Source organism: Zootoca vivipara, chromosome 9, assembly GCF_965207765.1.
Source record: "Zootoca vivipara chromosome 9, rZooViv2.hap1.1, whole genome shotgun sequence".
In the NCBI taxonomy this organism is placed as follows: domain Eukaryota; kingdom Metazoa; phylum Chordata; class Lepidosauria; order Squamata; family Lacertidae; genus Zootoca; species Zootoca vivipara.
Genome location: NC_142592.1, coordinates 43,430,951 through 43,491,125, shown reverse-complemented (window position 1 = coordinate 43,491,125; position 60,175 = coordinate 43,430,951). Strand labels below are relative to the sequence as shown.

The window sequence follows — 60,175 nt, the reverse complement described above, 5'->3', positions numbered from 1 at the left end:
TAAACCAGTGTTTCCCAACCTTGTGCCTCCAGATGTTTTGGGACTACAACTCCCATCATCCTTAGCTAGCAAGACCAGTGGTCAGGAATGATGGGAGTTGTAGTCCCAAAACATCTGGAGGCACAAGGTTGGGAAACACTGGTCTAAACCACTGAGCCTCTTGGGCTTGCTGATCAGAAGGTCGACGGTTCGAATCTCCACAACAGGGTCAGCCCCAATTGCTCTGTCCCAGCTCCTGCCATCCTAGCAGTTTGAAAGTACACCAGTGCAAGTAGATAAATAGGTACCACTGTGGCAGTAAGGTAAACGGCGTTTCCGTGTGCTCTAGTTTCCGTCACGGTGTCCCGTTGCGCCAGAAGTGGTTTAGTCATGCTGACCACACGACCCGAAAAGCTGTTTGCGAACAAACGCTGGCTCCCTCGGCCTAAAAGCAAGATGAGTGCCACACCCCATAGTCACCTTTGACTGGACTTAACCGTCCAGGGGTCCCTTACCTTTTTACCTTTTACAGTACCTAAAACAGGCTTCCTCAACCTCAGGCCTCCAGATGTTTTTGGCCTACAATTCCCATGATCCATAGCTAGCAGGACCAGTGGTCAGGAATGATGGGAATTGTAGTCTCAAAACATCTGGAAGGTTGAGGAAGCCTGACCTAAAACATCTATTTTAGCTGAACACACAATTAAATCTTGCTGTGTAAATTCTATGGGAACAATCTGCCCTTTTACACATAATTTATATTAACATGCATTTTTTAAATTAGTATGCACTCTCCTCTTTCAGCGGAACAGTCGTCCACCCAAACACCTTACGCGTTCAGATTACCTAAACAGCCACTTAAAAGGTACCCATCTACACACCCACTTGACTGTCTGCATCCAGATGTCACCTCCTGCTGACTTTCAAAGGTTCCTTTAACTTCAATAGAAGCTGCTGTCTAGAATCAGTCAGCATTTATACATGAGTTGCCCTACTATACAATGACAGGTAGTGACAGAACTGGCTTGCATATTGCAATCTTTTGCATTTTCAGCCAAATCCTCCATGCAGAGAGATTACAGGGGATGGTCAATTTGCATAATGGTGTTCAGTATTTAGTAATCAAAATCACACACCCATCCAGATACTTTTTGGTGGGGGGTGGGGTTTGAGGATTCAGGAATTAGTTCACACATTCAGCTGACTACCAGTGTAGCATATTGGTTGCAGTGTTGGACTGCAACCTGGGAGACCATGATATTCCTTGGGTGAGTTTGGGTCAGTCACTACAAGCGTTGTTATCTTCCGAAGTTTAAGGGAAAGTTTAAGTTGTGATGATTATAACTGACTAGGTAAAAAGGAGCATGGCATTCTTTAGCTAGGCAAATGTGCATGCTTCATCTGCATTATAGAAGTTGTTAAGGCAGATCTGTGAGTGTTCACACTAATCCCTTTACATGGGATTGCTTTGGCTAATGACTCCTAGAGGCTCTCTCCACTGGTTGGGACCCAATTTTTAAACACTGACTTCTGAAACAATTAGAGCAGCTTTTTGCCAAGCCAGCAACCATTCCCATACATCTTTATTGTGTGTGTAATATGTTTAATATATTACGTATTATTATTACGTCTTATTTTTCACCTACCCTTCCTCCCAAAGGAAGCCAAACAAAACAATATTCACATACATATATGTATTTTAAAAAATCAAAACACAAACCAAATATCCTAAGAAACAATAACTTCAAAGTTGCTAGATCAATATGCAACAAACCTGGCAGTTGTTGAAAACATTGTGATAGAAAAGCATCATATAGGGGAGACCGGGGCACATTTTACATAGGGGCACGTTTTCCAACTTGCTTTAGTTTTGAAATGAGCCGCTAGATGATGATGACAAGGGGCGAACTGGCTGAAGTAGCATCACAGCTCACATCATCTACGGAAGTTTTAGTTTAGTAGCTGCTATCTCATCGTCGGAAGAGCTGTTTTCTTCCATTTTTTTCAACTTTCAGTAAACTTTCAGGTCTTTATTGAAACTTAAACGTACTAGTATTAAACTCACTGTTTTGACATTGCATGTACTAAAAAGGGGTTTCTTTCTTCACGTAACTATGTGTTTGTTTTGCAAATAACTTACACCGCTACTCGTCGAGGTCGTGTCAAAGTTCCAATATGGTGACAGGGCAGGTTTTCCAACAGCATACGGGGCACCTATTCCAAAACGTGTCTCATTGGAAAATGGGTGCATGAAGACTGCACCAAAGGGGATGTTACATTTTTTTGTTTGCGTTCACTGTGATTCAGACAATGACGACTTTTGTTTTTAAAAAATCTGTCTTTGTTAAATTGTTAAGTGACATTTTTTGTAAAATCATTAAGTGGCATTTGTTTCCTATATCCAATTACTTTCTCTATTACTTTCTCTATTAATCTATTATTATCTTACCTACTATTATTATGCCTTTTTAGTTTACAATAAAAAATACATACTAAGTAACAAGCAAAATTTATTACCTGTGTTTTACCATTTAAAGTATAGTTGGAAAATTTGCCCCTGCACATTTTTAGTAGGCTGGAAAACTTGCCCAGCATACGGGGCACATTTTCCAATTTGACATGATCAGACTTAACCATTTGCTGTCAAAAGCTATATTTACTTTTTTGAAAAATAATTGTGCTAGTTTGTACATAAAGGTATAGGAAATCCTGTTTACCTCAAAATAGATAAGAATAAAAAAATAAAAAATACAAAAAAATAAATTATAAAAAGTTGGAAAACGTGCCCTGGTCTCCCCTACACCAATGTTTCCCAACCTTTGGTCTCCAGCTGGTTTCAGACTACAATTCCCATCATCCCTGACCACTGGTCTTGCCAGCTTGGGAAGATGGGAGTTGTAGTCCAAAAGCAGCTGGAGACCCAAGGTTGGGAAACACTGCCCTACACAATCAAGTGCTACTCCTGTTACTCAAGGGTCAACAGCATACAAAGACCTGCACTGGTACCCCCAGGCTGGACTCCCAGACTATTGAGCTTTAATACAAAAAATACACATATCAAGACCTCATGGAAAGTTATGAAGCAAAAGGTGAAGGCACCCTGCTAAGCTATTTCTGTGAAATGAGCCAATCTGGAAGACCTTTTCTATTAAGAAACATGTTATCTTTTATTGAAACTTTAAAAACAAAACAAAAACAGAACTATTAACCTTCCCAAACGTATGAAGAGACAAGACAGAAATGAAATAAAAATTAAGCATCTGGTAGTTATTACAGTAAGATCTCCTCCATTGCCCAGGGCCTGGTATCTCTTAAGAGCCATACTATAAAAGTGAGATGAAGAGAGCAACTTCCTGGTATGAAAAACTGCTCACCAGATTGTACCACAGAAGAAGCTGCCTTTGTAATTGCTGTCTTGGCAGATCTCACAACTGATGCCATACTTAGTCACGCAGACAGCTAACTCTTGCTGGAATGTGGGGCCTTGCTGAATCAGTTGTTCCAGCAACATCTTGTAAGAGCAAGCTCTGCACTACAGGTTTAATAGGAAACATAGCATTGAGATGTTGTGCAAGTCAGCTGAGCACAAGGGTGTAGGCATAATACCATATCAGTTTCATGATCATTGATATTGTAAAGGGCTCTATAGGAAACATAGCCCAAATTGTCTACCTTGCACAAAATGTGTGATTTTAGGGGGTGAAACTTAATTTTTGCAAATTTCTTCAGTGAGGGGGGTCTTAAAAATATGTTTTGGGGTGTGAGGAACTAAAAACCTGCTATTCTTTTTTGTGACTGGACATCATTTAGCTTGGTAAGTCTACATTTGATGAAGCAGCACCATAAACTGTTTCTGGGGAACCAAAGAATTTTAACTGTACCTTCTGAAAATGTCAGGTAATGTGCTAAATAATAATAAATAAATAAATAAAATAATATCAATATGTAACTGCAGGTATTTGGTAATTATTTCAACAAGTTCTATTCAATTTTACAGTCATTTTGTTTACCAAGCAAAACTAAATTTTATCAATTTAGCCTAAATATCTTTTGAATTCCCAAGTCATATTACAACTTTTTAGCACCCCTCATTTTTTGAATTTGAAAGTTGAAAAATTCAACATGCCCTACTTGCACAGGATACCGCATACCAAAAACATCCTCAATGCCCACTCTCAAATAAATTAAGGATTTGATATCTATGGAGAACCATTTCATGGTCTCTCTTAGAAAGCCATCTGCTTTGCTGAGCTGCACTTGTATGCACCAGGAATTCTTGCCTGATATTTTTAACAATGATAAAAGCACATTTCCTTTCCATTCATTTTTAAAAAATGTCTCCTCTGCCTTACACAGAGCAGATTCCAGGTTAATGTATATATAACACAGATAAATCAACACTACAACTACATTAAGATTTAGTAAGCACTAGGAAATCCCCAGTCCAAATGGCACCTAAATTTAAATCATTCCCTCTAATTCCAAAGTTCAAAGGTCCTAATTTGGGGGAATCCCCAGAAACAGCCAGCCCAACGGAGGAATGAATTCACTCAATGGTCAAGAATGCTGTTTGTGGGGGAGAAAATAGGGCAGATTTTCACGGGGAGGGGGGGACCATGGCTGACTGGAAGTGTGAGCAGGAACACTCCAGGCTCCAGCGTTTTGTGGCTGATCCCACTTGCTTTATATATACCCGTATGTATGTGTGTGACCGTGACCATATTCCTGACCCTCCCCATCCCTCTTTTCTCTAGGTTTTTAAGTATGGCATGGCCACCATCAGAGGTCTGGTCTGTTTTGCTGAAATGTGATGCCATTTTAAAATGATGCTTTGTTCTATTTTAAGGGTGATTTTTATGTTGCTAATTGGTTGTACATTGCCTTCATAGGCTTGCCAACCGAGTGGTCCAAATACGGTATGTTTTTAAAATAAATGAATTCTTTTATATGACTAAACCAAACTGTTTTCTGCTGAGTTAAGATTAGTCTGTTTAATCTGGTGCTGCTTGCTCTGATTGGCAAAGCTGGTCAGTTTCAGGCAGGGGTCTTTCCCAGCCCCTCTCCTTGTACAGTGGTACCTCGGGTTAAGTACTTAATTGGTTCCGGAAGTCTGTACTTTCACCTGAAGCAAACCTTCCCATTGAAAGTAATGGAAAGTGGATTAATCCGTTCCAGACAGGTCCGTGGAGTACTTAAACTGAAAGTACTCAAATCAAAGCATACTTAAACCGAGGTATGACTGTATTACCTTTTCAACTGGGCCTGCCTAGAACTGATATGATACCAAGTATATGCCATACTCTCAACATATGCCCTTCTCCCAAATTTCATAATAGAAACATTTTTTTAGGATCAAGTAGTACAAGACACCCAAGCTTCTTGTGTAAAGGAGTTTGATCCTTTCCCAATGGCCATTTGGATATTTTTCAGAGAACACAAGCCATATTTCAAAGCTATCAAGGCATAGCTTGTCTTCACAATTGAATATCCATTCCCAATTACAAAAGGTCTCCTTTTTTAGTCTTCTATGTAACACAAGGAAACATTAAAGGGGCTTTCACTCAGTCTTCCACACAAGCACTAACAACACAGAGACCTGCTTCGCTTCAGCCACGTTAGGAGTGAGCAGACTTTTATATACTTTTGTTTTCTCCAAGAACCTCTAAGATCCACCAGCATGGCCAGAGCTGTTTCCCTGAAGTCCTGAGAGGAAGCAGCGAGTGTTCCTTACTTTGAGAAACCTTTTTTGGTTTAGTATTTGCTTTATGACTTTGAGAGCAAGCGATTGTTAGCCTCTTTCTATAATAATTATCTGTTTTTCCTTTTGTTTTCCATTTGAGGAAAACGGTGTCTGGATGTGACTCCACATCATTCCCTAAACCTGGAATATATCCTCCACATTTCAGATAGAACAGAGGTTGTGGTGAACTCTGCAAATGAGCAGAAATGAACAGTTCACATTTTCAGAATTGAGCAATGCATTGCAAATGTTTTGCTGTGCTCAGAGATGCCCTGGTTGAGATGAACTCATCATTTTTGTCTATTGGTTGGAATACTTTGTTCTTTTATAATTTAGAGGGAAAAGGTGTTTTGGGTAACAAATAGTTAAAACTGATTTTTTTGGGGGGGGGGACATCATGCAACTAGAGGCAGGTTTTCCTCTTTTTAAAAAAGTTTGTGTGTGTTTAGATTCTTGGCAATGAATATGTAGGTGAAAATACATGAATTCAAAAACTTATGTGGAATGGTGTCAATCTTAACTGGAAATCATGCTTGGGCACTCTTACATGGAAACTTTTCCCCCTGTCCACAGATGTGCAGAAAATAATTGTTTTTTTTAAAGAGAGGGAAACAATGGCACTCTGCACATGTGTAATGGCAGTGTTTCCTGAATAGGTTCTGTACAAAGTCCTATTGTGATGGAAACAGCAAGGTTAAAAATTGCAGCCCTACAAAGCTAAAATGTTCCCACAGCTGCCACTGGGACAAGCTACTACAGTAATGGGAGCCCTCTCCCATACTAAACACAGCAACCTAGGATTAGCATCTTTCCAAGTACTGTAGATTACAAACCAGGAAGGAAAGAAAGCCCTATAGCTCTGTGCACTAATATGCTTTTGATAGCTAATGCCTCTTTTCAATAAGGTAAACATTAGACACCATTAATTCTGATGCACAGTCCCACATCTGAATACAGATTTGCTAACCACAGTACATGTTCAAAGAGAATCCAGCCCAAATGACTGTATCCAATCACTTTCATGCAAAATGTCTCAACCGAAATGCATGCCACCTGATTTCTTCTCTAGCCAGGAGATGTATTTTTAGCATGGGCACTGGAGCTAAGCAAGGAGCTCAACTGAAGCCTGGTTATTTCTGTACTGCTTTTCAGCAAAAACTTGTCAGATTCTTGATCTCACTATCATTTTCACAACTGCAGAAAGGACCGGACTTTGCAGGGATGAGATTTTGGTTCAGTCCCCAGCACCTCCACGTAAAAGGATCAGGTGACCTTGCCCTGAAACACTGGAAAGCTGCTGTGGAAGGCAATTCGTGGTTAGATAAACTAGTAGTCACAACTTGGTATAAATGCAGCTTCTTATGTTCCAAACTATGAATGGTGGCTCTCAGTGCTACCCCATCAAATTTCATGGCTAAGAAAGAATTCAAAACTCCCTATTTCCACATACACACAAAAACAGCCTATTAGCCAGCATGCCCCATTCTTATAAATTAACAGAAAATTATTTCTTTAGGACATCGTAAGGTGTAAAGAAATAATTAAACTTACCTGTTGTCACTAATCTTTTTTTTAAAATGTTGCTTACAATAATTGAATTTGTATGAAGTTAACCCAAGCTGAAAGCAAAAGGTTGTCAAAAAGGCACCAAGAGATGATTCAATCTCAATACAAACAACATATTCTCCATAAATCTGCAATTGCCTGGCTAGTTGTGGTTTAAAATGTGCATCCAGGTTCAGCTGAAGAGTCTAGAAGCATTAGCTTAAAAATCATACGCTTCCTATGGCTGAACAGAAATTACTAGTGCTCAATGACATTTTTGCTCTTTAACTCATGACAATTATGCTGTTTAAATTCTAATGGAGGTCACGGCTGCAGGCTTGGAAGTGTCGTTTTGAGTTTGTTGGTATTTGTGGTACTGGCTTGAACACCTGGAACTCTAAAAGAATAGAGAGCGAAGGGCCCCTGAACCAAATTGGAGATTCCTAGTTCTGCACACTATTCTTCCCTCAAGCCCAAAACGCAGGCAGCATTTCTTCAGGAGCATCACATTTCAGATGACTCTTCTGCTATCAGACCAATATCAATTATGAACCTGAAGGCCAGACCAGCTTTATTTTTAGGAGTACAAATGGTGTACATTCTCTTCCCTGTCAATCTTTTTCCTGGAACTTGGAAACAGAGCAGGAGGGAGGCTATATGTAAGATGAAACTTCCTGCCGACATGACATTATCACAGCCAGGTTGGAAGGGGAAGAGGGGAAGAAGAAGAAAAAAAGACAAGATGCTTCCATCACTTTATCATTTTCTACTTTATTACTTCAAATTAACAACCACGATAAAGCTCAAAAAAGTCCAATATTTACACAGGAAAAAAGTACAAAATCCCCCCCAAAGTTCTTCAAGGTTTTTTGTTTTTGTTTTTTTAAAAGTAATAAAAAGTTTTTTTTTACTTTAATTAAAAAAAGGAGAGAGCGAGAGAAAGGAAGAAAGACACAGTAAGCAGGGTAAATAAATTAGGGGGAAAATAAAAAGAGCTGTGTGTTAAATAGAAAGAATAAAAAGAACCCAATATGCCAGGCCCCACCCCCACTTCCAATGGTTCCACACTCTCCAAAGTAAAAAATAAAATTAAGAAAGTGTGCCAAGCAAGAGGCTGCAGGGCATGGCAACGACTGCGGCAATGAACATCCCAGGATGGATTGGTTTTCTTAAGGAAAGCCTAAAGTCTTTAAAAAAATAAAAAAATAGTAATGGGGGTGAATACAGAGGGTGGGAGACACCTTTTCGTGAGGAGAGGTTGTGCGTCTGAGCTGGGGTTGTCCTTTGGGAAACTGGTGGTACACAAGGCCCAACCCCCTGCAGTAAAAGCAGGGACTCTCCCCCCACTGTTATTTTCACATACCTCTCCCCCTTTGTCCTCAACACCCTCCCCAGCTCCTGAGGAAGTACAAAACAATAATTAAAAAAATATAAACTAAACACACGCAAACAGTTTTGTTTCAATTTTTTAAGAAGAAGAAGAAGAGAGAGACCCCCCCCCTCAACTGCCTGGATATGAGGCAGGCAACATTTCCACGTCCTTCAAATTTGCTCCTGCCTTGCGCAGCACATGCCTCCACACCATAAGCACACCCTTCGCACGCAACTGCCACTGTGCCGGTATTGTTCGCCTTGTTGGTCTGCCCGTGGGCATCTCCCAACATGCCCGTGAATGCAGAGGGGCAGTGGTGTCCCCTAGGGAAAGAATGCCTGGGTGCTTCTTCCACCACTGCCCCGCCCCGGCCCCTGCCACCCACAAAGGCAGCGCCTGCTTGAAACCACAGTCCACATTTTAATGAATGTTAAAGCCAGCTTTTGACACCACTCGGGCCTGGAATTGTAAAAGTCTGCTGCAAACATCCTCCTCTCCCTCCTCCTCCGCCCCCCAACCCTCCCCTCCCCCCCAACCCCCCCAATCCCAATGGAATTTAAAATTATGCTGGAAACAAATTCCATCTTGCACAAACTGAACTTTTAAAAAATATGGAAGTCGGGAGTTTGATTTTGGTGTTGTGTGATTTTTTTTCCTTTTCCCAATGATATAAACAGATCAAAAAAAAAATGGAGCGAGAAGCTGAAGCTGGGGGTGGCTGGCCACAGCCTGCTGGCGTGAAATTGGGCAAGGCCTACGGAGATGAAACTGCGCGACAGCAGCAGAGGTGTTTCGGCAAGGCTCCTCCTGAGTCTGTGACTTTGTCCAAGGCAAGTTGGGCTCGGGAACGCAGGCAACGATCTCAGAAAAGACATGGACGCCAGCATAGGGCAGCTCCTCTCCTTGTTGCTGGCAGGGGGGGGAATTGGGGTTTTTTTTCGTTTTTTTTCTTTTTTAAATTTGTTTTTGTTATTTTGTTTTTTAAAAGAAAAATACAGTGAAGACACTAGAAAAAGAAATGGGGGGGGGGAGAGAGAAAGAAGAGAGCATTGTTAAAAATGTTTTCCCCCATCCAACAGTGGAGACCCTATGACAAATCTTACTAATAACTACTACCACTAGTACTACACACAGCAGCAACTCTTGTGAAAAAGTGTCAGCCGATTGTGCCACTGACCCTCTTTAGAAAGGACATTTGTGAAACAGTGTACATGGTGCTTCCTGTTCCTTCCCTAAGCTTTACAATGCATCGGCAACGTGGACGGGATGTCCTGGAAGCAGTCCCAAAACTGAAAAGATGCTCACCTTAGTTAATGCTGGAAGCATCAGACCAGGATAGCCTCTTCCCACCTCCCAAAGAAAAATCAAAATTCTACACAGCAAGAAAGGCGGGTTAAATCAGAAGGGTGCTGCGATTCCAGGGGCACACTCCACGGCCCCTCTCCTTCGATCACAACACCATCAACACTCTTTGCAGCTTGCACAGGTTGGGGGCTGAACTTCTGCAATCGGCAGGCTGCTCTGCTGCACAAGAGGCTCTCGGCACCATTGAGAACCCTGATAGGTCAGGGTTCGTAATCGCAGAGGGAGCCTGCAGAAGCAGGGCAGGTTTTCTGAATCAGAAATTCAGCCCCCAAGATGTGGAGGGGAGTGATGGGATAAGCTACGATGATGGGATTTATGGGGGTGGGGAGGTGAGGCTAGGGAACGTATCCGCACTCTCCCCCCACACAATGGTAATTACACAAGGAAGAGCACCCAAAGAACGCTAGAGAGTTAGGACCAAGTCCAGTAAGCTACATAAAGGCCTGCTTTTAAAAACAGCAGTGGCTTACTCCTACATCAACATCTGCATGCTTTTGGGAAGAGGACTCAAGTCACTGCTCTTCCCCCTTAATCTGCTGCCTTCCTTCACCCTCTGCAATAAAGGCAAATAGCAGCCTGCCCCATATTCCTTTCCAACCAAGAAAGGATGTACAGAGCAAGCTGTGTGTTTTTTTTAAAAAGCATTCTAACTGACTGATTTCACTCAAGGGGACAAGAAAGCAAACTATGGTGTGCTGAAGAATTGGGCACATTGCATCTTTCAAGAGTCCCATGTGAGTGAGACTCAAGGGTGAGGTCTACTACTGTTAGGTAGTAGCTCCTAGCAGTTGAGCTGGTAGGGTGAATGCATTCCTCAACAATATCATAATATATGCCTAGGGTTACATGTTCCCACAGCAGAGATTGCTAACCGTGGCATGTTAGCCAAAGTTTAGCCATGACCATTAATGTTCAAAAATGGCCTTGTGATACTGGGTGGGCCTGGAACATTTACCAACCAAGAGACACAGAGAGAATGAATATTTAGATCTCTCTGTCATAGGTTCTAAATAGCTGGAGCTGTTCAAACACCCCACTTGTTCACAGACTGTGCCGTTTCTATAACCATGGGGCATTATGCTGGGGTTAAATACAGGAAGCATATCAACCCACAAAGATCCACTATCCATGTAGACAAAAGAGAAGGGGTTAGGCAGAGACTAACCTAAGCAAACACTGGTCCGGTGGAATCCTCTCTTCACTTCCCCAGGTGATCAAATGGCACACTTGTCTACAAACAAATAGAGAAGTGAGTAGGCTGCAGAAGAAGACCTTAGCAAGGGTGGGTAAAGAGATGTCATCTAAGTTCTTTCTCCCACCCTTGTCTCAACAAGACCCCACCCCTCCTTCCAAGGAATACATTCAACTACCTACAAACACAAGATAATTTTCATCAAAGTACTGAATGCACTGCAACCTTATTTCCTAGTTGACTTATTTTTCAGCAGATTCAAGAATCGTTTAACTGATTAGTTAATAAAGCTAAAACCAAATTCACAAAAAAGGAGGAAATGATGATGACGACTGATGGTTCCTAGATTCCAAGGAGATCGTGTCACACATGCATATCCTCTGGCTGATCCTGTTCCCAGTTTGGGGAAGCAGGCAGTTGCTGCAGCCATGAGTGCTTTTCTACCAGTTCCATCTGGTCCAAGGGTTTTGTCCTTTTCCCCCCTGGTTAAAATAATCCATATTTGTTGTTGACTTGAATAAATCACTGCAATGGGGCTGTGTCTTTGAAAAGAATCGGGAAGTTCAACTAGTACAGAATGCAAGAGCCTGCCTGCTATTGACATCAGCAGACAAGAATGCACATAGGCTGCACTGCAACACTGACTCCCAAGCACAATTCAATGTACTATTATTAATCTACAAAATACCCCATGGGTCTGAGCCATATGTATCTTGGCGGAAGAAAAGCAGATTAGCAGCCGTAATGTATTTTTGCTGAACATATTTGGTGGCTTGTGACTATTCTGATAGGACTTCACACAAGAATTCAGACTAAAGATTCTTTTTTTTTACTTCAGCGTATGACAAGCCCTGCAACACAGTTGGCTTAGCTGTTCTGCTTCTCACGCTGGGCTGCCATAATGTTTAAATTCTCAACAGCTGGAAGGTTGGTAATTTCCCCCCTTTCACATAAGGATGTAATTGCCATCGTTTTCAGAGGAGCAGGCCATTTTTAATGCAGTCCCACACAGAAGCAGAAGGAGGACTTGCACCAACTGGGTAGTTTACCAGATTAACATGCCCTGGTGAGACTCAACTCTACCATTTACTTAATTCTAGCCACAGCCCACAAGCAGATGGAAGCAGTTCTGACCCCACTTGGCCACCAGTAGGAACCCACCTGTGATGCTGAAATCCGTGACACCTCTTGCCGCCCTGTGAGGTCAGACGAGGAGATGTTTGCAGGGGCTCCTCGGTGTAACCTCATGCTGACCTTCCGCTCCCTGTCCACCCGTGAAATTGCCCTGGGGGACGTGTTTCCTGGCAAGGGGCAAATTACTAACTTGTAAAATTGATGCTTTTTGCAGAGCAATGTAAGGAAAAAAGAGGGAGCTCAAACTCTAAATTTTGAACGGATAAAGGCAGGGCGGAGACGGGGCAAGAGTCCTACAAATACCACTGCCGCTGCCGCTAGAGGGGGGGAGGAACGGGAAAGGCAAGAGCAAGCAGCAGTGAAGGAGGTGAGCAGCTGTAGTTACACATATGGAGGCTTTACTTTACTTAGGAACGAGCCCATGAAGCAAACGACGCACATGCCTGGCTGTGCAATTCATTGCTATGCAGAGAACAGGTTTGCATTTGACCTTCCCTCTACTCACCAGATTGCTGGATGCGGGAGGTGGGTGTGGAGGCCATGGGCTCAGCGACATTGCGGAGGCGGTTAGCTGTGGCTCCGGCAGGAGGTCCAGGGGGCAGTGCCCGCGTAGCTGAACCCCGGAGCTGCCCCATCCGCTCCTCTCGCTCGTGTTCTCGCCTCTCCCGGTCCATGTCCTCAGGATTCCGGGCTGCTCCCTGAAATATCAAACACCCCAGAAGGCATCCAGATTTTAGAAGCAGGTTAAAAAGGGGTTTTTTTACAAATCACTTTATTCATATGCAGAATTAGCTGCACATGCAACGAGATAAGAGTTCAGGGAAGGGGGGGGAAGGAAAACCGTCATGCTGAATCATGCAGGACAGTTTCCATATGCTGGTTTATTTTGGTTTCTTCATTTCTTCTAACCATGACAGTGAGTGTGGGTGGGTGGACAGTGAACCCCCTCAGGCTCCTTCCTTGAATGTTCAGTTTTCCTTTTCTTTCTTTTTTTAAAAAAGTGGAATGAGTCTCTACCCTTTTCAAGCTGAAAAGAAGTAAAAGTTTAGGCAATGTTCTACTGCTGCTGCTCAGTAAATGGTAACCCGCCCTGTCTTCCAGTGTTCTGGACATAACGTGCAAAGGCACTTAAATGATAGACAAATGTTGGAATTTATGCTGCAACCGTAACTCATGGCGGGCAGTGGTGCAGCTTAGCGGAGTGACAGAGCCAGCGCTGCAGGACAGAAGGTGGTGGTAAATGCCCGTTCGCTGTGCCAGGTTCCCAGGCTGTTTGGGCAGATGCAAGAGGTTGCTCCTCAGCAGAAGGGCTCTCCTGCTGATGGGTGCAGCTTACTTTGCAGGTGGAGGCCAGGCAAGGCCAGGCACAGGTATACAACTGCCCCCTCCTGCTAGCTCAGGGGCTTGACTAATATCTAATCAACTTTACATTTGAGGGCAGAGACTCATTTCACTTAAAAAAGAAAAATAAAGCTGAACATTCAGGGAAGGGGAGTGAGAGGGTAGACCACCCACCACCCCATGCTCCCTCTCATGGTTAGACAAAACTAAGAACACAGCAACTAAATATTTAAGTTTTTCCATCAATTTACAGTGCCACCTCAGCGTACCTTTAGGCCCCATCACAAGATTTGGCTATGGTCCAACAAGGAACAGAGCAGAACAAGGAAGCCTAGCAAGCCCCATTGTGTCCCTTCCAAGATTGTGGTCACATCCAGATCATATGTTTAAAACACATGGATTCCCCCAAAGAATCCTGGGAAATGTAGTTTATTAAAGGTACTGGGAATTGTAGCTTTGTGGGGGGCAAGCTACGGTTCCCAGGATTTGTTGGAAGAAGCTATGCACTTTAAATATTATTTAAATATATCGTACGGGTGTGATCTTTATGCACTTGTTTCCAAGCTTATTTCTACAGCCATACAGGGTTTTGAACTTGCTTTTTATTTGAAAAACAAACAAACAGCAGTTGAGGTCAGGACACAGAACTCTGCTACTAAAAAGAATTAGTAGTATAATGTGTGAACACAAGAGTCCATCAATAAAAAAAGAGACCCTCAAACATGGCCATCCCTACTGTTCACCCCACTCGCCTCCACTTGCAGCTCACAAGCACACACAGACTCCAGGACACAACAAAAAGGCTCAGAACTGGAATTACTCACAAACTTGAGCATGTTCCAGTCGAACACGTAGTCATAGGAGAAACCCTGGCGGTGGAAGAGGTTGCGGAACAGCTGCCTCAAGTAAGAGTAATCTGGTTTGTCATCGAACCGCAGCGAACGGCAGAAGTTGAGGTATGTTGAGAACTCAGCTGGGAGAAAAGCAGGGAGAGATTATTAGTTGCCACCAAGCACAGCGGTCGGTCCCCCCAATGAGGCACTGCTGTTTTCTTCTTCGCCTTCATAAAGTCTTCATGTTATAGATTACTAGAGGGGCCTTTTCGGAGGTGCCGCTGCAGTTGTGGAATGCCTTCCCATTCACCCGCCACTAAGTTGTCATCTTTTAGCACCAGGTGAAGCCCTTTCTGTTTCCCCCAGAAATTTCACCAGCCTTAATATCTTTTAATGTATTTTAGATCTTTAGATACATTATCTGCTGTTAATATTACTCTATTATTGCTATCATGTTTTAGTTTTCCTGTTTGTCTTTCTATTTTATGTATGTTTTAATTTTTTTAAGGGTTTAAATAAACCATGATAAATTCTCCAACTTCAAAGAGCCAAAGCAGCATGAACCTGTATGTGCATGTTATATGGTTGTGTTCATTTCATATTTTGGCTATTTCTCACACCAACCTTAGGCAGCAATATTGGGAAAGGAAAACAAGCCTAGCTAGCAGTTAAGATTTTCATTGTCTAACCTCTTGGGGTCATATTATGGACCCAAGAAAAGACCTTTTCAGCTGTGGTGCTTCTTCTGTTATCAAGCCTAAAGCCCACCTGGTGCCAAAATCCTTATTTCAACAATTTGCAGAGGTACATGACTATTCCTACCCCTTCTTACTCCAGTTCACTCCCACAGAAACCTGCCAAATACATGCCCCCCAAATTCACCCCACTTTCCCCCAAACCGGAGAGAAATAACCTACAAGCAGGCTTGCATGCCACCCCTTCCACTTTCCTCCCAGATTTTCAGTCCTTGCTCTCACAAATACAGGTCCGCCGATCGAGGCTCAGGACTTGTATATTGGGAGGGCATGCACCTCTGGTATTGGTGCTGTACAGGGAGAGGCCATGCTTTAAGCAGGAAAGACAGACTGCTGTGCATCTGTTCATAGGCAATGAAATTTGTCCATCACACTCTGTGACTTGACATACTAGAATGCACACATTTAAGGCTTCCAATTCCCTCTATAAAAGGGATAGCATATGGACTTAATCCTGCTCTACATAAGTCCCATATTTGGAGACTCTGAAATGAGCTTGCCCAACATATACCCAGCAGACTGCTTCAGGTACAAGCAAGGCTTTAGGAACATGGGAATCCACCTCATACCAAGTCAGACCGCTGATCCATCTAGCTCAGTAGAGTCTACACTGACTGGCAGCAGCTCTCCAAAGTTTCAGACGGCTCTTTCCTAATCTTACCTGGGGATTGAATTTGGGACTATGCAAAACTGATGCAAAACTATGCAAAACATAGCAAAGCTATGACCCTTCCCCAGGCTTGTCCCTTACGTCTTGAGGCAGCCCTTTTAGCTATACAGTTTTTAGACTATTGGGGGCCGAACTTGTTGAAAGATTGTTCACCCAATATTTTGCAATCAGAGTAGCACCGTTCATCTTGATCCTAAATAGGTAACAAGGTCACAGAGCACATGCAAAGATGGCAACTAGACAAATTTGAGCATGTTTATGGAGACACGAATCTCTGAGTGTAGGAGATGCAAGGGCAACTTGTGCATGCAAAGAAAGAACTTACAAGGGTAGCCTTTGCAGAGCACCTCGATGGGCGTCGACATCTTCTTCTCACTGATGCGCTCATATTTCTGGCGCTTTGTAGCAGCCTTCAGGCCTTGCCAAGGCAGTGAGCCAAGGTTGAAGTACATCAGCACATAGCCCAAGCTCTCCAAGTCATCACGGCGACTTTGTTCTGGAAACAGATGCGCACACATGCATGAAGCAGAGATATTCCAGCAATAGCTTGCATTACGTCAGAAAAGTCAAGGTGATGATATAGACAAGCTACAGAACAGAGAATTTGGCTTATCCTGCCAAGAAATGAAGATTTGTTTATGCCCTGCATTCATCCCCTCTGCCGGAGTCCTGCAAGTATGTGGCAAGACTGAGATCCAGGCAGGGCTATGTGTTGCACAAAACCATGGAAGGGAAAAGAGGTACTGAAACTGGTCCACAATTCAAGATCTTTGGAGTTTCAGCTATCTTTCTTTTTTCTTTTGAAAAAGTAGGCACTCAAGACTGCAAAGAAGAGATTCTGAGGAAACTGCTGTAGGTAAAGATTTCCTATAATCAAAGCTTCAATAGTTACCTTTCCCCATGACCAACAGAAGCCAAAGTTAATAACCCAAAGTAAATGTATAATCAGGCTTGTATTTAAGCACTTGCCTAGTAGCCATGGGTGACAAGGAATAGCATGCAGACAATGGATCAGGTTGGTGGTGCCAAATAGAAAACAAACACGCGCGCAGAGGAAGGAAGCCCTCTCCTCACTCCATCAAAGCAAGGGAACAGTCTGCTGGAGGAGGGGGACAGTCATCTCTCCTCTGCTAGCCCTTAGCAAGCCCGTGTGTCTGGGTGTGTGTGTGGGTGTAAGGCTTGTAACTTTTCTGGGTTTTTTTACATGGCTCTTTACTAACTGACGATACAGATCAATTCTAGATGCTTTTTAGAATCCAACTTATCTTTTGTATATGATTTGTCCTTCCTCAGATGCTAGAAAGGATGGCACTCCTGCATTTTGCACTGGTTTCAGGGGGAAACTGTGTGTTATGTTAACGCATATGGGTTTGGCCTGTCTTTTTGAAATAGCAGCCGCTGTCTAAATGCAAACTCCCTCCTGATGCAAATAGCAGCTTCAAGGAAGTGATTTTCATCAAGACCAGTGTGTTGATAAAGGGATAACTTCTGTTTGCCTACCCCACAAAATACTGCATGCCCTATTTATATATATGAGAGAGAGAGAGAGAGATGACCAAAACATATGTTTTGCCTCTTGTGGATCCTTGTGGCACCAGGTGTCTATCCTTCTGCTCTTTCATGTTTCCTGCTACCTAAAGTTTCAGTTGCCTTTTTACCCTACCCTATGACAGAATAGCTGAAAAATTCTCAGAGAGCACTAGTAATGTAAAAAACAAAAACAGAACAGAATCCTTTCATATTTCAGTGTGCAACTGAGAAGAAAAATAAAATCTGGTACAGAGGTAAGCACTCTTAAGCTCATTGATATCAAATGGGCTTAAGCATGCTTAACTGTGATGGACTGTGGCCCTGACCTTTATTACTTGGCCTCTAGCATGCATTTGGCCGACATAGCTTTCTACTGTGGCTGGATTTCTCTTCCCTATATCTGTGCCATTTCCTTGTTTGGATCATATCAGAAACTTGGGAAAAAATGTTACTACAGAAGAAGCTCGGTCTCTGAAAGATCTGTCCATGTAGAAAAGAGCTTCCTGACCAAATGATCTATTTAGTATACAGACTGAGCAATATTCATCACACTGTCAGTATGAAAAAATATACAGTATTCCCTTTTGCTATTTTCTTATTGTACTAAGTTCTCCAGCGTTCCCTAATAACAACTCAGCTAGCTTATAAGGGTTCAAGGCAGGTTACAATGCATCTTGATCCAATTTTATCCTCAGCACCCGTGCTGCGGCTAAGTAGCAGCAACGACCCAAGTGAGTTTTTAATCACTGAGAAAGGATTTCATTGTCTCAAAGTGCAGTACTGTACAGCCATTTGTGTTGATCTAGGAACAAGTGAGATTTTGGTTCTAATCCACACATAGTCACAAAGCTCACTGGGTGATTTTGGACCAGACACTATCAGCCAATCCTACCTCGCAGGGTTACTGTGAGGACAAAATACGCAGGGAGGGGAATTGTGTGCACTCCCCTGAGCTTCCTAAAAGAAAGGCAGGTTACAAATAAGTAATCAAAACACAATATTCTAAAACAAACGCTACCATACAAAATGCTACAAGCCACCACAAATTAAACTACCGCACTAAAGTTTTACGGATATTGGGGGAAATACAGTAAGAGAAAAGCAGCTTTCAGCTTTTTCTTTTTTAAAAATAGACCACACAAACCCCAGAGAAGTACCCATGTTTTGCATTTTACATCTGTGCCTACCTTTTGGAACTCATTTGCGCTTCATATAAGGCAGGCATGTCTTCTCTATCACCCTTTCAGTACCTACCAAAGACCTTTCTCCCCAAACCACTGGGTGTTTTTTAAAACCTAACGTGTCTCCCTATTGGACTTGAAATTTGTTCTTATGTTTTTATTGCTGAAGTGCTTTGGGATGCTTCACGAGAAGCAATTCACAAACGAAATGAACAAGCTAACAAACAAGTTTATCACTGTTAGCTGCCTTAAGCACTATTTGGTGGAGAGGCAGAATAAAAAAAATTGTAAACAAAGAAGTGAAAAAGTTGTTAGGTGCAAAGGGAACAGAAATGTGAATCTTGAAAAGTGGGTTTGCCCCAGTCATATATAAAGCAGAGGTGTGTGTGTGTGTGTGTGTGTGTGTGTGTGTGTGTGTGTGTGTGTGTGTTTCTATCTATCTATATGCATGTGTATCTTGTATACACCTTCTAACATAACATAATGTTACCTGGACAGTTTACACACACACTCTCTCTCTCTCTGGATGTGTGTGTACATAATTTAAAGAAAAATGCAACAAACATTTAAACCGCACCCCAAGAGGTAAACACGGATAGTCCAGGTTTCATAAAACTTTTTAAAGAGCTTGGGTGAACACAAAGGCCTTTAATTGGTGCAAAAGGAAACCAGAAGGATAGTGCCTGGGAATGTTGTCCCCTTGCCAGGATGCTACTCCTCCCAAAAAGGTCCTTCTTCATTTGGCAGGGGCACCCTGAGCCTGTGCCTGCCACAGCCTCTCCCCCACTCACCCCAGCGCTTTTCTTCCAGCTGAGCTCACTACTAGCACCAGAGCTCTCCTCAGAGAAAAGCAACAGACTTCAGGGAGGTGTCTCGAGGGGAAGTTTCAGCACCTGCGTACCCTTTGGGCTCCTGGGTGGAGACTTTGTGTTATCCTGTATTCTAAACACAAGCTTGCCTCCTTTCGTTTGTTTTTGCTACAGCAGAGGACCAAAGTCCTGAGGCACATTGAAGGATGCTAATAAATTTGTTGTGGCACAACTCAAGTCCTACAGCAACTTCAGCTGAACAGCCGCATTCAACTGTCTGTGGAATCCTCTCTGTGAGAACAATGTTAAATTAACACATTAACAGGGAGGAGCAGGGTTTTGTTTTTGTTTTTAATGTAACTTCTGAAAGTTTTATGTTTATTCACATTGACTTTGCCTCAGACACTGTAGGAGGCTTCACCATGGCAGCAGAAAAACCGTGAGAAGCAGACGCGTATCTACTTTGTCACTGCTTCCCGCAGCACCAGGAGCGATTTGGTATCATAAATCAGAATGGAGCTTTGGAGTGCTTGGGGCCCAGGCTCATGATTAACCATTTCGCCACTTGGGGCATTAACAGGAAGTGCCGCCCTGCCCTGCCACAGCCACCTGCACCACCCACACCGCATTGGAGAAGCAGCGGCAGCAGCTCATCAGGCAACATCTCACCCCAATTTGGGGCTTGATCCTGCCTGCTGCTGACTGGCATTTAAAAAAAAATCAGAGAAGTCAGTAAATTTTGATTCCCTGACCTGGAGTGTGTGGCTAATGCTTTTTACACTTTGGCATGGAATCAACTATAGATGCTAGAAGGCAGGATCACCAAGAAGGCTCTGGGGCCCAGCTAGAGCAGGGAGAGGGGAGGGATCACCATTCATATATTTATGCCCTTCTCCTCCAGCTATTTAGACAAAGTCTGTTACAGGCCATCTCCCTGGGCACTTTTGGGTGTCTGTTTCATATATCTCGAGATCTAAAGGGTGTAGATCTAAAATATGCTGGAAGACATATTTTGAGCATGTGAAAGTTGACTGGAATGCTTGACTCCATGCTGACTAGAGAGCTGCCTTTTCCAAATTTTTCCTCCTAGTAATATTTCCTGCAAGGTCCATGTGAAGCACTCACCCAGATCTTGCAGTCTATTCCCCCCTCCTCCTTCCCAGTTTATTTGACTCAGGGTTTGAATAGATACACACCCTGCGTGTCCTCTGGACACTGTAATCACTGCACTGCACATTCAAATTTAGAATACTGTAGCCAAATTAAATTCAACAGAATGCATTTCCCCTCCTCCTCCCTTAAAAAAAATATCAAACACAAGTATACTACAGAATAAAAACGTACTGGGTTCATTCATTAAAATCACTGCTAAAGCTGGGCAGCCAAAATGAAGCCAACCAGCCACATTTGCCAATTCAGAACGTGGTATTTTTAAAGCACAAAATTCTAGACTCTGAATAATGGCAAACTTGTCAAACGTCCATTTAAAAGCTTTGCCGGCTCCAATTATAGCTCCTGCCTAGACTCCTCACAAGACTTCAGACAATCCACTAGGCCTTGCCTACAACAAGTGCCTCAAGCCCATTTTATTTACGAGGTTTCAGTAGTGCAGAGTTTATGTTAACACAGAGGGTCAGCCTGGGGGCGCGACTATCCAGCCCCAGACCGCCAGCAATCTATGACTGGCATGCTGCATTTGGTCCAGGGGCCTCCAAGTTGGTAGGCCTACCTCAAAATAGATCACAGCACATCAACATAGTACTGCACATAAATATTGTGTCATAATCTAACATGAGATTCTGGTCACTAAACTTGTTTTCTTTAAATGAAGAAATCCGACTGTAATTGTGCATTTAAAGTAAAACACAATTCCTGCACAGGAAAGTGGCAATAGTGTTTTACACCCAGCCTTTCAGTACCACAATATCAAAACATAAAAGATAATAAAAAAATAAAAGATACATTTCCAAAATGTGCATGCTCAATGTAGCTTACAGATTTACAGCTTCCTGAGTTTGATTTCCCCCACCACAGAAATAACTAGTTTTTAATGTTAGAGCTTCTGATTACTTAGCCCAGCATGAATTAGACAAGCCACTCATTTAAATGAGAAACAGAATTTCCACCAGTTTACTATTTAAGGTTGAAATTTCTAGATCAGTCAGGTTTATACAGTATGGTTGTATGCCTTTCTAAGAAGAATGTCAAAACATTCATTACAATGTGCAAGTCAGACTGCTGAGTCTTAAGGTCCCTCCAATCAACATGCAAACACACACTTTAGCTGCTTATTTGCCAAGTCCAAAAGATCCATTCATGCAAACAGCAGCTGGGACTGATTTATGCAAGGCTACTACATACACAGTCTAGCAAGTTAGCGTTGCTGAAAGAACCTTGACTAAGGAACCCCTCAGCCATGAAAAAATTCTTACACGAAAAACACCATGCAGTGAGTTGTACACAACCTGCATGACAATTATAAACTTTTTAATCTGGCTTCATGTACACATGGCCTGCACAACAGGCGCAGAGGAAGATCCACACACATTTTAACAATCCAGGGAACTTAAAACAGGCAAATCTTGCTTTGCACTAACCATAGTTTTGTGGGTGGGTGTGGGTGCCCTTCATCCACAGAACTCAGGGCAGTTCACAACTATGGTTTGGGCTGCTTATCTGCTTTCATTTTCCGTCTATTCAGCATCCCCATTTGCAGGCATAATGACCTCTGGAGGCAGATCAGAGACCTTAACTATGGTTAGCCAAGGGGGACACAGCATGCCAAAAAACAACATGAGCCACAATTTCAAACCCATTTCAAACCACGGTTTCTAGTTTGCCGACTGATCACAAACTGTGGTCTGTTATAAACTACCACAGACCACAACTCAAGATTATCTGTATTCTGCTTTTCTACAGAAGGTATCCAAAATGGTTTACAATAAGAAGGAAAAACTCCAAGGTGCAAAGCACAGAGCATCTACACAATAAATAAGAGAGAAATATATGCAAATAGCAACTATATTCTACCAATACCCCCCAATGATTTTTCACAAGCAATATACAGCATCCCAAACAATACTAATCTACCAACTGGTCTCTCACATTCATGCAACTGATTAGATGACTAATTTATTAGGAAAGTTCTTTATCAGATTGCTGTTTGAATCAGAAATAAGCACTAGTCCTCACAATATAGTTGTGTAAGACTCGCCATACCATTTTAAAAATAATAATTTGCTATTTGTTTCAAACGGCACTGCTATCTAAAAAAGAACAAGCTGTCTGAAATATCAGCCTTTGCAGAGCATGTACACTGCGGTAGCCGACATGGTGCCCTTCAGATGTTGCTGGACTACAACTCCCATCAGCCCCAGCCAGTACAGCCAACAGTCAGTGATAATGCAAGTTAAAGTCCAGCAACATATGGAGGGCACCATGTTGGCTACCACTGATGAAGCTCATTGCTGCAAGATTCTTACAGATGCATCTTTATCAAAAGAACACAGCAACCAACCAAATGGCATGAAGACAATTTGCCATGATGACAAAAGCAAATCCCTAGCTATGATGTTCCAGGTTTTAAGAGTCTCCATGAGCTAGAATTTCATACAAAAAGCCAAAACTTATATTTCTCTTAAGGGACCAGTGATGGGGGTGATAATACTATTTTAAAGCTCTACTCCTGGGAACCCCATTGCTCCCTAGGAGTTTATTCGGATTATTTAAAGCTGAAGGATGGATTGTCCCCCATTACCAGTGGACACTGGTACTAGACACATTCTGTCCAGAATTGGGTCAATTTTGCTCAGCTGGTAAATATGTTAGCAAACACTATAAACAACAACAACCACCGTTTATTCAAGGAAGAGAGTGTGAAGCCCACTCCCCACGCTTCTAATCACCCAAAAACAGACTCACTAAGGGAAATGCAAGTAAATGTATCTCAAAACACAAAGCATGTGAAACATTTCCCTCTTATTGATCTCAATGTGATGCAGAACATATTTACAGTACTGGGATCCTCCAATCTTCCACGCAGCAACATTACTGCTTTGTTGTTTTCAACACAATGGGGAGGAAGATATTCTGCAGGTCAACGGCTTTCCTGCAGCTATAAAAAATTATTTGCACATTCCAAGTTCCCAGGGGGGCAACGGGAGGTCTTGAGGCATGTGGTATAAGCTAGCTAGCTCTCTCTCTCTCTGCAAGGCAGAAAAAGGAAGTCATCATGGCAGTTAAATTTTAAGACTGTTTAACATTTGACATTTAATCATGCACTGACCAGGTCACTGGCCAATTGTCCAGAAGCTTAAGCTGCCAAAGGGCCCCAAAAACATGTTCTACTGTTACTTCAGTTCGGCTATGCATTCCTTTCATCTTCAGCAGCACAGTTAAAGGCTGGCAGAGGATGGGAATTTCCCACAACAACTTGCCTTTCTGGGCCACACTACAGATCCAGTGTCCAGCAGGATGCCCCTTGTAAGCTTCCAAGCAGAGCGTTATGTTAATAGTTATACCTTGTTGGTAGGAAAATACCATTTTTAGCTTTCATAGCCAATTGCCATTCAAAGACTCCACACATCTGTCTAATCTCTCCCCCCCAAAGCCATCTGAGCAATTAATCCAAAGTTAATTATGCATTGCATGAACATGTGTGTCCTGTTGTCTGTTCCAAAGTTGTTTCACTCAACACATAATTAACCTTAGGTAGATTTTTAGCAACCTGAAGGACCTGAAAGATATAAATTATCAGTACTCTGAAAGATATAAATTATCAAATTCTCACAAAATGATTCAGGATTTTATATCCTCCCTTGTGTCCCCTTAGCCATCCTTTCCCCCTAAACTAAAGGTGAAAAAGTTCTCCAATCCTCCATGTCCCTGGTCATTTCAGTTGTCCTCTCCTTAAAGCCTTCCCCAGCTCTCTTAATTTCTTTTTTGAGACAGGGTAACCAGCATAGAACAAAATATTCTGCCTAATCATTGGACACTGTGACTAAGTTCATAGGATGGGCTGCAAACTTTGATTAATGAGCACAATCAACTAAAACTTAAGAGATTAAACATTTTCCCTGAATAACTGGGTGTGGCTAGTAAGACCTCTAAAACTCTTGAAGGACCAGCTTACATAGAGTACACAGATCAGCTAGTCCATTTTCCCTGTGCCATTGGGGGCAGGTGAGGGGGGGGGATGACATTCTTTCCCTGGCTCTATCCAAACACAGGAAGGCCACTGTGTAAATCTGAGTAATCAATTGCTTGAAAAGCTGAATGGTTTACACCATCTGAAGTTTCAAACACAGACCTCATACTGGATACTAATGCCACAGGCTTCCATTTCTTCTAGCTTTTTGCTAAGTGTCCTAGTTATTAGGTTGCTAGCTCACACATTACCCAATAGCATCACAAAGGAGTCTGCAAGGAGCCAAGTAAGAGAATGCCATTGGCCTGCTGTACAAAAAAAGTTGGCCTCATGTGTCTGGGGCATGTCAGAACTTCAAAAAAGCACACAATTGCAGACTAAGAAAGCTCAGCTTAGTGCTGAGCGGTACCCTGAAGTTATTACACAAGTTTGCAAATTTTTAAAGTTAGCAAAATTAAAACCACTACCGTATGAAATGGATTATTGTTTAACACAAAGGTGGAGACCCTGTAGATCTAAGGTTCTCATCATCCCTGACCACTGGCTATGCAAGCTGATGGGAATCCAGCAACATATAGAAGGCCACATTTTCTCCACCTAACCATGTTCTCCATAATAACATGGGAGTACAAGACAAGCTTACCAATTCCAAGGTGAGTATTTATAGAGGCATAGCGGGCTGTGCCAGTCAGGTTTTTGTTTTCCCGATAGGGGATGTGTTGGTGAGTGCGGGCATCTCGGTACTTCTTGGCCAGGCCGAAGTCAATGATGTACACAAGGTTGCCCTTCTTGCCGAGCCCCATAAGGAAGTTATCTGGCTTCACATCTCGGTGGATGAAATTCTTGGAATGAATGTATTCGATACGGCTGATCTGAAAATGGGTTGGGAAATGGTGACGGGAAGGAGAATATACACAGAAATTTGTGAAACCAAGGCCACTAATAGCACTGCAAGCTACACAGCAAACCGCATACACACAAGAGGGTTAACCTGAAGTCTCCTGTAACTTGCAATGTTATCTCAAAGAGAAATCAGGGAACCTCAAGTTTTCTTTTAAACCCAACTTTCTGTCCTTCGGTAGCAGGAAAGTGAAAATGTGGGCCTAATCACAGGACCTTTGGAGCTTAGTAAGTTTTCAAAAGGAACATTTCAAATGCATTTACTTGGCCACGGGTTGAGAGCCAGAAGCAAGATTTTCTTGCTGCTGCTGCCGCCACCACCAAAGAGGGTGTGGAAACATGCTACCGAGCACCTAGGTCTAAGTACATCACAGACTACCAACTCTAGCAACACACCCCATTGCCCTCAGCATCTTCCAGCACTGGCCAATAGCACATACGCTACACACACCCCATCATGAGGATTTATGCTTCTCCAGCTCTTGCAGAACAAAACACCCTTTGTGCACATTTTCTCCATTCCCCACTCAAGCGTAATAATTTAGGATAATTAAATCTTGAACTACTGCTACAAAGAAGAGAACTGAGAAGAAAGGCACACGTGAGCATAAAGAACAGATTATAAGAACTCACCATCTGATCTGCCAAGAGCAGAACAGTCTTGAGGCTGAACTTGCGAGAGCAGAAGTTGAAGAGGTCCTCCAGGCTGGGTCCCAGAAGTTCCATCACCATCACATTATAGTCGCCCTCTGCTCCACACCACTTAATGGAAGGGATGCCCACTAAGAGGGAAGAGAAACACACACACACACCCCTTATGAGACACCAAGAAGCAGGTACCAAGGTTTAATATCCAAACCCCACTGTACCTCATAGCAACTTGTATTTCATTATTTGCTGAATTTACCTCCTCCCTGCATCATCTTGTAAAATTTGCTTTCAATGTGGAGCTGCGGGTGCTTGGTTTTCACACATTCCAACTTAATGGCTACCTCTTCCCCAGTGGCAATATTGGCACCTGCATGAAAACAAAGAGAGGGAGGGGGGAGATGACTATTTAGTACATTTCTATCTCATCCATCCTGGGGAAACAGTGCCAAATGGGTGGGGTATAAATATCATCATCACCATCACCATTTATCATCATCCAAAGAACTTAGGACAGTTCTTCCCCCTCCCCTGTTTTATGCACACAACAACCCTGTGAGGTAGATTGGGTGGGTGCTACATGACTGGCCCAAGGTCACCCATCAAGCTATGGCTGGGAACAATTTGAACTCCATGTCTCCTTGGTCCTATTGACACACTTCTTAATCTCACTCCACACTGGATCTCCATTGCACATGACCTGGGTGAAACACTTTTACTTTCACAAAAAAAGTTTATGGTGCTAGTCTTTTTAATACTGGGTAGCAGATCCACCTTAAGAATTTGAGGCAAATCTTTTGTTTCATAATTAGTCAAGCAAGGAGGAGATTAAGACCCTCAAGCCAAAGCAAGCATTTGATTTAAAAAACAAAACACACATTCAAAACCTCAGGTGATGAACTACTCACCGGATAGAGCCTTCCTAATGTGAAAAGTATAAACAGTTGGCTTTTATTAGCTAAATGTTTGTTTGCACTTTTCAGCCTCAAATGGCATGGAAAGCACAGAGGCTGTTTAATGCAGTGAACGCTTTAGCACGTTCATCATAAGCCGTGTATCAGCTGCAATAAATATACCACAGCCATAAGAGATATTTAAAGTGTTGGTATACAATCCATGTAAAGGAAGCCATTCCTAAAAGGATGCATCAGAGGCCACAAGCAGAGATCTGAATACATGTAAGTGGCTCACCAGTTTGCCCACAATTACTAAAAAAAGCCCACAGCCCAAGGTGCTAAATTTGGTCAAGCAGATAATGCATGAACCTAAATAAATAACTAGATTACAATCTCAATTTAGCCAGGAATTCTTAGGTCGGCACTGGGCAAGGAAATTGTCTAGCCCTAGCTACACAGGGTTAAAAGAACTGGAACTTCACACACTGACACATTCATCATGCAGGGACACTTCTCAGGAAGATGCAACTGGTTGCACACCTTACTGCTGAGTGTCCTATTGAGGGCAAACCTGCACTCACCGTTGTGCAATGCACAAAATGGCCTTCAGAGATGAGAACACACACCAAAAAAGAGTGCAAGTGTTTTCACATCAGGAGCGTGGATCAGAATGGGCAGCAATAGGGCTGAGGGCAACATTCATAAAAGAGGGAGCCAGCAACATCATGGATCAAAGGTTGACAAGACTGCAGACACACCATGCTGATGTACCCCAGAAATGTATGGAACACCCCATTTTCCCCCACTGGCAGCAAAAGCACAGTAGCTTTGCAAGCACTGTAAACACCCGAATTCTCCTAGCACCAAGGTATCCGTCTAGCTGAGTAGCTCTTGTTCACACACCTTGTATCCTAGGACTCTTGCCACTGCCATCAAAACAATGTTCATATTATTATTTCTGCAGTGAAACCATTTACAAGCAAGCAAGCAAGCAATCAACTGGCTTCTTTTTGCTAAGTCCCACAATCCCACCTGCTCCCTCTCTTCAGGTGCCTTCCTCTTCAGCGAAGCATGCAATTATACTTTTGGAAAGATTTTTTTAAAATCCCATTTGGTTTATCAATTAACTCACACACTCAATGAAGAAAAAAGATTCACTAGCAAATTAAACCACACAGGGACTACGACACACAGGGTACCATTATATTTCTCATTTAATTAAATGTTGACACGGGTGGAGCTAAATTTAGCTGCCACCAAAACAAGAACTTGCTTAAGTGCTGCACACAACCCTATTTTATTTTTTAAATAAATCATTTTTGTTTTGTTCTTTTGGTTGCGAGAGAAGAGGGTGGAGCATGCCATTTCCCCCCCTTATGGGAACAGAGAGGTTCCACCAGCCAAAAATTACAACAGCAAGAATATGCACTCAGCCTGCCTGCAACGATTGCGCCACAATCTCCTTCCCAATCTCAGAGTTGTCAAATATGTCATTAAGAGATAGCTTTTATTTCAGGACACTCCAATTCTGTAGGTCAGAAGCTAACAAAAACAAGAGAGTGAGTGTTGTTAGGCCTCACTGTACAAGGCTCCACAGCCTACCTGAATACAGTAGCCCCATATGCTTGGGGAAGATTTGCTATGCCATTCCAAGCCCACCCATGTCTCTCTGTGTCCTGTCACCTCCCAATCACACATGTAGCCATTCTGTACAGTATTAATTCACAAATTAGGCAAGCAAATTGCTGTCTCCCCCTGTTCAAGAGAGACTGTGGGCCAGTAATATATAACCCTATCAACTCAAGTATTTGCTTCAACACCCTCAGTCCATCAACTCCTCCAAAACCCACTTCCATCTTACTCTCACATAGCCCCCTCAGAGCACATCACCATTTTTCATCCTCATTATTCCTAATCTGCTCAGCAGCAGCCTACCCAAGTCTTAACCAAATTAAGGGTGTACTAAAATACCTGCTTCCATGCAAACATTCCCACAGCCTCCTCTTCAACTTTGAAGGCTACAGCCTCTCTTGCCTTGATCTCTAACCAATTCTCCTGGCTCCTATGCGCTGTGCAGTGCTCATGTAAGGAGCCAGGTGCAGCTGAGGGCGAGAACTGAGGCCTACTTGAATCTGGGCCGAGGCTCTCTGCTGCTCTAAAAATAGTTGTTCCAGTGATTTCCCGTGTAACTCCTTACCATTTCCCATCAACAAAATGCAAAATTTGTCCAGGTGGCAGACCTCCTTTTTTCTTGGTGCCATTTATTTTCAGCTTATATACTAAATTATGTCCAACTATTTAACAATTAAATGTTAGGACCATGCTAAATTTGCATTCCCAAAAGTCTGAGGCAAAAGCAGAGCTTTTAGAAGGTGAAAAACAGTTTATGAACATTCAGAGGTGGAATTCTAACCCAATAAAGTGGCAGATCCCCAGCCAACACATACATCCAATTGTATTTCCTTGTGGGCAGGGCAATCATTGAGCATAAGGCATCCAAGCTAAGAAATAATGGGTGGGATTAAACAGGACTGTGCTCAAGAGAAGACCCACTGAAATTAATAAACATGATTAAAGTAAGTCCATTAATTTAAATGGGTCTAATCTGAGTAAAGCTTAGTCGAATGCCGCCCGAATCAAACATACGTATGACAAAACATCTACCTGTATAGCATTTGGGAAGCTGTTGCAGTAACGGTGTGCGCATATAATTTTTGATTACAATAAATTGATGAAAGTCAATTCTCTAAGTATTTCAGCTTCCCCCTCCCCTTAAACAAAAGGTTCAAACCAAAGACCCTAAGACCAGGATATCCATTTGGCATGTACCAAGACCCCTCACAATCTACTTATTTGGGTGGAGGGAGCCCACCCCGTAACATAACAAGGCGAGTCGGGCCTACCTAAGGCCCTGCCTGAAATGCATCTATACAGTATCTTTCTTGGTACTGTTGGCAACGATTCACAGCTCTCAATTTATTCCTCTGCTGTGGTGCCACTGCAGCTGGGTGGGGTAGAGGGCTCTGCTTTCTTCTTCTGAGTGATCCCAACCAGTTAGGAATCATGTAGGAAACATGACATCATAAGGCTATGTACCCAGGTTTTGGCTCTGTGACATTATTGAGGGCAGAAGATAGTCAATGCTTTGCGCCCTAAGCACAGGGAAGGAACATGCCAGTTGTCATGGCAACTGCACTATACTAGTAAGGCAGAGCATTGCCCCAGTTGCTTTGGAAACAGGGATGCTTCCCACCTCGCCACACTGTGCTGTAGTGATTTCACTGCAGCATGATGCAGAATATCATCCCATTCATTTTGGCAACAGGCTCGTTGTGCTCGTCGGGGAGAGCAAAAAGAGAGAGAAGGCCCCAATGAAAGAGATCTCCAAAAGGAATTGATTTGTCACCTTGTGCAAAACTAGCTGTTTCAGTTCATCTGTATTTAAACAAGCAAGATCCGTAATTAAAATTAGCACAGGGCATGCAAAACTAACGAAGAAGCAGATTTTTTAAAAAAAAATCCTGGAGGAGCTTCTTCCATTTCTCTAGGACAGGCTTCCTCGGGGGTTCCGGTTTCCGCCTGCAGGAATGGCGGACCTGTTTTCCATCTCTCTGACCTTCGTAAGGAATTTGGCGGTTGCTAGGGGAGTAAATGGCAACCCCCTACCCTCTCCGGGGGTTACGGAGAGGGGCCGCTGGCCCGCGATGCCCCCAGACCCACTCCGACTGTTTTTGGAGTGGGGGGAGCTTGGGCTGAGCACTTACGACGGCCAGGACTCCCGGACGCTAATCTGCATGGCGGGGATTTCCATGGTTAAAGAAGATAATTAGGCTTAAATCTATGGACATACTTCAGAAGGAGGGGAAGAAGCGCTGTTTACTGCTGAGAATTTTATGCTGCTGAGCGAGAGGAGTCAAAGAATGTACGGCATCTGGAAGAAGGATTGATGGGGACGGAGCGATAAGGGAAGCAAGTTTTTATTTTTTCTTCATATTGTTGCCTCGTATCTTCCCGGACGCGATGTCCTGGCTTGTTTGGAGTGAAAGAGAAGCAAAAGACTGTGTGAGTTGAACTCTATAGCTGTTGTTACTGAGCATATTTCTTAAAGATGTGAAGTTGCCGATGAGAAAAGCCCCCCCCTAGTCAGACGGAAGGAGTCCTGGACGCGTTCGGAGGATTTATGAGCTGTGACGCACTTTAAATTGGAGCAGCGACCTGAAGCTAAGTTCAGCTATAGGGCAAGGAGATCCATTAATTTACCAAGAGTTCATGGTTGGATGTTTGGGTCTCCTGCCTGAAAAAGCTGTAAATTCTATAAAGATAAATAAATCGTAAATCTTCATGGCTATGAGTGAAAATGAAAGTGATTTGAGCCTTTTAAGATGGCGCTGCTACTCCGTCGCAACAGGGAGCTCCACTAAGAAGATTTATGGGGAGGCTGGACTGATTAACTCACACAGGAGAAAGAACATCTGTGAAACTTCGTTTGACATTTATCTCAGCAGCTGGAACAATTGGATGAAAGTGGAAAACATCTAGGTGACTGTAAGGGGAAGATTTGGAATATTATGAGCTTGGAGGACGATTTGAACTTTAGAAATAAGACGGCAGTGGACAGTTGCGAGGAATTCCCAATTTCTTGAAGCATGGGAACCCAAAAATAAATTATTTAGATGATTTGGCATAACATTCGGTTTGATTGATATATATATGTGTATAATTTGAAATATTGAATGTGATATAATTGGTTTTAATTGGAAAATTAATAAAAATATTTTTTAAAAAAAAAAAAAGGACAGGCTTCCTCAACCTCGGACCTCCAGAAGTTTTGAGACTACAATTCCCAGCATCCCTGACCACTAGTCCTGCTAGCTAGGGATCATGGGAGCTGCAGACCAAAAACATCTGGAGGGCCGAGGTTGAGGAAGCCTGCTCTAGGATGTGTCATTCAGAAGTCATGGGGATGTGTTCCAGCATTCTTGGGAACCTCAGTATCTGCATTGTTTTAAAAGTGTTTTATGTTTTAATGGTGTATGCTGTCCTGACATTTTATAAGCTCCTTTTGTAAGATATAAACATCTAACCCTGATTTACAGAGAAGCTAGGGAAGGAAGAAGAAGTGAGACTCTGGAATATGCTTTTGATGGCCAGGAAACCATTTTTACTCTTTGCAGTCTCCACTCTCAGTTCCCCTACCTACCACTTATAAAAATTATAATTAAATCACGTTTCTTCTCGCCTTCTGGTCCTGCTTTATTCTGTAATCAGTATTGGTTTACCTAGCTCTAGTGGTTTGGTGCCAGTTAATCTGTTAGCCTGTCTGTGAATGCTGAGGACAGTGTTGTGTCAAAGAAATCAGTTATTGCAAGATCAGAAGCACCACTTATTTTGCTTATAACAAGCTTACACAATTTGGGCTTCCGGGGTTGCAAAATCTTAACTTTATAGTCTTGCCACAAATGTGTCAGTCTTGTTACACTTAGCAACGCTCAGCAGCTAAAGAATGCCTATACAAAGGAAGTAGCATTCTAGAAGTTGGATATACTATGCATGTTTTGCATATCTTATTCTGCCCCAAATAAGGCAAGTGAAAGAGGAAGTAATTCTACAGAGGTCTGAAACTTAGGCCCTCAGCCAGAGGGAATTATGCACACACAGCTTCCTAGACCCCTCTGGTGTACTATAGCTTTTTTTTTTTTAATCACTCTTAAGAATATTGGAATTTGCTCCGTTTCCAAATCCCATGTTAGACATCGTCACTGAGAATGCACAACTTTGAGTATTACAATCAAAAGTTACATTTAGATATTCTTAGTCAGCGAAAGCAAGAAGTTGTGTGGCACTTTAATGATCTTTTACCCAAAAAAAAGTGCTCCAGGCCACCTCACCAGAATTGTTTGTGTGTAATTATCATAGAATCATAGAGTTGGAAGAGACCACAAGGGCCATCCAGTCCAACCCCCTGCCAAGCAGGAAACACCATCAAAACACCATCAAAGCATTCCTGACAATATGGCTGTCAAGCCTCTGCTTAAAGACCTCCAAAGGAGGAGACTCTACCACACTCCTTGGCAGCAAGTTCCACTGCCGAACAGCTCTTACTGTCAGGAAGTTCTTTCTAATGTTTAGGTGGAATCTTCTTTCTTGTAGTTTGAATCCATTGCTCCATGTCCGCTTCTCTGGAGCAGCAGAAAACAATCTTTCTCCCTCCTCTATATGACATCCTTTTATATATTTGAACATGGCTACACCCCTTAACCTTCTCTTCTCCAGGCTAAGCATACCCAGCTCCCTAAGCCGTTCCTCATAAGGCATCGTTTCCAGGCCTTTGACCATTTTGGTTGCCCTCTTCTGGACACGTTCCAGCTTGTCAGTATCCTTTTTGAACTATGGTGCCCAGAACTGGACACAGTACTCCAGGTGAGGAGTGTACCATTACTTCCCTTGATCTAGATCAGGCATGGCCACAGGTAGATCGCGATCTACCGGTAGATCCCCAGGACGTTTCTGGTAGATCCCGGGTAGATTGTGGGTTCCTTAGTGATCGCCAGCCTAAAAGAAAAGAGCTCTCCCCCTGAAAAAACCCCTCAATAACTCTTGTCTCTCCCCCACAAAAAAGCTCAATAACCATGGGCAATTGCAGGGAGAGCTCCTTCCCCATTTTCGATACAGAATATCATGGGGCACCTTGTCAAAGGCCTTGCTGAAATCAAGATAGGCTACATCCACAGCGTTCCCTTCATCTACCAGGCTTGTAATTCTGTCAAAAAAAATGAGATCAGATTAGTCTGACATGACTTATTTTTCAGAAACCCATGGCTGCTTAACCCATACAGCAGCTTAAACCTGATGAGACAGGTGCTGCTGGTGGGTGGTTCACCTGTTCAGCTGAGAGGTGTGCAGCATGCTGGAGATGGGGAGCTCTCTTTGAAAGAGCAGGTTCATAGTTTTTGATCCGCTGCTGTTACTTGAAGAAGAGGTAGCTTCAGTGGTGTCAAGTTCCACCTTCCAGAAGCTTAGGCTGCTGATCAACTACAACCCTACCTGAGCAGGTATAACCTGGCTGCACTGTGCTTTACACGAGGCTGCTTTGAAAAACTGTTCAGAAACAGCATAGTGCAGAATGCAGCTACCCAATTGCAAACAGACTTGAGGCAAAATAATCATATTAAGCTGATATTGGCTCAGCTGCACTAGTTGCCTATTCAATTCAAAAAGTTGGTTTTGATCTTTAAAGCCTTATGTGGATCTGGACCCCAGTATTTTTCAGAAATGTCTGTCCCAACATGGCCTAGTATAGGGGCTCTTAGATCTGTATCAGAGGCCCTTACCTGGGTGCTTCCTCGGGGGGGGGGGGGGTTGATGAGTGGTAACAAGGAAGAGGCCCTTTTTGGTTCTGGCTTCCTGTCTGTGCAAGGGCTCTCCCCAGTAAGGCCATGCATGTTTTTATTTTATACACATATGGGTATAAGAAAAATGGTGTAAACAATGGAGCCCGAGGCCATGGAATGCTATCTGGGACATTTCTATGCAAAGCTCAAGTGACCTAGACCCTACACTTCACAGACAAAAGTAGGATACTGAATGTAGTTGAAGCTTGGTACTGTTTCTTTCAAATACAAATTGGAGTGCTTAATAAAGAATGACCCATGCAAAACAGAGGCTTGGCAAATCAACAAGCCATAGGCTAAGAGGGAACAGTGAGAGCAGCAATACAGTACTGTATTTGATTTAACCTCCCCCTCCAGGAACAGAAAGGTAAGAGGAGGTGCACTGCTTTGAACACAAATGGAGGTTTTTTAGGCTTACCATAAACCGGTCAGCTGCCATTCTATATATTGTAGTGTCACTGGTTCTTGAACTTTCAAAGTCTGAGTGACCTTCTATGGGCAGAATCATGATCATGCAAAGGACATGTTGGGGCAAATTTCTGAGAAAACAAATCTAGTTTGGGGCTTCAGGAGTGATCCACTTTGTCAGTTAGCCACTCACCCTAAGGTGCAGAAACTCCCACTAGACCTACTCAAAGGGGTAGAGCTTTGTAAGCCTTGGGCTCCCCTCACTCCATATGTGCAGCAGTTCCCACCGTTCTTCTCTGGCCTGATCTCCACCCTTCTACTTTTAGACAAAGCATCATTTGCTGTTGCATTAGAACCACAGTTTTCACTTAATTTGCAAATCAGGATTGAAAATCAGCATTTGATCCTGATTCCAATATTGCAGGGATATAGAACCCATGACCTTCCTGGTGTTGCTGGACTACAACTCTCATCACCTCTGAACCTCGGGCCATTCCGGCTGGGGCTCATGAGTGTTGAGTCCAACAACATCTGCAACACAGGGGAAAGAACACACTACGTAAGTACCCAGTGGGCAAAACAAGCTATGGGAAGTGCCTCACGAGAAGCAGCGTGAGATTCCAAGGCTCCTTTAACTGCTCTTTCATGTTGGACCAAACCATGGTCTGGCATTATGTGTGAACCACCTCAAAGTCATCTCACGACACTTATGTGCACAGGTGTGCACAGGCACAGCATGGAGCAGTTTCGACCAAGGAAAGCCCTTTAACTTGTGTACAGTTCTGGGAAGTTGGTACTGACAATGTAAAGCAATAAAAAGCACCTCGGTATATGTGTAGAGTGCAATGGCAGCCTGCTCCTATGCATCTGGCAATAGGGGGCAGGATTTCCCAACAGGACTGAACCCCATTGGCAAGTGACCTAAGTAAAAGACTTCTGTCCTTATCTATGCTGCAGGAATAGCCAACAAGCACACAGTTCTGCAATTGTGGGCAAAAATGGCCAAAGCAAAAACAAAACAAAACAGCCCCTATCTTGCTCTAAGTTCATCAGCAACATTCTCTCTCTAGTGGAAATGAAGAACAAGGCACAACAGGCTGGGAATATAATATGTTCTGATATACCGGCCAGAGAAAGGAAGATTTCCATTTTCCACGGGAACATGTGTGTGAAGCAATCATTTGAACAGGTCTGGGGCGGGGACACAGAGACAAAAGTACTGCCATCACCAACCTGTCAGTGAACTTTGTTTGGCAAAGCAGTTGCACTCCATTTTAGTCATAGCCCTGAGGGCAAGGTGTAAATTCAGGGATGTGATCCACCAACTCAGTTCTTCACTTGAATAGGATGGTGCATGGCACTTGCATAACACATATTTCCGCTTTTAAATTCTCGGCCATTATCTTATCATCATGCCCGGCATTACTCATTAGGAAGATACGTTCCCCCTTAGGACCAGAGTTATACAACCTGCGGTGCCTGCCTGCCTTGCGTGCTCTCTCTCTCTCTCTCTCTCTCTCTCTCTCTCTCTCTCTCTCTCTCTCTCATATTTCCTTCTCTGTAGGAACTCCTAGTCCTCTCCCCCCACCCCTTCCCATGGGCTTTATTTTCACTCCAACTGCTAAAATGATCAGCAAACCAAAGTTAATGCTGACATTTAAAGAGTGTTGTCACTAGGATTTAAAGCTACAACCCCAATGAGATTAGCCTGGGGGAGGGAGGCTGTGGGCACACAGGAGCTGACATCTGAGTCACAGCTTCAGGTCTGTCGTCTGCAGACTCAGGAAAAATGGCATCCATTTATAACATCAGTGGCCACACGCAAGGTATTTTTGTAAGCTGGTCTAGAATCCTACAAGTGTTAAGGCAGTACTGTATTGAGAATGCCATGTGAGAAGTTGTATCAAGATGCCTGTCCTTTAGGCTGGAGGCCTCACACACATCTTGAAGGGGGGGGGGTACCTGTTTTTTCCAAGCAGCCATTCAAAATAGTCCTCTACCTCGAAAGAGTCTGTAAGCAGAATGTAGGAAGCTGCTCTACACCAGGCCAGCTAATTGGTCCATTTTGCCCAGCTTTGTCTACTCTGAAATGGCAGGCAGCTCTCTAGAGACTCAGGCTGAGCTGTCTTTCCAATCACCTGCTACCCAAACCTCTTTTCCCCCCTGTACCTTTCTGCATACAAAGCATAGTGCTCTGCCCTCATGCCACGGGGGTCCTTCCCCAACACAAGTTGTATGCAAACTGCTTATTTAGGAATCCTCGCCAACATCTTACTACTACTACATAACCTGCCTACCTTTTCCTAAAAACTGTATTTTAGGCTGTGACTCACTAATTAGATTATTATTATTTTAGGGCAGCAGAGCATACGGGGAGAATAATATGCTGGATCTCTTTAAAAAGCCTCACAAGTGAAATCCACAACGGGAGATGGTGTAATTATCTCACTCATACATTCTACGCATCTATGTAGCATTCATTCTTTGGAGTGGTTTTGTCTCTGGACTGCTCAGTCAAGGAGCCCAGAGGTGTGGACAATACAAAAGGCAGCAGGCATGAGCAAAGACCCAACTTTCTGTCATAGCCAAGTCCAAAATCTTCCTGGTCCCATCCAGCTATGCATGACAGAAGCCCCTGCTTGCCTACACCAGAGAACAAGGTAAGAAGAAGACTGAATTTAATGCAGCTCAGAGTACAAGAACTCTACCCATTTGGTGTAGTCCTTAATGTGTTGGACAAGAATCTGGGAGATCTGGGTTCAAATCCTGACCCCAGCCACGAAGTTCACTATCACAGCTTCTCAGTGTAACTCTGCCACGCACTGTTGTTGTTAAGGTAAAATGGAGAGAAGGGGAAACTTTTGTTTGTCACTTTGATCTTCCTTGCAATAAAGGTGGGATATAAATGTAACGATAAATAACCTCTTGCCTGCTAAAAGTCAGAAATGCTTTCTAAAACAAAGACTACATTAAAAATGAAAATAGCATACTTCTCCCCATTTCATACCCAGGTCTTTAACCATACTGGTGCTTATACCTAATGCTCTTTTATAAAGCTTATTTTCATTTAGGTCCCTCCTCGAGCCCCAGTTCTTCAGCCAGCCTTTTCCTGAACCCCCAACCGCCTTACTTTACCTGCAACTCCCTCCATTGCTCTCCTGTCTTTCCCCAGCCCATCCCATAATCCCCACCTCATCGCTCAAACACAGAAGGAAGAGTCAAGTGAACATCAGGCACCGTCCCCATACTACATAAATCCCCAGGAAACCATATCCAATCATAATCATGCCTTTGCTATTACAAATAAGATTAGGAAGCAGCCAAGACAAAGGGTAGTTAGAAGCAATCCCGTTCCTTTGCCTCATTCCGTATAGATACAAATGCTACCAAGACCTTATGCTTCAGTGATCTGAGAAATCTGGAAATCATCAACAATCCTACGCAGCATCCACCCCCTGTCTCATTCAATCGTGTGGGCCGCGTACTTCAAAATCCATTTGTTTCAAACTGCTCAAATGTTGGGAGAGGGTGGCATGACAGAGAAGGTCTTACAAAAAGATTGATGCCACCAGCCTAAGTGAAAATGACAGTCTTAATGAGGGACTCTTTTGGAAAATTTAGATGCATGGACTTGTTGGGGCACATAAATACACTCACATACCCCTATTGGCATCCAAGAGCAGAACGACATTTTGCCACCACCTTTCCTCCCCGTCATTTTTTGTTACCGAGCGGCAGAAGAAAAGGATGGGAATGGAACAGATGGGTGAAGTCAGGCAGGGAAAGAGAGTTAACTAGCTAGGAAACAAAGGGAATGCACCCCCTCCCTCCGAGGGAGGGGCCTGCCATCAGGAACTGTCCAAGCAGACACCACCAGCTACCCAGCATGCCCTGCTTTGCCAAACAGCCTTCCGTGTCTGATGGAGAAATATCCCTATTCCAACCTGTAGCAACTCCTGTAGATAAATGTTCTCCCTCTGGATCCAATGACAATACACCTCCCGAATGGCTACTGTGATCAGGATCACCCACCTCTCCCCCCCCCACGCACCATTGGTTCACCAGTGTTGCTCAGTTGAGCCTCCCAAACCAAACAGTCTTCACAACAGAAAGCAAAGTCTCCACATTCCAGACGTGTGTTTATAAAAGCCATTGAATTACAGAATCATAGAATGCAAAAGAGGCTTATAGGGTGTCTAGCCCAGGACACCCCAGTCTCTCGGCCTGATCTCCAATGCTCTTTTACCCAATACCAGGCTTGCCAAGCAACAAGCAACCTCCCTCTGGGGTACGCAAGTCACTCCAGTCTGATTTGCACAACTGGGCTGGCATCCTGAGAGCACAATTTCAATAAATCCACACGGTGGCTGGCATGTGCAGAAGCAGCCAGCCAATTTTTGTTTTTACCTACTTCACTTTCAGTTATTTTGTGGTGGGGTAGGAAATACAAGTGCTTGCATTTAATGAAATACATTTCACTTGGCACTTATTGGACAGAGGAATAAAAAAGATGGAAAGACCTAGAGGAATGATGCAAGTGGACAGAAAGAACGGTGGGGGCTGAGCCAACTGAGACGTTTTCAAATCCTCTCATGTTGACATTGAGATGAAACCATAGAATGGCTGCTGGATCTTGGGAAGGATCAAATACACCAGCTCATTAGACATCAATTTTTGAAGCTTTCCATAACTCATGGTTGGCCAGAGAACTGGTGTCCCCCATCACTTGAGCAGCTCCAGAAAATTCAAAATTGGAGGAATGAAAAAACAAGCCACCACCACCACCACTTAAGAGTCTGTTACTTAACAGAAAAGCTATAGTGAAATACTCCTAATCAAGAATGTTTAGCCTTTATCTTATACTGCAAAATTGCAAAGGCTTCAAGCCAGGCATGTTCCATCTTTGCCTATGCCCATACTTTCACAATTGCAAGAAAAGGGATGGACCGTTCTGCCATCTTTATTCCTAGAGGGCACACTGCACATTGCTTCATCTCTACGTTCATCATGGCAGTGCCCAAAGTATACTTGCTGACCCCCAACTTAGAAGCAATCATGAATTTGCAGTACAACCACTATATGTGCAGTGTCAGTGACCACCATCTCTTGCTTGAAGCCTGTCAACCCTGCACCAAAAGCTGGACTTAAAATACAGGCAATAAATATTGTAGCTCCCCACCTGTGTGCCAGTTCTGGAATAGCAGAAAAAGCTACAATATATGTAGCTGCCAGTGAAGTGCAAATTACCATAATCAATTGATAACTAAAAATTACGTATTACTGAACACCTTAGCAGCAAAGTTCCTAGTCGATGCACAACAGACCATGGAAGTACTTTGTAAGCAAGGGCTTGGCAACAAAAATATACAACCAATACAGGGCTGGGGATAAAAGGAATGGATGAACATTTTGGATGAGATGAAGGAAATCAGCAGGCATTCAAGGTGCAAGTAGAATGGGGCCCAATGGCTCTTGCTGAAGTAGCCTGTTAGGTGGGTGGGGGGTCTTCTTTCATGTTTAAGAAAAAGCTAGTCCAGTTGGATGCAGTTGGAAAAACACAGGGCTTAGACCAGAGAGACCTGGGTTCAAAGTTGTGTTTGTTTATTTAAACCAGTGGTACCGTAGACATCCTATGGCCCTCCAGATGTTGAACTATAAGTCCCATCATCCGTGACCACTGGCCATGAGGTTTGCTGGGAGTTAGGAACCTGCGGCTCTCCCAAAACAGATGGACTCAACACCCAATTTAAATGTTCATATCCTGCTTCATTCAAAGGTATTCTGAAAGCAATTTGCATCAATTATTAGGCACACAAACATATAAGTTTTATTAATTATTATTATTATTACTACTACAGTACTACTACTATTAGATACTACTATTGGGGGGGCTGCTTTTAAAAGCCATGTCACATCAGTTTCCAGAACCTCATTAAGAGTAGATCAGAAAACCTCACTACAAGTATGATCCAAACCAGGCATCCCCAAACTTCGGCCCTCCAGATGTTTTGGACTACAATTCCCATAATCCCTGACCACTGGTCCTGTTAACTAGGGATCATGGGAGTTGTAGGCCAAAACATCTGGAGGGCTGCAGTTTGGTGGTGCCTGGTCCAAACCAAGGGGGCAGACACAAGCTCACCAGGGCTTAGACAGAATCACTTGCAGACTAGACTACTTCACAGGGTAAAAAGGGATAGCATGAGAAAACTACCCTGAGACCTTGGAAGGAGAGAGAAATACATATTTAGTTGCTAAATAGGTATGTCAGATATCCAGTTGGAGCAGAGGGCTTTTGACAAGTGGAAACCAGAATCTTGGAAATAAATTGTCAAAGGAAAAGGTGACAAGATGGAGTACAAGTTAACAGGCCTACCGTGTTTCCCCTTTTTTAATACGTAGTCAGAAAGTAAGCCATGGCAGGGTTTTTAACCATTTGAGAGCTATAAGACATACCCCGAAAATAAGCCATACTTCCGCACCAGCTAGCAGGACCCAGCATGCCGGCCGCGACAGGAGGAGGAAGCCTGCCGGGTCGGGTCAGTGCCCGGAAGCGGCGGTGGCTGCTTTAGTGCCAATAAAGCGTGCAGCAGTGCCGCACGGAGCACCAGCCAGCAGGACCCAGCTCCTGCAATGCCGGCCGCGGCAGGAGGAGGAAGCCTGCGGGGTCGGGTGGGTGCCCAGAAGCGGTGGCGGCTGCAGCGCTGACAAAGCGTGAAGCAGCGCCGCACGAAGCACCAAGGGCACGAGCGGCAGGAGGAAAGAGAGAGAGGCTCGTTACTTGCGGCACTTTAAGAGAAGCAGCCAGAACCGATCTCCATATTCCGAGCCTCCCTTTTGCGCGTGCGGGCATGTTAAAGCCCCGATCACTTCACTCCCCACTTCTTCCTCGCCATCCCTCCCTTTCACGCATTGCCTTGACCCCGCAGCCCCCCTCCCTGGCCATCTTCCCCTAAGTGCAGCGCTGCTTCGTGAGCGCTGCAGCCGCACGCTCTCTGTGTGTGCTGCAGCCGCACGCTCTCTGTGTGTGCGCGTGTCTCTTTCTTTCTCTCCCTGTGCGTCCGTCTCTGTGTGTGTGTGTGTGTGTGTGTGTGTGTGTGTGTGCGCGTCTCTCTCTCTCCCCCCCCGTGCGTCTCTCTGTGTGTGTGTTTGTGCGCGTCTCTTTCTTTCTCTCCCCGTGCATCCGTCTCTCTCTGTGTGTGTGTTTGTGCGCGTCTCTTTCTTTCTCTCCCCGTGCATCCGTCTCTCTCTGTGTGTGTGTGTTTGTGCGCGTCTCTTTCTTTCTCTCCCCGTGCATCCGTCTCTCTCTGTGTGTGTGTTTGTGCGCGTCTCTTTCTTTCTCTCCCCCGTGCGTCCGTCTCTCTCTGTGTGTGTGTTTGTGCGCGTCTCTTTCTTTCTCTCCCCGTGCATCCGTCTCTCTCTGTGTGTGTGTTTGTGCGCGTCTCTTTCTTTCTCTCCCCGTGCATCCGTCTCTCTCTGTGTGTGTGTTTGTGCGCGTCTCTTTCTTTCTCTCCCCCGTGCGTCCGTCTCTCTGTGTGTGTGTGTGCGCGCGTCTCTTTCTCTCTCTCCCCCGTGCGTCTCTGTGTGTGTGTGTGTGTGTGTGTGCGCGCGTCTCTTTCTTTCTCTCCCTGTGCGTGTCTCTCTCTCAGTGTGTGTGTGTGTGTGTGTGTGTGTGTGTGTGTTTGCGCGCGCGCGCGTCTCCCCCCCCCCACAGAGAAAAGGTTCCGCTTCGGCTCGTCATTCAGCCGCGCGCGCGCGCCAGGGGCATGGGCCCAAGCCTCGTCCCCCTCGCGCTTCCCTCACAAGCATCTCAGAGCGGGACGGGTCACGGCCTCCCTCCTCATTCCTCGGCCGGCGTGAGAGAGCCCGGGGAGCAGAAGGATCCCAGGTTTAACCCCCAGGTACCCCCAAGTTTGAAATTCTGGAGAGCTGCTGCCAGCCTGGTTGACAGCAAAACCTGGATAGCACAGTAGGCTAGAGTGTGGTGTTTATAATGTGCGCGGAAGAGAGCACCGAGTGTCCTGAGCCAGTGGGACCCAGTTGTACCAGCACTTAAAAAAAAAGACACCCCCTGAAAATAAGCCACCGTGTGTTTTTTTGAGGAAAAAAAGTTATAAGACGGTGTCTTAAAAAAGGGGAAACACGGTAAGTATAGAAGGATACAGCTAGAGACACCATATCCACCACACCCAATACCATAACAAATTGGGTTTTAAAAATATTGTTTTTTAAGCTCTGTATAAAGAACTTTTGATTTGTTTTTAAGTAAAATTAAGAGGATATAAAATTTTAAAATCAAACAAATCCATTTCCATGGTGTCAGAACAGGATTTTCCAGTGGGCAAAGAACACAGGCCCAGTATTATGATCCACCCACAAAACACAGCCCAAAGGATGACAACACAGGCTAATTTTTATTGTTTTAATTTAGTTGTATCCTTAATAACTGCATTGTCACCTGCCACTTTGAGGACTCTTTTAGGTGGAAAAGCAGCGTATAAAAATCTGAATATATATATATCAATAAAATAAGTAGAAAATTGAAGGTTTACACTGGAAAACTAAGGCAGGGCAGCTCAGAAGAAAACAACCCAAAGCAACCACACTCAAGAGGAGGAATCTGGGAAAAAGTGGGGCAGGCAAATCTTGTGGAGATGCCAGAATGAAAACTGGAGATGGGCGGTTGCAATGTGACACCCTGGTAGAAGCTGGGAAAGCCAGCTACATGCTACACAGAAGCTATGTATGCAGAGGCATCACCTTACAGATCACTCAGAGGGTAGCCCTTTCGGATGCAGCCCTGGGAAGGGAAGCCACACCTAGGACTTTTTATTTATCTCTGGGCACACCATCAAATGGACACACACACAAAAAAAGGTAGGGTCATTCAGAACAAGAGATAGTTTAGATTGATTGTGAGAAGAGATCCCTGGGTTGTCAAGAGGAAGACATGCAGCCTGGCAGTATAAAAATAAGCCAAAGCACTGACAAACGTAATTAAGTCGACCATCCTCAAAAGTAAAAAGAGAAAAAAGGCAAGCATCTCAGGGCAAGACTCCTCCCTGACCCACCCACCCCCAATTCATAACCTGATGAGTATCCTAAAAGAATCTCCCCCTTCCCAATCACAGCAATACAGGAGGTAAGCATTTGAATTCTTTTCTCTGGCCCTTGCACACCCTCAGTGATCAGAACTACATGGGACATATAGGAGGAGGAATCCTTAAGACCACCATTGTCATAACCTTGCAAGCATACTCTACACCAGGCATGTGCAACGCAGCAGTGAGACAAAGCATGTTTTGTCACACAAGCCAGTTTTCCCTGAGAGGAGCCAGCTTCGTAGCCTAGTTGCCACAGGCTAGCAAAAAGGGCTTCCCAATTAGGGAACAAATGCACGCAGCATAGTGTAACATCTACAGTCCTGAACTGGGTGCCCCCACCATCAAAGGGGACAGGTGAGCTGAGACTAAGGGCAGGGCTTATTTTCTGCAGGAAGACCCACATTTGACACTTGGACTTCTATTTTTTAGGTGTCAAGTCCCAGTATACTCTCACAACTTTTCAGCCACTAACATGCCCTTGATGTTTCTTGCCTGCCTATTTTGCTGCTGACATTTCCATTGTTGTGTGGTGTGTTTGTTAACCAATTGTTTTGGATTATAAACTATCTTGAATACCTTGCAGTAGAAGAGTTACGTGGATATAAAGGTTTCTAAAACAAGGTTACCTGAAAACCGCCTGCCCATATACACAGACCTGCTAGATTTCTTATATCTGAGGATTCCATACCAGTAGCACCATGTCTTATGGACCATCGTTTGGTAGCGACAGCACTACCCTGGCACTCTTCCTTCTGCCATATGTGTTGCTTTTTCTTTTCTTTGTTTTAGACATCTTTTTAAAGACTTATTTCAATTGCCCTAGCTTTGCTAGACATGGTGCTACCAGCAAGGACTCTCTGATCTAAGTAATCCAACAGGTTATTGAAAGCTGAAACTTGTACCAAATATTTTGACTTTACCATTATTATGATAAGGTGGGGATTAAGGAAAACATTGTTGCTTTTATATATCATGTTTTATACACTGCTTGAATACTTTTATATTGAGCTGGTTATAAATGTTCATAAAATAACAAACATGTACTTTATATACAAAATCCAAAAAACAGATGCAAGATTTTATAGCACCTTTCCCCAACCAGATGTCCTCTAGATGTTGTTGGACAACCTCAATTATCCCCGATCATTGACAACTCTGACTGAAAGTTGAAGTCCAGAACATCTGGAAATCAAGTTGGGTCAGGCTGTTATACAGTGCTGAACATATTGCAGCTTGAGAACTTCCACCACCACCTTCGTTAATGAATACAGGCAGCGACCATTTTAGGTGCGTCCAATTGGCACAATCGCCAACGCATAGTCCTTTTGGACACAGAAGAGGGAAGAAGGGAGCACATTTATACGCATTCCAGCGACACGCATGCAGGGGCCAGGAATAGAAGCCCTGTGCGAAATGCTTGCTGCCTTTACAGTAGTACAGAAATCTTGCACCTCAATTTCTTTAAATGGTATGAATTCCAGGTGTCAGATAAAAGAGTATGTTCCCCGGTCTCTGTCTAAAGGAGCTGTTTTTCCTCTAGCCCTTAGCCTCCCTAGTTAAGAGGAGAATTCAAGGCTGAAGAAACACACTAGAACCAACACACACCAGCTCACTATTCCAAAATGTTCTGAGCCAGGCATCCCCAAACTTCGGCCCTCCAGATGTTTTGGACTGCAATTCCCAACATCCCTGACCACTGGTCCTGTTAGCTAGGGACCATGGAAGTTGTAGGCCAAAACATCTAGAGGGCCGCAGTTTGGGGATGCCTGTTCTAAGCTATTAGAAGATGCATTCCTACAGTTAGGACAAACTCACCCAAATAAATATCTCCAAAGGATCCGCTACCGATTTTTCTTCCCAGCCGATACTTGTTCCCCACTCGAAGCTCCATGATTCAGTTGCTCTGGGAATAAAACAGAGGACATACAGGGTAAGATTAGAAAGATGACCTAAGTCAACACATTCAGCTACCATATGAGGGACCCAATATTTATTCCTGGTGTGGGGAACTCCCCATCAACCCTGGCCACTGGCTATGCTTGTTATAAGTGATGGGAGTTCAGCAACATCAAGAGGTTCCTACCCCTGGTTTATTCCCTCTTCAATTAAAGTTTTTGGGTCCAGTTTTGCTGCCTAAACCCTTGGGACTCCCTCACTGTCATAGTAAAACCTTCAATTTAGTAAACAGTAGTCTGATATTTCTTAACAGGTTTTTTTTTCCAGGCGGGGGGGGGGGGCGTTCAGAAGATGTGGGGAAGTAACAGTTCAACCAAACCAGTCACCTAAAGTAACCTTGACTGCAAGGCCAACTTTGGCTGCCAACGTTACCTAGAAAAAAGCCTCAATGAAATCAGTGAGACAGACTTGAACATAATACACGCTTGGAACCAGGATGCGGGTCTCTGGCTAAAACAAAATGGTTAGCGGAGAACTTTATGGTAGAGAAAGTGAACCCATCTCAAGGACAAGCCGGAACTCTGCACCTGGCATGCATTCCAATGAACTGGGATTTGGGGCTCTCAACATTTCTACAGTATTCTGCTTCACTTTCCTTCTGGGCAGTAGCATGGTAGTACAGGACAAATTCCTCAATCACATGGTTCACAACCAGTTACTGGGCCCAAGGTGCACATCTGGATGCCACATTTGACACTAGGCACACCATATGTTTCCACACATCACACTCATGAACATGAGAGATCCATCCAAACCCCAGCACTACCACCTTCCCTTCAGCCATGCATGCCAACTTCTTCCTTTAAGCCTCTGCCAAATGTTGTTCTGGAGACTCCCAGCAATATCCTCTCCCAGAAGACCACCATCTTGTGTTTCTCCTGTTTCCTTCTGCCCGCCCCACCACTGTTCCAGTAATGTGGATCTGTTTGAAAGACTGTGGCTCTTTTTAAAGGATGCTGCTGTATGGTTAATTTATGTAATGCATATTTATTAATGTACTGTATGCAGGCTTTGCTCTCCTGGGTAGGTAGGCTGCTTGAAAGAACAGGCAAGGATTAAGCAGACAGGGGGTCCTTTCGCTTGATGGAGTCGACAGCTTCATTTCTGCTGCACCCCAAGGACTACAATATGCCAGAATAAGCAAAGTAAGCGGAGTTCTAGTCATATCCAAACCAATCATGTACTGCACAAAGAGAAGTGGTGGAGCTTAAAGGCACACATTTCACTGTAAGCTTTAACAGGGCATCATGAACCCTAAATACCTAGTTCCAATTACTCAAAGCACAACAGAAGGCAGAGCCCCCTGCTAAATCATGTACCCAAGCATGCAGGATTGTTAATCTGCAAGGACTACAGTTATTCTCTTGTCTTAAAATTCAAGCAGAATACACAACTGAAGTACAGCCCTGGGGAACAAAGAGGAATCAAGAGGTTATATTTGAGCAAGAAAATAGGATTCATCCCTTCCACTACCCCAATTAAAACTAGGAATGTAACTGCATATACATTTGACTCGTACTCTAACTTGCTCTCAATACAAGATAAGGGTTTTTTTATTCCTATAATAAACACTGGTGACACACAAACCGGAAGGAGCCAGCCGTTTTCAGAAGTTACTCTGGAGATGCTTGATCCCTAAAGGTTAGGAGTTTCCTAGGTTTCTCTGCCAGCTCTCTTCAACACATAACCCAAGAGTACAGACAGAAGTAGGGACCGGCGTATCAGCAGCTAGTAACCCATCTGACTCAGGACAGCACTGGGCTCAAGCAAGCATGGGCCCAGCTGCTCACTGTGGTTTGCAGTTAGTTGTGACTTTTTAACTTCCTGCAAGATCAGGGCTTAAATCAGAGGTACCCCACACAGCTTTACAACAAGCCTATCAGCTGCCTGGGCTTCAAACTCATTTTCTAAAAAACACAGGTGTTGTTCGGGGGTGGGGGTGGGGGGTGGAGACAAAGAAGGATATCTCCCAATTTCCCTTTCATAAAGATAATAATGAAGCACACACCTAAGTACCTCCAGTTTCATCAGACTTGCTTCCTAGTAAGCATGCATATGATCGAAACATTAATAAGGCAAGCAATGCTTTGGAGTGGACAGAGGGTTCGGAGAAGGCAGCAAGACCAGTTCATGGCAAGGGCAACAACAAAATCAACCAATCACCTCAGGAATTGCTTCTAGGTGCTGGGGATGGAAACACTTACCCACCCACCCTGCTGCCACATCAGTTTCTCTCCAAACTCTCAGGCCTTCACCTCCTCCATCCAGAGAGACAGAAAGGAATTAAGCCAACTCTATGGCCTTCCTAAAACTAGAGCAACAGCCCTAGGCCAGTCAAGATGCCAGCCAAGAATTCCCTCTTCATGAAACTAGAAAGACTCCCACACACTCTAATGCATATACTCTGCATGAGTGGATGCTTATACTATATTAATAGCCACTTCTATCTCTCTCCCTCTTTCTTTCTTTCTCTCTCACACACACATTCTAGAAAGCTGTATTCGAATCAGCACCACACACAAACCTACTCTACATTATGTAAATGCAATCATATAATAAAAATACCGGTATGTGTGCATACAAACACACAGCAGGCCCCACACAACTGGCATTCAGCACTTTACAGTACAGCATAGGCAACCCCCCCAAGCAGTTATTGTAAACAAGAGGACCTCCATACCAGCTTTCCTTGATTTGCTAGAAATCAAGGATGCATCGAGGGCTACAGTAGGCCACACTGTGTGAGAGCTGACCAGATATATAATGGATGCTTCTGGGTTTGAAGAATTGGGGGGAGGGGGAATATTCCATATCAGCTTCAAAGGATTGGGGAAACAGGAGTGTGCACATAAATATAGCAATACTTTTCTAAAAAGCAATGTGCCACAACAGATATTTGCTTCCTTTCCTCTTTCCTCTCCATTTCCCTTCAGAGCAGTTACCAAAAAAAGAAAAGGAGCTAAAGAAGGCAGATCAAACCACACACAACAAATGCAAGCATTAAAAGGAGATAAAAACTGATAAGATCATCTCATCACTCAGCCACAAGTATAACTTAAAATTAAATCACCCTCTTTCAGCGCCAGAAGCATCTTATAAAATAGGGAGGGGGGAGAATAATGCCGCGGGGAATGAGAATTAGGCAGCAGAAATAGCAGCAAAACTTCTATTTACTATACAATCCTCATTACAAATCCCTGAGCTGGTACAAAGAAGCAACATTTCAGAAACGATGTGGGGGTGGGTGAGATCTTGCCCCCCTCTTTACCCCCCTCCCTACAAAAGCGAACCTTCCCAGTGCACAAAAGGAGGTAAGTGATTTACAATAACAGCCACTTCCTCCCCCCTCCCCCTCACAATACCCACCCTATTTGTCAAATATAACATTTTTAGAAATTCAACAGTGTTTACTACTGGTGTACCCCCCACCCCAACCCAAAAAAACCTCACAAACAGCCGAAGGTTGGAGCCAAGGGGGGAGAGAGGAGAAAAGAGAGATACCCGTTACTCACTACCAATTGTTTGTGAAACCCATACACAGATGTTAAGTATAGGAAACGGAAAGGGAGAAACTGGGGGGGGGGGAGCAGCAATCGCCCCCTCCTCTCAGAAACAAACACACACACACACACACTGACTTGGGCATTAGGTTGAGCATAACCCCCAATAAGTAAAATTTAAATATATAAATATAAAGTAGTGGAGCCATTTCTGCATGTAGACATCAAGGGGGGGGGGGGAAGAGCCCCTCAATGTGTCCTTCCGAAAGTGAAGCCGGGGGGGGGGGGGAGAAAGATGCCTGCATAACCCTTTGTCTCCGTCAAAAATTAAAACACACACACAGAGAGAGAGAGAGAAAACGAGCCTTTTGTTGTCGTCCCCCCGTTTCGGTTACAGCTTCCTTCTTCGCCTGTCACTAATTCCACTGGGGGGGGGGCAGCCCAGCCTTGTGTGCGTTGTGTTGTGTATGTGTGCGTTGTGTGCTGTGTGCTGTGTGTGAGCGAGCGAGCGAGAGCCTCTTCCCCCTCCCCCCCCGCCTTATCCTCCTCTCTCAGCAGAAAAACAAAGGGACGGAGGGGCCGCCTTTCCCCCCGGATTTGCACCCCAAAACCTGCCCGGATCCCCACAATATTCACCCTGCCTGGAAGGAGCCTGTCTGCCGCTTCTGCTCCCGGGGCTGTCAGGGAGGAAAGGCGCCGGGGAAGGAAGGATGACGGAGGATTGGGAAAGGCGGCCGTAGCCAGCTCTGAGCGCCGCCGCCGCCGCCGCCGCCGCTTCCTCCTTCTCTGCGCTCTGCCTGCTCAGCTGCCTCCCTCCTTCCCCTCCAGCCTCCCTCGGTGTGTGTACAGCCGAGGCTCTCGCTCATTGAGTTTCCATTGAGTCTCAGGGCCAAACCCACTGATGTCATCCTACAAAGCCCTGGGCCCTCCCTCGGAGGTTTAAAGGGGCAGCAGCTTGTTTTTGTTGCTTCTTGCTTTTTGCGAGGGCTTCCTGGTCGCCCACGCTGGCAACCGCTTTTTTGAAGGGGGGGAGAATAAACACGCGGGGGACGGGGGTTATGAAATGGCACGCTACCCCATCCCAAAAAATATGTACCGGCGCAATTTTGTGAAAACTGTCTATCTCACACCTGCACCGCAGTGCATCGCAATCGCGCTGCGCGGAATCCAAAAGAACGGGCGCCCAATGCCTCTTGTCTTGGTAAACGGAAAGGCTCTCATTGCTCGGCTCAGGACAAGAGAGGCTGCAAGCTTCTGCACATATTAAGCTGGAGGGGAAGCTGAACTCATCCTAACTTTCTGGGTAGCTTTTTAGCAAATCAATAATCCACAGACAGATAAACACCTCAAGATCAGAAAAGTTATATTTTACGCACTCTAGACAAAGGGCTGAGATGTGGGAGCTTATAGTCTTAAAGCCTGGCCCAATGTAGTGAGTGCATTAACAGCCAAATTTTACAATTTTTTTTTTGTAAATCCCATTAAGACTTCCTACCAAGTCCTCTGACAACAAAGGGCAGTGTTCAGTAGGATAGCACCTGCACTGCATGCAGAAGTTCCCAGGCAAGGATCAACCCTCAGCATCTCCAGGGGGTAGGGCTGAGACAGAAACAGGCCATCATGCTGAGCTGCAAAGACCAAAGGCCTCTAACACAGTGTAAAGCAGCCTCCGGTGTTTCCTAAAATCTCCAGATTGTGGTTTGCTTTGCATAACATCCAGCCTGTATTCTGGAGAATGTGAGGTGTTTCTTTCAAGTCTCCACACCAAAATATTTTTAACACTCTAGACTCATTGCAACATCTATTTGCTTTTGTTTACTTATTGGACCCTGAGCCATTTGCAAGTGCTATTCTCAGACATGTCTGTGCAGCCATCAGCATGTGCTGCCTGAGGCAGTTGCTTCAATCTGCCTCATGGTGCTGGGTGGAACATCCCAAGAAACTCGCTTAGGAATGGGCTGTATGCTTGTCTTGAAAACTCAGCTTAAAGTCAAACACAAAATCCAAACCATAAACATTTCAGGCTGCGCTATGTCATTTGCATTGCTTGTAAAAATGACTTTTCCTCTCCCCCATATCTTCTTCCAGCCAATAGTTTTATCAAACAAAATTTACTTGATTTGAACCATCAGCTTTTGGATCATTCATATACATACCTGTTTATGAATGTTCTGAAATGGTTCACATTTCTCTGGATGCCCTAGATCAAAGGTCACAAGACAAGCAATGACTACTTCCTGAATATTGTGGGTCCAATTCTGTGAAATCCCCCACCCAGGCCCTCTCCCTGTTGAACTTCCAGCACTTAATTGCAGCAGGCAATTTAAGTTTTCTGATTTTTGTTGTCCTTAACCGATTTCATCTTTATTGTACCTCTCGTAACCTTACTGTACACCACTTGGAGATTAAGGTCATACCCACACCATACATTTAAAGCACATGTCTTATCCCAAAGACTCCTGGGAACTGTAGTTTGTTAAAGGTGCTGGGAGTTGTAGCTCTGTGAGGGGCAAGTTGCCCCAAGATACTTTGGGGAAAAACATATACTTTAAGCGTGTTTTAAATGTATGGTGTTGATTTGACCTCTCCATTAACAAAAGTAGAGCAGATAAAAAGGTTGGTAGCATCTATCATCAAATAATTGCACAATACGGCAATTGTATGCTCTCATACAGCAATTGCCATATTAGACATCCTTGTCTTGCTTAACTGGAGGTGCTGAGTAGCTTCCTAGAACACAGCCTGGCCATCCTTCCAAATCAAGAGGAGTGCATAGGTATGTATCATCATGTAATTCAGCTGAGGTGCCCAGCCCTTTTTCCCTTTCCCTAAGCACCTGGGAGTGGCTGCAGTCTGTGGTAGCCAGAGGAAGCCAATGTAGGACCTGAGATTGGGAGGGGAGCCATGTACATCACCTTGCGCTCCCTGGAGGAAAAGGTGGGATATAAATGCAATAAATCAATGGCCAAAGTAGGATTCCTACAAAAAAACAACAACTAGTGAAGACACAAAGCTTGGTCTGGATTCAGCAAGCCCTGTTGCCTGTGGCTAATATTTTGTCTGGTCACAAAACTCAACCTGGGTCTCTAATGTGTATGTGTGTTAGTGATGATTCCACAATGGTGTCCTTGTATTCTGTTTCCCAAATTGTTAATTTCCGCAGTATATTGGAGCTTTCCCACAGTGTAAAAATCACTTGAGGAAATATAGTAGAAGGTTTAGCGCCCACCCATTTCCTTGCTATTTACATATGGTTTTTTTCTGGAAGCAAATAACATGGGCACGAATATTAAACTTGCACTATATTCTGCTATATTTCCAGAAATGGCTTTTATGTGGTGTGACAGTTCAGCTATAACTGAATTAAAATTAACTACGGTAGTTAGGGAAACATAGGCAAATGGAATAAACTGTGATGTGAATGCAGCCCAAAAAAGGTGGGTTTTTTTAAACATAATTCATAATTAATGCCTCGAAGTCACTGCCACAAGGATGTGGTCAAGGCCAGTAGCGTTGATGACTTTAAAGGGGATTTGACAAATTCATGGAGGATATGTCAAGGCTGATAGTCAAGCTATATACTGTATATTCCTGCGTATAATACTACTTTTTAACCCAGTAAAATCTTCTCAAAAGTCGGGGGTCGTCTTATATGCCGGGTCGTATTTCTTATACGGCGAGTATATCCCAAAATCTATATTTTAACTGGAAAAGTTGGGGGTCATCTTATACGCCCAGTTATATGCCGGAATAAACGGTATTTAAATTTGTATGCAGCTTTTCCACGTAAATATATGCTCAAAGTGACTCACAACAGAACAACAAAAATGCAGATCAAGATATCATTACAGTAACAAAATACTAAGATGACATTCACACCAGACATTTCAAACACAGTCAAGACTCAAGACACATCGCTTTCCCCGTGGAATCCTGGGAGCTGTAGTCAAACCTCTTGCAGAGCTTCATTTCCCAGCACCTCTAGGAAACTAAGAGTCCCAGGATTCTCTGGGAAAGCTCTGAGCTTTCAATGTGTGAAGTGGGTGTTACCCCTATCATTTTGTGACATAACATGACAATCCAACAAATAACTCATGTTAAAGACATCATAAAACCAACTATCCACCAGTGGCTAATATGGGGATATTTTGGTTGCCCTGTTATATCTGGAACAATTCCAGACTTCTTCACAGCGCTTTGCATTAGCTTTCTGGGCAATTGAAAACTGAGGTCCAAAGCAACTACGGTACTGTACTCTATTCCGAACTTAAAAATGGAAAGCGTAATGCTGGTGGTCAACAAAAGAGGTTTAAAGACTGTCTCAAGGCAAATCTTTAAAAATGTAGTATAAACACTGACAACTGGGAAACACTGGCCTGCGAGCGCTCCAGTTGGAGAACAGCCTTTACCAAAGGTGTTATGGGCTTTGAAGACACTCGAACTCAGGATGCAAGGGAGAAACGTGCTAAGAGGAAGGCACGCTTGGCAAATCCACACCATGATCAACTCCTGCCCGGAAACCAATGTCCTCACTGTGGAAGGACGTGTGGATCCAGAATTGGCCTCCACAGTCACTTACGGACTCATTGTTAAAACCGTGTTTATGGAAGACAATCTTACTCGGCTACGAATGATCGACAAAGAAGAAAGAAGTGTTGACAAAGCTCCAAGAATCCACTTGGATTTCTTTTACTCAGCTTTACGCTTATTATGCAGAGAAAGGAAGATTCTTGAGGAATTTGAATATATCAACAAGCTGGCTCTGTTATCAGCACCCAGAACCCCTCATTGTTTGGCTCATATGCAAACTAAGCTGGCCTAAGATAAAATGAATTACAGCCACACCTACAGGAAAGTAATGCTGCAACAATTTACTCTGTCACCTCCCAATGTTCCTAAGCACCTTTTGCCCATGGGAGCATAGCAGCTCAGACAAACTCCAGAAACACATCTGTTATTAATTTATGCAACACGTTCATCTAACCAGCGGAGTCTACGGAACTGTGTAAATGTGTCAGGATTGCTCTAGGCAAAGTTTAGGATGTATTGACCAGACCTCAACAAGTTCGCTGACAAACGCTTGCCATTGGCATGGCTAGACTGAGAAGGCTATGCATTAGAAGATTTTGGCAGGAAGGGAAGAAAAAGTGCATCCCCCCCCCCATAGATTTTCCCACTCTTTTTTACCGTATGGTTTCATTTTACTTCAAACTTATGATTTTCAGGTGCATGCATTCAGTTTTAGGGACTCACCCTGTACCCCAATATTTGTCACTCTGCTCCGCTTATACTTAACACAAAGACTTGCACAGCATTGATCAAAAGAGGCAAAAAAGTTAGCAGTCTTGGATTGTCCCTCGAATTGCCTGTTGTCTTGTCCTTGGCCTGGAATAAACAGATATTTTTCTTCTATTTTTTTAATGGTAAGTTTGGACACTGTTACTTTTTTCTGCAAATTCCTTTCACAAGAAGCTAAATCTGACTCCTGCACCACTCTGTCTTAAGGTTTTGTGCTCCATGCCTTTTACTTTTTAAAAACTGGATCAATTTATTGAGGGATGTGGGGGGGGGAAACACTGGGGGAAAGGAAGAGATGTACTGGTAGCTCAGTGCGTAGTTCAGCCTGTGCTTTGCATGCACGAGATCACAGCTTCAATGCACAGTATATCCAGTTGGGGCTGAGAGACCCTGATTGAAACCCTGCACCATCTAATGCACTTATAAAATTATGCCTTTATTAATAGGTGTGTGTGTGTGTGTGTGTGTGTGTGTGTGTGTGTGTGTGTGTGTGTGTGTGAAATAACATTGCAGCCCTAGGCATGCTTACTCAAGAGTAAGTGTCAATATGTTCAATGAGGCTTACTTTCTAGTAAGTGGGTTGCAGTGAACTAAGTTCTACTCAGAGTAAACCCACTGAAATTCATGGAGCTAAATGAATTGCGGCCATTAATTTTAATGGGTCTACTATGAATATAATTTGCCCAGTGTGTTTAGGATTTCAGTCTAAGGCTACAATGTTGTGTACTGTACACTTCTCAGGGAGTAACTCACATTGAGCTAAATGGGAATCTGCTTCTGAGTAGACATGTGCTGTATAAGATTGCACAATAACAAGCCCCAACTCATAATTATGAGAGAAGGAAGCATGAAAAAAATTATTGAGGGACAAAATCAACATGAAATTCAACGTGATAAAAGGGCATTTTGGTGCACCCTTAAAAACAAACAGAATTGCAGTCTAACATCACTTTGTAAGCCTGACTTAGTAAGCTTAAGGCTAGTTAATGCAAGTAGGGGTTAAGATCAAGAATTTTATTCCTAGACTTAGCTAGATCATGCCCCTCACCTGGAAGGAAGTTAAGTACAGTATCTCCCATTGTTTGCTCTCCATCATCTGAGCTCACTAAGACAGGACTTGTGTGAGCTTGTTCGTTACAAGCTCAGTCCCCGTGCTTAGAGCTATTTCACTATACAGTGTTTTGTATCCCAAGATTTCTGCCTATGTTTACTTTCTGCTGCATGGAATAACACATTAATCTGGCATTTGGAGTTTGTAAGTAAAGCATTTACATTTACTACCGTAATGATGTGGTTTGTTCATTGCAATGGGGTAGAGAGGGAAGCGCTGTAAGCAGCTAGAAACAGGATATTTGAAAGGTCTAACAGCCTATTATTCCCCTGCTTCACTGTGCTGTATAATTCTGTGATTTTAAACTGTTGGGGGCAGTCTTTTGATGGGGAGTATGTTTAGCCTTGTGCTTTAGACCTACGGAGCCAGGCAATTATTTTATTATTTACCCCACACAGGTGATCTATATTTATTTCCACCCCACAATTCCAACATGTGGCCTGCACTTCAGGAGTGGCAGACTGGATATTGCTAATTTATTAAGGGAATAAGAGTATAAGGCAGAATCTTATGCACCTATAAAATTATGTCCTTATTAATGTGTGTGTTTTTTATAAACAAAAATAACATTGCAGTCCTAGGCATGTTTACTCAAGAGTAAGTGTCAATATGTTCAATGACTGCTTCTAATGACATCCCTTTTTGAAAGACACCATTATATCAATGTATGTGGAACTACCGGAATTAAGATTGCCGGAAGAAATATCAACAACCTCAGATATGCAGATGACACAACCTTGATGGCAGAAAGTGAGGAGGAATTAAAGAACCTTTTAATGAGGGTGAAAGAAGAGAGCGCAAAATATGGTCTGAAGCTCAACATCAAAAAAACCAAGATCATGGCCACTGGTCCCATCACCTCCTGGCAAATAGAAGGGGAAGAAATGGAGGCAGTGAGAGATTTTACTTTCTTGGGCTCCATGATCACTTCAGATGGTGACAGCAGTCACGAAATTAAAAGACGCCTGCTTCTTGGGAGAAAAGCAATGACAAACCTAGACAGCATCTTAAAAAGCAGAGACATCACCTTGCCGACAAAGGTCCGTATAGTTAATGCTATGGTTTTCCCAGTAGTGATGTATGGAAGTGAGAGCTGGACCATAAAGAAGGCTGATCGCCGAAGAATTGATGCTTTTGAATTATGGTGCTGGAGGATACTCTTGAGAGTCCCGTGGACTGCAAGAAGATCAAACCTATCCATTCTGAAGCAAATCAGCCTTGAGTGCTCACTGGGAGGACAGATCGTGAAGCTGAGGCTCCCATACTTTGGCCACCTCATGAGAAGAGAAGACTCCCTGGAAAAGACCCTGATGTTGGGAAAGATGGAGGGCACTAGGAGAAGGGGACGACAGAGGACGAGATGGTTGGACAGTGTTCTCGAAGCTACGAACATGAGTCTGACCAAACTGCGGGAGGCAGTGGAAGACAGGAGTGCCTGGCGTGCTATGGTCCATGGGGTCACGAAGAGTCGGACACGACTAAATGACTAAACAACAAAAACAACAATGTGGAACTACGGTAAATAAGAGGCCTAGAACAGCAGTCAGGGAGAGAAACTTCGAGACACAGGGGGAAGGCACAGGTTAAGGGAACAGCTACCAGAAAGTGATTCAGCACAGAAAGTATAGAAAGAGAGAGCAGGATGTTCAGAGAGAGTTAGGAGTTAAAGAAAGCTTGTTTAAATAAAGTTATTCATAGTAGACCTTAATGATAATTAATACCACAATTATATGATTCTACGAATCAAATTTAACAAAGATATGCTAAAAATACAATGCCTTTTCTGAAAGCTAAATTAAAAAGTGTTTTAGTGCCGGATTAGAGGGGAACAATTAACATGATGCTCTACTGGCTCATCTATCTAGTTTGTTATTGTGCACATCAAAACCACATGCCTTCAAAAGGATGGAAAAGGAGCATCAAGGTGATCTACACCTGTAGAGATGTTGAACTACTGGTTTTTTTAAGATCTAAAAGATAGAAAGAACATTGGGAGAGAGGGGACACACAAGAGGACAACAATGTGATTGTGATGTCATGTTGATAACCCATAAAAAGTGACTGAACAAAGGATGCCTCCAAACCCAGTATTTTGTGGAAGAGATTCAAGTGTATACCAGGAAATTTGTGCAACTGAAGCAGGTTAAATCATTCTGTTGCCCCTAAAACAATATATCCCCTTTAAAAATATTAAAATTGGCTATTTGTAGTTAGGAAAGTGATGGGCAGCGCACTGAAAAGTGTGCAGAATGAACAAATAATGAAGGGCAAATTGAATAAATACTTCACAAGCAAATCAGAGTGACTATTCATTGTCATATAACTTCTCTGCAAATATATTGGAACAAATGCTCAGTAAAGGCCATATACAATCTGACATTCACATAAACTTTGTGCAAGCAAATAAGGGTGAATGCTCAAGAGACGGGTTGTCTGGAAGAGCACAATTCCAGTGGGTGGGAGTTCCGCTGTAAACGTCTAGTGGGGAAGCACCCCAGGCCAGTGAGGACTGCACTAATAGTGCACTATCCTACCTGAGTTGAAATAAAATTATTATTATTATTATTATTATTATTATTATCATCACCATCATCATTTCTATACTGCTTTTACCCTCTGCCTTAAGGGACATCTTTTGTCTTTTTTGACAGACAGATGCCCACAATGTTACTCTATACCAGGCACCCCCAAACTACGGCCCTCCAGATGTTTTGGCCTACAACTCCCATGATCCCTAGCTAACAGGACCAGTGTCAGGGAAGATGGGAATTGTAGTCCAAAACATCTGGAGGGCCAAAGTTTGGGGATGCCTGCTCTATACAGCTTTGTATTTGTAAGGGGGAAAAAACATAAAAGCTGCTTACAACTTACATAAACATAAAAGTTCCACCAAACATAAAAGTTAACACTCCAATTCTTTCCACACCACCTACAGTTGGCTCATGGCCAAGCTGAGTGAGACTCAACTATCTCAGCTACCCAAGACCAATGACTTCTTGTCCTCATAATCTTTCCATTTTTAAACCCGCCTTCTTCGATACCTTTCTCCAGCCTTTTATCTTCTGCAATGAGGGCTTGGGGATTCAGTGTACTCTAGGTAGTCCTCAGAGGCTATGAGAAAGACAAGCTGTCAAGCAACCAGCAATGGACAACATTACCTGCCCAAGTCAATATCAAGTGGTGTCATAGAGGCTGAGTTTACTTCATCAGTAGCTTAGGCTTCACTCACCTGACAAAATGGCTCTTCATTTGTGAGGAATCGGTGAGGTGGCCTCATTTCTGAAGATCCGAGCTCTTCCATCATAACAAAGGCCAAGCCAGGACTGGAACATCCCTAGTTCCTTAGTCAGAGCAAAGTTGCCTATTCCAGACTTTTCATATCATGGAGTCTCTCTGAGATAGAGCTCACAGCCCCCCCCCCATCCAGACTCCAAGTCACAATCACAATCCCTATGGCAACTGTCATACTTGGTGAATTCGTAGACATGAAGGTTAGGCAACAGTCAATAGATCTCTGCCTCATGGTTTGTCTGTGAATTAATGGATTTGGCCTCCACCCCACCTTCCTCTTGTCCTAGGCCCCCTCTTGAGAAATACCGATATACTGAATTGTTTTATAGTCCTAGCCTCCAAAATGTCACTGTGGTGAATCCTAGCACTTCAGTCAGCTATGTGGACCACTGTTTATAACCTGGATCATCCCAAACAATGCTTTACTAAAGTGGAGCAACAAATAGATTGTCCTTCCAGCTGACATGGAATTCAAATACCTTTAAGATCTGGTCACATCAAAATCCTATACAGTAATACCGAAATCCCTGAAGAAGTGTCTGAAGAAGTGTGCATGCACACAAAGGCTCATACTAATGACAAACTTAGTTGGTCTCTAAGGTGCTACTGGAAGGAATTTTTTTGTTTCGACCGAAATCCCAGTTTCAGCATCTTAGCAATTCTCCTCAGGGCCTACCTGCTGGGCCTTGATGGGTCATATGATCTAGAGACCAACACCTTTTAATTCCATAACATCTGATTTCATATGCTGAATGCTCAAGCAAACTTCCCTTCTGAGTATGTGGAATATGTTGTCTCAGCACTGCACAGCTGTGAATCATCAGAAAAAGGGAGTATTGCAGGTCAGGCCAACTTGGAGACTCAGAGGCATCCACAGTGACTGGGACAATAAGGAGCAATTCACCAGTTTTCTCCCACTTAAGCTTCTTATGCTGCTACCTTGAAGAAGTCCCTTTATGGAAGACCCCTTGTTCTGAAGGGAGCAAGAGTTTCAGCCTCTGGTCACGTACTTAGCAGGAAGTTAGGATCTGAAGCAAAGTGGAGATGGCAGTAGTGGAACTACTACTCATTAAGTCAGCA

The 60,175-nt window shown here is 43.7% G+C and overlaps 1 protein-coding gene across 2 annotated transcripts; it reads right to left on the bottom strand.

Moving 5' to 3' along the window:
* Positions 1–8,015: 8,015 nt before the first annotated feature.
* Positions 8,016–50,240, bottom strand: CSNK1E (casein kinase 1 epsilon). Of its 2 annotated transcripts, none has more exons than XM_035127002.3 (11): positions 50,032–50,240; positions 45,755–45,842; positions 26,400–26,510; positions 26,126–26,274; positions 25,236–25,464; positions 16,252–16,422; positions 14,493–14,641; positions 12,833–13,025; positions 12,355–12,494; positions 11,167–11,232; positions 8,016–9,642 (listed from the first exon to the last, which is right to left on the bottom strand). In XM_035127002.3, the coding sequence occupies exons 2-10, from the start codon at positions 45,828–45,830 to the stop codon at positions 11,200–11,202; spliced, it is 1,251 nt and encodes a 416-aa protein (XP_034982893.1). In that variant the 5' UTR covers positions 45,831–45,842; positions 50,032–50,240; the 3' UTR covers positions 8,016–9,642; positions 11,167–11,199. The 2 variants fall into 2 exon arrangements, with proteins under 2 accessions (XP_034982893.1, XP_088508210.1); XM_088652084.1 differs by lacking the exon at positions 50,032–50,240 and adding an exon at positions 49,761–50,005.
* Positions 50,241–60,175: the final 9,935 nt, after the last annotated feature.

Excerpts from the sequence above, each read along its gene's own strand:
- CSNK1E (XM_035127002.3), bottom strand. The coding sequence starts at position 45,830 with ATGGAGCTTCGAGTGGGGAACAAGTATCGGCTGGGAAGAAAAATCGGT. Across the intron at positions 16,423-25,235 it reads AAATACTCACCTTGGAATTG|AACAAAGTCGCCGTGATGAC; the intron begins GTAAGCTTGTCT and ends ATCTGTTTCCAG. Across the intron at positions 12,495-12,832 it reads CTCCCGCATCCAGCAATCTG|GAAACACGTCCCCCAGGGCA; the intron begins GTGAGTAGAGGG and ends GCCCCTTGCCAG.